This window comes from Anolis carolinensis, unplaced genomic scaffold (genome assembly GCF_035594765.1).
Source record: "Anolis carolinensis isolate JA03-04 unplaced genomic scaffold, rAnoCar3.1.pri scaffold_31, whole genome shotgun sequence".
Lineage (NCBI taxonomy): Eukaryota > Metazoa > Chordata > Lepidosauria > Squamata > Dactyloidae > Anolis > Anolis carolinensis.
The window spans coordinates 171,001-243,089 of NW_026943840.1; the positions used below are offsets into that span (position 1 = coordinate 171,001).

The following is a 72,089-nucleotide window of genomic DNA, read 5'->3' on the forward strand; positions in this document are numbered from 1 at the left end:
CCTCAAGGCCCCTCTCCAACATGGGCCCTCTCCGCAGGCAGGGTAGGCCTGATGGAAGCGGCGGACTAAGTCGGGGGCATGGACTGTGGAAGCATCTTCCCAAGAGCTTTCTTCGGGGTCAAAACCCACCCAGTCATTGAGATACTGAAGGCAGCGGCGATGAAAGCGAGAATCCAAAATGTCCTGAACCTCGAATTCCTCCTCCCCGTCCACCAAAACAGGGGTGGGGGCCGGCCGGTTCGCATCAGGGCGTACACCATCCGCCAGAAGGAGCAGGGAACGATGAAACACTGGATGAATGCGCATGGAGCGCGGAAGTTGGAGTTTGAAAGTCACGGGGTTAAGTTGCGCCACCACTGGGTAGGGACCAATGAAACGGGCATCTAGCTTCCGGCAGGGACGGTGGGAGGGCAAAAAGCAAGTGGACAATAGAACCCGATCTCCTACCTTGATCTCGGGGCCTGGCTGGCGATGACCATCAGCGTGGCGTTTATAGTCCTCCTTGGCTTGATCCAGTTGCTGGTGCAAGAGTTGTTGCACTGCTGTGAGTTCTTGCAGCCAGTCCTCCGCTGCAGGGACTTCTGAGGTTTCAATGACAGAAGGAAAGAAACGTGGATGGAAACCGTAGTTTGCAAAGAACGGGGTTTCTTTAGTTGAAGCCTGGACACCGTTGTTATAGGCAAACTCTGACAGAGGTAAAAGGGAAGCCCAATTGTCCTGTTGATAGTTTACATAACAGCGAAGGTATTGTTCCAAAGTGTAAATCCACAATAGTACTAGGAACTGGACTACAAGGCCCATGAGACATCACACCAATCGTGTGTTGATAAGTCACTTCCTTCTCCTCCCGTTGACGCTTGAGCTTCTTTTCTCTCCCTTTGGCTTCTCCTTCCCCCCTTCCTTAGGCTGTAAATTGTAATTTTTAATTATTTATAATATTATTTTAAAGTTTATTGAAAAACTGCGAAACAGCAAATCAGCAAAAAGCGAACCGCGATGTAGTGAGGGAACACTGTACATCAGTTTGGAGTCCCCAGTGGCGCAGTGGGTTAAACCACTGAGCTGCCGAACTTGTTGACCAAAAGGTTGGTGATTCGAATCTGGGGAGTAGGGTGAGCTCCCACTGTTAGCCCCAGCTTCTGCCAACCTAGCAGTTCGAAAACATGCAAATGTGAGTAGCTCAATAGGGGCCGCTCCAGCAGTAAGGTAACGGCTCTCCATGCAGTCATACCAGCCACATGACCTTGGAAGAGTCTACGGACAACATTGGCTCTTCGGCTTAGAAACGGAAATGAGCACCAACCCCCAGAGTCGGACACAACTAGATTTAATGTCAGGGGGGAACCTTTGCCCTTTACCTGTACATAAGTACAATATCTACAGTAATTTAGTGCAAGACACATTTGAACTTTGAGCTCAGGAAAGGCTCAAAACCATGATATTTTAAAAAGAGCTGGAAATGTGGGAAAACAAAGGATTAATTGGGACTGTCCCTGTCCAAATCCAGACACTTGGAGAGTGTGGGTGCAGTAAAATCCTATGTTCTTCCATTTCAAAGGAGCAAAGCAGTGAGCAGAGCCTCTGAGTACGACAACTCTTCTAGGATTCTCAAAGCTACAGTTAGTACAAATCAACCATCTTCAGTGAGTTCACTCATTCAGAACCAAAAAAAACCCCATTAACACATTTTACAATGTAAGAAGAAGGAAGGGTTATTGCCCGCTTTGATTTTCTCATTCTCTTACATGACAGTCCTAAGTGTGCTGAGAATGAAACTTTTGCAAAGAGGACGCCTAACAGTTTCCCTGTTTTTCAGCAAGGATTTGTCAACACGGTCATAAAAGTTTGCATGGATTATTCGAGCAAGTTTTGGGATCATTACCCAGGGATAATTTAAAACCTCGCCACGGAGGTGTAATGCCAGGCAGAGCGCAGCTCATGCTCACTGCCATGAAAAGGCCATGTGTTTCACACTGCGCGTCTCACACAATTCGGCAATCGTCTGTTGTTGCGGCTGCCGCTGGCATTTGCAAAGCTGGAGAGGGAAAACAGCCATCTGATTTGTTGCTTACAATAGAAACGCCAATTAAATCACGAAACCGGGAACACCGGGGCTGTTTGCCTGGACGCTGCGCAGCGTTCGACAGCTGTGCATTGGAAGGGAGGACACAATAAAACTCAGTGCGGGAAATTAACTCGGCCTTTGGAGATTTTAGCCTTCGCAGCCACTTCCTACCCATGAACTTGCATATACGAACAGGAAGTCGTAAACATTGTGAGAGGTGGCAAAACACAGTAGCGATGCCTTTTTTAAAGAATCAGCGTAAGGTGAACACACATCGAAAGAGTGAATGGTCCCAATGGTAGACCTGGTTTGCACTACAATTATTCAGTAGACCAATAGCCCATTCACACTATAAAAGTATAGCACTATGATTCCATATTAACTGTCATGGTTCCCATAACTGGATTTGGCCTATGTTATCCTATTTTTTTGAGACGTTTTTAAGAATTTCCAATTCCCCTCTCCTCTATCCAGTTCCTCTCTTTGTGCTCAGCTAACTTCAGATGTTGGAAATTAAGTTTAGAGTGCAAGACTAATTCACACACAATTAATTTAGCACAGGAAATAAGTGTATTTATATTGCTCTGTGAAGGTCCTTGCACCCAACAATGTCATGCGGCAGCTTAAAAAGCCAATGAGATTTTGGCCTGCTTCAATAGGAGTCTAGTGTCTAGATCCAGGAAAGTCATGCTACCCTTCTATTCTGCCTTGGCCAGTCCACACCTGGAATCACACTGTGTCCAATTCTGGGCACTGCAATTGAAGGGAGATGTCGACAAGCTGGAATGTGTCCAGAGGAGGGCAACTGAAATGATCAAATGGTCTGGAGAACAAGCCCTATGAGGAGCGGCTTAAAGAGCTGGGCATGTTCAGACTGCAGAAGAGAAGACTGAGAGGAGACAGGGTGAGGGCCATGTCTAAACATGTGAGGGGAAGTCATAGGGAGGAGGGAGCAAGCTTGTTTTGTGCTGCCCTGGAGACTAGGATGCGGAACAACGGCTTCAAACTACAGGAAAGGAGATTCCACCTGAACATCAGGAAAAACTTCCTCACTGTGAGAGCTGTTCAGCAGTGGAACTCTTTCTCTCTTCCCCAGAATGTGGTGGAGGCTCTTTCTTTGGAGGCTTTTAAGCAGAGGATGGTGCTTTAAATGCAATTTTCCTGCTTCTTGGCAGAATAGGGTTGGACTGGGTGGCTCACAAGATCTCTTCCAACTCTATGATTCTATGACTTTTCTTCATATCTTTCACACACTCCAATATTTCACAGATGAAAACTAAAAGACTTCAAGCCAAGATACACCAAGATGGCAAAAGTTACAAATGAAAAACAGACAAGTTAGTAGAGATTGCAGCAGTTTTCTTTTGCCTGAATGTACAGGGAAGGGCAAAATCCAGTCCTGTCCTCTTCAATTTCCCCTGTTCAGTTCACCGTTTGCAAATTACTTTTATATTTGAAACTTGGCTTACATTAATGCACTAAGCCAAGATGTTTAATTACTGTATTACTCAAGTATAAGCCTAGTTTTTCAGCCCTTTTTTTAAGACTGAAAAAGCCCCCCTCGGCTTATACTCGGGTGAGGGTCCTGGTTGACATATATTTGGGTCAGCTTATACTCGAGAATATATGGTACATTTATTAATTTTCTCTATTATTATTGGTAGTATTACATTTATTATTTTTCTCTATTATTGTTGCTACTATTACATTTATTTTACTCTATTATTATAATTATTATTATTATTACATTTATTATTTCACTCTATTATTATTATTGCATTTATTATTTTACTCTATTTATGATTATATGTATTATTTTCCTGTATTTATTATTATCATTATTACATGTATTATTTTACTCTATTATTATTAAAAGGATACATAAGCACATTTACATTGAAGAAGATGAGAATAATGATTTGATCAGAGTTGGACAAATTTGAGCTTTATGTAAATATTCAAAAACATTTAACCTACTGATGTCTCAATTAATGTAATTTTATTGGTATCTACGTATTTTTATTTCTGAAATTTACCACCCTTGGCTTTTACTGGAGTCAATGTTTTGCCAGTTTTTTTATAGTAAAATTAGGTGCCTCAGCTTATATTTGGGTCGGCTTATACTCGAGTATATACAGTAATTAAACTCAGTTTCTGTTATTATTTCTATTATTATTATTATTTCTATTATTATTCTATTATTATTTCTATTATTATTCTATTAGGTCAGTTGGGTTGCTGAACTGAAGGTTGCCAGTACGAATCCAACCAGGGGAGAGTGCAGATGAGTTCCCTCTGTCAGCTCCAGCTCCATGCGGGGACATGAGAGAAACCTCCCACAAGGATGGTAAAATATCAAAACATTTGGGTGTCCCCTGGGCAACATCCTTTCAGATGGCCAATTCTCTCACACCAGAAGCGACTTGCAGTTCCTCAAGTCTCTGCTGACATGGAAAAATAGTTTCTGTCAATACTGTAAGCCAAAGAAAGGGAAAGAGTGGGAAGAGAAAGAAACTGGGACATTTTTAAAGTACTGAAAAAATGGGGCAACAGAGAATGAATGGACACTGTCCTTGCCAAATTGGAGAATATATTTCTTTAAGGGTAGTGATAGGAATGCTGAAGGTTTCAAGATGTCATTGAACTACAACTCTCAGCAGCCATACCTTGCAAGGCTATCTCGAAGGCCACATAATGTCCATGTTTAGATGGTAATTTCAGACAATGTTTGATTTCAAAACAAACAAGAACCTCTCTGAGATAGAAGAGGATGCAGCCCTGCCATCTCCTGCCCCTTTCCTCAAACAATTACTCCTCCGACCACACATTTTCCAACCTGAGCAAAGAGGAACGTCGCCACACAAATCAGCACCGAATTCCCTTTCTCTGAAATAGATCCCATTTCATTCTAAAGAGCACAAAGTGCAATAAGTTTGAAAGCGGCGCATTGTGCTCATCGCGAAAGGGCTTGATTTAATCACAAAGGTACATTAGCACTGTTTAGACTTTCCGGAGGTTCATTCAACTCCACATAAACTGCGGCACTTCGATGAACGATTCCCACCGGTAAATCATTTACAGTGTTCATTCCCACCTAATTGGGGTTCAATGAAGTGGGTAATTCAAATGCCGTGGAGCTTGAGGATCTAAAGAAAGATTTAAGTGCCCTTAAAAAACAGCGAACAGGGGAGAAAAGTGCCAGTTATTAATAAACGCTAGACGGCCCACCTCTGGCTTGAGCATCACAGAGAAAGGCAGATGAAGAGGAAAGGCAAGAGTGTTGAAGCACATGTGGGTCATAATCCTGTATGATCCAGCATCGTGGAAGACAGCCAGCCCTACAAATATGCTGGGGTTTGGGACACATGCCCACAATATAAAAAATGTACTGTATATATACTCGAGTACGAGCCTAGTTTTTCAGCCCTTTTTTAGGAATGAAAAAAAACTTCCTCGGCTTATACTCGGGTGAGGGTCCTGGTGGGCTTATATTCAGGTCAGCTTCTACTCAAATATATATGGTACATATTTATTATTTTTCTCTATTATTATTGGTATTGTTACATTTATTATTTTACTCTATTAATTATTATTATTACATTTATTATTTTACTCTATTATTGTTACTACTTTTACATTTATTTTACTCTATTTTTATTATTAATACATTTATTATTTTTCTCTATTTATTATTACATTTATTATTTTACTGCATTTATTATTATTATTATTACTACTACATTTATTATTTCACTCTATTATTATTAAAAGGATACATAAGCACATTTACATTGAAGAAGATGAAAATAATTATTTAATCAGAGTTGAACAGTCATATCTTAAATTACAGCGTGATGTAAAGATTCAAAAACATTTAAACTACTGATGCCTCAATTAATGTAATTTTATTGGTATCTTGGCTTATACTGGAGTCAATGTTTTCCCAGTTTTTTTGTGGTAAAATTAGGTGGCTCTGCTTATATCGGGTCGGCTTATACTCAGGTATATACGGTAAATAAAAAACATGGTTTTCTAGGGACCTCCCAAATGAGTTCATGAAGGGTTTTCTATGAGGTCACCAGGCAGTGGTCAGCTATGAAAATGTTAAAACAAAAACAAAAAATCACATCATCCTGCACAGAGATTTGTTTGCCTAAACATGTGATGGCCTTTCATTCATCGAGTCAACTTGTTCATGCACAGTTAACATTATTCTGAATTATATATTATACTGAAAAATCTATTTTCAATATGTTTTCATTTACCCTATTTTTAAAGCCTGTTTTAATGTATTGGGGTTGTAGGTCACGTTGCCTGTATAAAATGGGGTTGTGGCTCAAAAAAGGTTGGGAACTGCTGACTTAGACCAAGTTTGCACAACTTGTGGGCCTCCATGTGATTGGGACTCCAACTCCCAAAAGCCCGTATTATCAGTTTGTTCAATAGTCAGGAATTCTGAGAGTTGGAGGTCCAAACAGCTGGAAGGCCACAGGTTGTACAGGTCTGACCTGAGGCAGAACATATTAATCAAATCCATAAATAACGCTATGTAACACATTTTTTGTTCCTGGATTATAAGTGTCATTTCCTAATTGGTTCTATCATAAAAACATAGGAAAAACTGCAAAAATTTTGTCTTTGCAGGGCATCCTGCAGCAAATTTTGCTACAATTTTTCAATGATATCTCATAGAGTCTCAAAGCAGCCCCCAGTGGCGCAATGAATTAAACCCTTGTGCCAGCAGGACTGGTTGGCGGTTCAAATCTGGGGGGACCAGGTGAGCTCCCTCTGTCAGCTCCAGCTCCCCATGCAGGAACATCATCATCATCATCATCATCATCATCATCATCATCATCATCATTTAATTACTTATTAATCGCCCTCCATCCACGATGCTCTAGGCGATTTACAAGATAAAATTGTAAAGGATAAAAATACATACATACAAATATTGATAAAATTAACATAGATTAAAAGCTCTAGTAAAGAGCCAGGTCTTGAGTGCTAGGGTAAAAGGCCCTAACATGAGAGAAGCCTCCCACCAGGGTGGTAAAACCAAACATCTGGGCGTCCCCTGAGCAACATCCTTGTAGACAACCAATTCTCTCACACCAGAAGCGAATTGCAGTTTCTCAAATCGCTCCTGACACAGAAAAAAAAAGAATTTCAATCAATTCAACCTACTTTGTGGCAGCTGTAAAAATGATGCTTCTGAAGTAGAACAACTACTTCCAAAGTAAGTACCACACAATTAAATAGGACATAACACTTTCAAACCAGGAACAGATTTTTTTCCCAATTTTGTTACATAGTGTATTCAGATTCACAAAAGTGAAACCCACAAATGCATACACATCTATACTACAGTTGGCCATCCCCCAACTCTTTCCACTAAGATCAATTGGAGTCTTCCAGGAAACTCGGCAGATGATTCAGTCATTTCATGCCTAGCTCATGCAAACCTAGCCACATCTTTGACTTTCCTACCTTCCACTCTATACCAAGGATGGATTAGTAGGTGCAAAAAGAGGAACAGAATGACTCTCTGGCTGGCAGAGGTGAGCATTCGTCAGCACCTTGGAAGGGAATTCCAACCTTTGCATTGACTTCCACATTCAGCCAGCCCCGTAGATGTTCACATGTCAGTGGGATGGGGATCCACTCAGTGTTTTAGTTTGGCCTTTAAAGGAAAGTGCTCAGCCTGTTTAGGAGATATAGCTCATGGACACAGTAGCCACTAGCTGCAACTTTTCCCCAGCCTGGCAACAATGCAAAGACATAGGTTTTTGCTTGTCTCTTTGGCACAGGAATGATGATGGCAGTGATTCCCAGGCTTTGGTATCTCATATCCCACCAAGCACTCTGCTGAAGAACCTTGCTTCATGAGAAAATTTAGAAGGCCACTTTTCTCAAGGAAGAAATATATAAATTTACAAGTACAGTAGAGTCTCACTTATCCAAGCCTCGCTTATCCAATGTTCTGGATTATCCAACGCATTTTTGTAGTCAATGTTTTCAATATATCATGATATTTTGGTGCTAAATTCGTAAATACGGCAATTACTACATACCATTACTGCATATTGAACTACCTTTTCTGTCAAATTTGTTGTATAACATGATGTTTTGGTGCTTAATTTGTAAAATCATAACCTAATTTGATGTTTAATAGGCTTTTCCTTAATCCCTCCTTATTATCCAACATATTTGCTTATCCAACGTTCTGCCGGCCCGTTTATGTTGGATAAGTGAGATTCTACTGTATTCTGTTTGGTAAGCTGCTCAGCACCATTGGGCAATGTGATGCCCAAAGTGGCAATTAGCCTGCCAAAAGATCGTGGATGGCTCCTCTCTGGCAAGTGGGGTCAATAGAAATGGCATCTCACACTTGCAAGAGAACATGAGAAAACGAACCATGCATAATAAAGAAAGATAAAAATAAAACTTTATTTGTATCACACCACCATCTAACCAAAGGGACTTGGGACGGCTCACAAGAGCACTCAACGGTGCAACAACACACAAATGCGTACTATCTAAACTACGTTTGAAATGTATAGGACTGGCTGAGAATCATTAGGTAAAGATAAAGGTTTCCCCTGATGTTAAGTTCAGTCGTGACCAACTCTGGGGGTTGGTGCTCATCTTTATTTCTAAGCCAAAGAGCCGCCGTTGTCCATAGACACCTCCAAGGTCATGTGGCTGGCAGGCATCACTGCATGGAGCGCCGTTACCGCTGTACCAATTTATCTACTCACATTTGCATGTTTTCGAACTGCTAGGTTGGCAGGAGCTGGGGCTAACAGCGGGCACTCATTCCGCTCCTGGGATTTGAACCTGGGACCTTTTGGTCCGCAAGTTCAGCAGTTCAGTGCTTAACACACTGAGCCACCATTGGTCATCACTAAAACCTTCTACTTAGTTCAGTAGGCCAAAGATAATGGATGTCAAGGCACTGGGGATATGGCCAAACATAGAGAGCATGACTATGAACATACTATACGATGTACCATGGTATTATCCCAGGTCATAGGTATGTTGTATAGACTTGTTTGAGAATGGTAACTTGAGAAGCTTCTATATACAGTAGTTGAAATCAGGTTCTCTCAAAAGTGGCCTTGGACATAGCAGTAGATGCCTAATGAGATCAAGAAAAGGCAATAAGAGCGAGAGAGAGATCTATTTTCAATAATTTCATTAAAAATTATCAAACAAGTTTCATTTTTATATCATTCTTTTGGGATCCCAGGCCTGTATGAAAACAGTGCTGTTACTTTCTTCAGCTGTGACACAAAGAGACAGACATACAGACAGAAAGGGCATATACAAACTTCCTCTTCAGAATCACCTTGCTGTTTCCAAAAGTGTTAATTTAAACTTTCCAGAATGGTATTCACAACTATTATTGAAATTTACAAGTGCTAATTGCTGTAGAAGTCTGCATTTGTGATAGCCAGGATACTTTTGAAGAATATCAATGCAATGGACACTTGATAATTTCGTACATTTGTTTCTGTTGAACGGAGCGTGGTTCTGCCCTGGTATTTTCTGAGTTATTGCACAGAGAAGCCTTCCCAAATGCAACATACAGTTTTGAAAGAACTCAACCCTTTTTCAAAGGGCTCAAAGCCCTCCAAGTCATCTGAGCTCGCACTGCACAGTGGAAATTGTTCCATAGTTTGTATCAAAGCATAATTCCTTATCGAAAGCATCCGATTAAATTGCTATCTTCCTCCTTTGCAATTAGCCTCAAAGTTGGCTAATATAATTCTTTCCCATAATGAATGCACAGTATTGCCAGACTAAATGCCATAATTTCAGCTGATATCTTTCTACAGCCTATTTAGCTTCACTAATTAAAATGATTTATAAGGTCAGCCCAATGACTTAAGGGATTAAGTAAATCATCTTGCAGTGGATGGGGCTCAGCTGCTCTTGAACTTGTGGCGTCAAGGGACAAAAGCAAAACTGACATCCCGAGTAACGGTCCATTTGCGATAACTCAGCCTGACCAAGACAGCAAACATTGCAATTATTGATGGTGAAATATCTTACTATGGAATTGCTAGTGTCATTAAGAGTGGTCACATTATTTCCCTAGTTGTTTGTAATTAATAGCCACAAAGGCAGCTTCAACTTATATTGACTTTATGAATGAATAGACCACCAACATACGTTGCCAGCAATAGACCTGTTCAGGTCTGCAAGACTCAGGGTTGTGGTTTTTTGACTGAGTCGATTCACCTGTAATATGTTTTTTTTTTAGTTTCCTATTGTGACTTACCTTCCCATGTATTATCATCTTTTCTGGTATATAATATCATCTCATGATGTGACCAAAAGATCATAGGCTCAGTTACGTTGCACTCTAGCCTTGAGACACCTTTTCACCCAGCACCACACCAGAGTCCAGTAGTACTAACTACAAAAGTTTATTAAGAAAAGCATGTACAAATGGGAAAGGGGCATTTCCCAAAAGTGCAGGAGAGTAGAAGATACAAAATAGCAGCAATCCAAAAATGGCAAAGTAAATGAAGTCAAAAGAGCCAAAATCTACAGCAGTCATTCAAGCATAAATCCATAAGCATGAAAATAGGAACTTTTTCCAAAGCAAATTCTTCCAGGAACAAAGGCAAAGATAGGAAACGTGAATCAAGAATTTGAGCGCTGAGACAAGAATACCATCCTTAAGCAATGTTGTCTCCCCTGAAAAGCACAGAGTAAATACCACTTTATTAAGTCAGACCAAGAAGCCATGAGATCATACCGAACGCACCTGGGCTTCAAGGACTTCTCATGGATTCTCAGTCAAATTAGTCTATTTTTCATTCCCTCCATTCTCAAATCTAATCTGGTTTCTTGGGAAAACTCCCCATCAGTCAAAGACTGTTTCACAAGGGAACTAAAATAATCATTTTCTGTTGCCTGGGAACAAACACAGAAATCCCAAACAACTGCCTTCTCAGCCTGCAGTTCTCCTTGATCACTAGCAGACTCTTCACTTTGAAGCCCATCAAAGCCCTCATCCTCTGAAAAATCCTCCATTGCTTGCTCAGCCACAACAAGTAAGACCATTTTGGTTTCTAGGGAGAATTCTCCTTGATCGGTTGGCACAAATACAAATTGAGTTTCTTTTATCCGGAAATCCAAAATGCTCCAAGAAGGTAGCTGAGATAGTGACACTTTTGCTTTCTGAAGGTTCAATGTTCACAAACCTTGTTTCATACAAAAATTATTCAAAACATGGCGCATAAAATTATTTTCAGGCTATGTATATAAGGTGTATATGAATGTTGGGTCTAGACTTGGGTACCATCTCCAAGACATCTCATTGTGTATATGCAAATGTTATCAAAACCCAGGAAAAAGACATCCAAAACATTTCTGGTCCTAATTATGTCAGATAAGAGGTACTTAACCTGTATTTTAAAATATGTAATTAGAATAAACCCATCTGCACTACAGACTTACATTGCTTTCATACCCCTTAACCATCATGACCTCCTCCCAAAAATCCTGAGAATTGTAGTTTTATTGAAAGATTAGGATTCTTTCCTAGACATCCCATATCTCTCTCATACAAAACCATTGCTTGGATTCCCTATGGAAGGATAGTCATTACACTATGTCAAAAAATTGAGAAATGTTCTGCTCCTGGTTTGAATGTTATTTCCTGTTTAATTGTGTGGTACTTACTTTGAAAGGAACTGTTCTACTCCAGAAACTTCATTTTCGTGGCTGTCACAAACTATGTTGAGTTGGTTGAGACTCTATGATGAGATATTCATTGAAAAACTATCACAAAATGTGCTATAGCAGGATGTCCTGCAAAAATAATGTTTTTTGCAGTTTAATCAACTTTGTCCATGTTTTTATGATGGAACCAATTAGGAAATGACATTTATAACCCAGGAACAAAAATCTCATGTCACGTAGTGTAACACACTGTCTAAATATATCCAGGATTTTTTTATTTGTATGAATACATTTTGCCAGAACAAATGAGACCATTATAAAACTATGGTTGGACATGGGTTTCAAGGAAATACTGTAGTGAGTGAACAGCCTTCCTGCCATGTCAAAGTTTCAATCAAACATGGCCGTTTGTCTGTACCAGAAAGCCAAACTGGGTGACCATTCAGATATAAGGAAAAGCAATCTCAGGGCAAAAGAATTACCTTGAAAGGAAGTGTGTATGTTTTTTCCTCATGTGATACACATCCAAGACCTTTCCTTTACTTGTGTGTTTGATTTAAGCGGCATACTCAAAGGCCCCTTCTACACTGCCATTTAAAATCCAGATTATCTACTGGATTATATGGCAGCGTAGACTCGTATAATCAAGTTCAAAGCAGATAATATGAATGATCTGAATTGATAATATGGATTATATGGCAGTGTAGAAGGGGCTAATGCTTATGTCTAATGTTTCATGCCTACCAGGGATTGGTAAGGTGACTATAGAAACTTCATATTGCTATACTATACTATATTCTGTGCTATACTGTATATACTAGGGTTATCCAGAAAGTAAATTACATTTTGGAATTAAAAATGAACAAAGTATAGGAGAAAATATTTACCATATGCAGTTGAAAGCCACAACCAAATACCACATCTCACGTAGTCGCCATTCAAATCTAGGCACTTACCATAGCAATGAAGGAGCTTTGCAACTCCTTCCTCACTAAATTCTGCCGCTTGCATCCTCAACCACTTGTTTCCAACAATGGGGCGTGGCTGGCAACGCAGCCTTTTGGCGACGCTGCGCAGCTGCGGGAAAGGATGGCCGGCTGGTTGAGAAAGCAAGTGGCAGAATTTAGTGGGGAAGGATTTGCAAAGCTCCTTCATCGCCATGTTAAGTGCCTAGATTTGAATGGCAACTACGTGAGATGTGGTATTTAGGTGTGGCTTTCAACTGTATATAGTAAATGTTTTCTCCTATACAGTAGAGTCTCACTTATCCAACACTCACTTATCCAACGTTCTGGATTATCCAACACATTTTTGTAGTCAATGTTTTCAATATATCATGATATTTTGGTGCTAAATTCGTAAATACAGTAATTAAAACATAGCATTAATGCTTAATGAACTACTTTTTCTGTCAAATTTGTTGTATAACATGATGTTTTGGTGCTTAATTTGTAAAATCATAACCTATTTTGATGTTTAATAGGCTTTTTCTTAAACTCTCCTTATTATCCAACATATTCGCTTATCCAACATTCTGCTGGCCCGTTTATGTTGGATAAGTGAGACTCTACTGTACTTTGTTCATTTTTAATTCCAAAACATAATGTACTTTCTGGATAGCCCTCGTATATATGGAGCTCCTGGTGGCGCAGTGGGTTAAACCGCTGAGCTGCAGAACTTGCTGACTGAAATGTTGACAGTTCAAATTCAGGGAGTGGGGTGAGCTCCCGCTGTTAGCCCCAGCTTCTGCCAACCTCACAGTTTGAAAACATGCAAATGTGAGTACATCAATAGGTACCACTCCAGGAGGAAGGTAATGGAGTTCCATGCAGTCATGCCATCCACATGACCTTGGAGGTGTCTATGGCTCTTCAGCTTAGAAATGGAGATGAGCACCACCCCCCAGAATTGGACACAACTAGACTTAATGTCATTGGAAAATCTTTACCTTTACATATTCTATATATATACTAGCTGTGCCCGGCCACGCGTTGCTGTGGCATTGTCTGGTGGTATCTGTATTTTATAGGCAGTGTGGAAGAGGCCTAAGTGAGGCCTAACTTTGCCTGTCCCCTGGGCTGAGTGGGTTGCTAAGAGACCAAGTGGGCAGAGCGTAGCCTTCTAACTGGCAGCAATTGGATAAAACAATTATTCCTCTCCCTCTGATTAGGACTTTATTTTTCTTTTCTTTTTTTGTATCAACCTAGAGGCATGGATGAGGGGTTGTGCTGTCAATTTTTGAGGTTGTGCGGTGTTTAGTTTTGTTGTTTTGTCGGTCGCCAGGATTCCATCACTCTTTTATATATATATATATGCTATTCTATACTGGAGAAACTATGGTAATGGTTCATCTCCTGGGGAATCACTACGTAGCTTCTTTTAGGGACTCTTTTGTGCTCCAGAAAGTATTGGGATTTAGAAAGCCAAGCAATTTTGCATTCCTCTTGTCTTCTCCCCACCTCCATCCTCTCCTACACCTTCAAGGAAGAATATTCCCTTGTCTTTCAACTGGATAACAACCCATTTGCTAACACTTCTTTTCCGAAAATTTGACCTAGATTTGCTACAGACATAGCAAGGAGGTTTTCCCCTTCCCCTCTGCCTTTCTTGTTCTCTTCTTTCTCGTTCGCCAAGAGCAAATGCTTCCAAGTAAAATATTATTTAATAAAACAATTAGTTCTGCTTGAATTCCCTGGGTGGAAATATGCTCCTATTTGAAGGCAAATGGGAGGAAGGCAGGTTAAGGTCAGGAGAGAAGACAGGGATGTTGACTCGAAAGGGCAACTAACAAATGTTTTAAAAATTTAATGTCTCCCGAAGGGCATTTTCCTTTCTCTTCTCATCCTCTCGGCAGTATGGTCTATCCATCACTTTACACAACGGCGGAAAACACACAATGTGCTGTATTCCTGCAGCATAAAAGTTGAGGTTGCCCTAAATGGTGCATGCAGGCTACAATTAAGTCCGAGGCAGAGCAGTTATTAAGCACTTTTAATGTCAGAAACAGTGCTGATCTCACTTATACCTGTCTTGCCAAATGTGTGACCTACTCAGGGAAAAAGGCAGTCCATTATCTGTGTATGAAAGTCCTTTACCATTTTGAAACATCTTGTTCTTGATGTTTCTTTCCCTGGGACTGCAAAATATGTGTGTGTTCATGGGCACCTTGCTAGACCCTCCAATGATCCCAGTTGATGGCTGCTATTAAAGAATCCCAGTTTCTTTCATCTCTTTTTATTTTCCTCCTTTGTCCTCAGATTATTTCATTTGCTGCAGACTGGGAAAGGTAGTTTGCTTTCCATCAATTTGGAGATAAAAAGGAGAGCAAAGTCTCGTCCTTCTCAGTAGATTCAGGGAAAAGCACACTGACACTGCCTTTTCTCGCTTTTGTGTTCTCCCTCATTAATATAATAATAATAATAATAATAATAATAATAATAATAACAACAACAACAACAACAACAACAAGGAGGAAACCATGAAAATGAATAATAATAATAACAACAACGAGGAAACCATGAAAATGAACAAAATCTGGCTACAGGTGTTTAAAAACTCTAAAATCTGGACAGTAAATAAAGAACAACACTCAGAAAACAGGGGAATTCTAGACAAGAAACAATCAGGGCCAGCTAACACCTCCCAACAAAGGATTCCTCCAGGCAGTAAGCAGCCAGGCTATAAAGGCTATTCAGTGCTAATCAAGGTGGTCAATTGTAACATTCACACTTGCCTCAAACAACAGTTCTTTCTCCTACCCTGGACATTCAACATATATATATATAAACCCCACTTATTAGTTTCCAACAGACTTCACAACCTCTGAGGATGCTTGCCATAGATGTGGGCAAAACGTCAGGAGAGAATGCTTCTGGAACATGGCCATAAAGCCTGGGAAACTCACAGCAACCCAGTGATTCTAACCATGCCTTCGACAACACATTTATCTCTTTGTTTTAATGATGTTGTACCCTGCCTCAAGCTGCAAGGAGAGGCAAATTTATTATTATTATTATTATTATTATTATTATTATTATTATTATTATTATTATTATTATTATTATGACACAGCAAACAAGACAGATATGCTGGATTTTGTATTATTATTATTATTATTATTATTATTATTATTATTATTATTATTATTATTAGAGTATTTCCCTTTTCCAGATAAGGGATGTTCAACCTGTACAACACTGACTCTGTATATGATGTCTTTGGCACCATCTACACTGTCACATAAAATCCAGATTATCTGCTTGAACTGGATTATATGGCAGTGTAGACTCATATAATCCAGTTCTGGATAATCTGGATTAGATGGCAGTGTAGAAGGAGCCCTTGACGCAGTACAATGATGGAATGTGCAACCTTCTAGTTGTTTTCGTTTGCAAATCCCATAATCTCTTAACTTTGCCCACATTGGCTGGAATTTCTTGAAAATAATGTCCAAAATATCTCCAAAGGCTTAGCTTTCTGCATTACAAGTTATGGAGGCCAAAGAGCCATCATGTTCTGTTTTGAATAAAGGCATTTGAAAGCTGGTCAATGCTACAGTAGAGTCTCACTTATCCAACACTCGCTTATCCAACGTTCTGGATTATCCAACGCTTTTTTGTAGTCAATGTTCTCAATACAGTGTGATATTTTGGTGCCAAGTTCATAAATACAGTAATTTCTACATAGCATTACTGCGTATTGAACTACTTTTTCTGTCAAATTTGTTGTATAACATGATGTTTTGGTGCTTTATTTGTAAAAGCATAACCTAATTTGATGTTTAATAAGCTTTTCCTTAATCCATCCTTATTATCCAACATATTCGCTTATCCAACGTTCTGCCGGCCCGTTTATGTTGGATAAGTGAGACTCTACTGTACTTCTGCACGGAAATAAACCCAAATATTCTGGAATGAGATAATCTGACCATGCTTCATAAGAAAAGTAGGAAATAGCCTTCTGAAAAAAATATTCCAGAAAACAATGGCTTATCAACTCTATCACACTGCATTGTGATCAAAGAGGAGAGATTTGAAAACTTTTTCATTGCGTTCTGTGCTACAAGAAATTGCATTTGATACGACAGTGGATTTCTAAGCAGAAGATCTTGTCAAATTGGATGCTGCAGTCGGAGAACAATGGAAACAATAATTCAATGTTCCCAGCAAAATACACATTTGAAATAGGAAGGAAACAGCACCTTGGCCTCGGAGGCTGAATCTGCCCTCGTCTGCTTTAAACAGCAATTGCTGAATGGCTGGAGCGCAACCAAGCAAAATATGAACTGATAGAGTGAAATCATTATATACTTAGGCATGTATTGCCTCGACGGGAAACTCTTACAACAAAAGGCAGGAAAGACCCAAAGATAGGAGCAATTCTGTGAATTGTATACACATAATTTAGATCTGGCTGATTGCAGAGATTATGCAGTTCATTCCGAGATTGTCACTATCCACAAAAAGGCATCTAGTGTGAAAATAGGTTAAATGTTAAAATAGAAAAGCAAGAAATGTCCATGGAGTTTGGGAACATGCCCATTCCTGGCTGGAGGTTGTGTGAGAACTCAAGCACTGGAATGGAATAGGCTTTGCACTTAAGTAAATGGGGATTGAGTTACAGCAGGCACGGGCAAACTTTGGCCCTCCAGGTGTTTTGGACTTCAACTCCCAAAATTCCTAACAGCCAGTAGGCTGCTAGGAATTATGGGAGTTGAAGTCCAAAACACCTGGAGGGCCAAAGTTTGCCCATTCCTGGGTTACAGCCTTAGATTATGTGGGATTCTTTTCATCTATTGGGCATGGATCTACACTATTATATAATCTGGATTATCAAAGCAAATAATCCCCATTATCTGCTTTGAACTCTATTAATCTCGATCTATACTGCCTTGATCCCTCATTATCTGCTTTGAACTGGATTATGTGAGTCTACACTGTCAAGATAATTTGGAATAAGAAGATAATCTTGGATCAGATCCTGGGCAGTGCAGATCCAGCCTTATTTGAGTCTACACTGCCATATAATCCAATTCAAAGCACATAATCTGGATTTTATATGGCATTGTAAATGGGTTCCTGGAGTACACATATACACTGTGGAATTAATTCAGTTTGGTGCCATTTTAACTGCCTTGGCTCAATGCGACCAGCCCTCCTTGGAATCCTGTGTTGTGTTTTAATTGTATTTTTATGATGTAAATGTGACTGATAGGCCTTGTCCCCATGTAAGCCGCTCCGAGTCCTTTCAGGGAAATGGTGGCGGCATACAAAAATAAAGTTATATTATTATTATTATTATTATTATTATTATTATTATTATTATTATTATTACCAAAAAATACAGGTGCCTCACCAAACTACAACTCCAGTATTCCCCATTATTGAACGATGGCAGTTAAGGTGATGTCAAACTGCATTATAGCAGTAGATGCACCCGAGAAGGACTGTTTTCTATGAAGCAGGACATGAGGTCGCATTCTTCAAACAAGATTTTCAAAAAATGGGGAATGGTCTGACTAAGGGCCCTTCCACACAGCCATATAACCCAGAATATCAAGGTAGCTGATCCACAATAACTGCTTTGAAATGGGTTATATATGGCAGTATCGACTCAGATAACCCAATTCAAAGCAGATATTGTGGATTATCTGCCTTGATATTCTGGGTTATATGGCTGTGTGGACGGGCCCAATGTCTCTAGGGAATTTGTAACCAAAGATTCCTAACACTGAAATTGTGGCATTTGGAGAGACATCCACTTTGGTCTGTCACATGTATTTTTCTTTTTAATAATTAACACATCATTCCTTTAAAGATTACAGATTCTAGTCATTGGCAGAACTATGCAATGCATCATAAAAGCACAGAATCTATTTATTTGTATGGACAGCACAGATGTACCCATTTCGAATTCTTGTCTTCTCCTGCCCTCTAGTGAAAAATATATTGTCTACAGCATATCTCAGATTTTAAGAAGGAAGGTGAGAAGAAATATTAATCAGAATGATGGATATTGGTTGCATTTGCAGGACAAAATTCACTGAAACTCAAAAGCATGATTTAATTTATTCCAAATTGTAGATTTCATGGAAGATGCAACAAAGGTAGTTCCGACGCAATTACACTTGATGGGAAGCAGCCTTAGTTATGCTTGGATAACGTGACTGGGGATGCATCTACACTGTGAAATTAATGCAGTTTGAAACCACTTCAGCTGCCATGGTTTAATGCTATGGAATCCTGGGATTTGCAGTTTGATGAGGCATCAGCACTCTTTAACAGAGAAGGCTAAAAACTGTAATTCCCATGATTCTATAGCCTTGAGCCATGCCAACTACAGTGATGTGAAACTGAATTAATTCTACAATGTAGACTTTGACGAACCATGGCACCTCACCCCCGCAAAAAAAAAGATGTATAGTTCATCAAGAGACTTGAAGCAAATAATAGGAATTTTGATGAAAATGTTTTCTGTGGCCCCAAAGTTGCAAAATGCTAAAGCGCTAGGGGCTCTGGGATGGACCCAGCAGCAGCTGTACCCTACAAACTATCAAACCTAACCCTTTAATAAAATGGATCAATGTGATGATTTTTGTATAAGTTGTATCTTTTATGTACTGTGCCAATTCCTAAAAGTATAAACTGTTTCAAATGAAATGTATCAGAATATATCTAGAAGGCAGCTAGCTACCTCTCCATACCCTCCATTTGCATAATCCATTGGGAAAGGAAATCACAGCCAAAGTCCCTCTAGCTCAGGGGTCCCCAAACTAAGGCCCGGGGGCCGGATGCGGCCCATCGAAGCTATTTATCCGGCCCCCACAGCACAAGGGCAGAAGGGGGTCAGGCTAAATGACCCAAGGGGTCTCTTCTTCTCTTACAACCCTTATTATTATTATTATTATTATTATTATTATTATTATTAGCATTGAAGCTGGGTGGCCATCTGTCAGGGATGCTTTGCTTGTGCTTTTGGTGCACAGAGGCAGCAGGGGGTTGGACTAAATGACCCAAGGGGTCTCTTCCAACCCTCTTTATTATTATTAATATATTATTATTATTATTATTATTATTATTATTATTATTATTATTATTATTATTATTATTATTATTAACATTGAGGCTGGGTGGCCATCTGTCAGGGGTGCTTTGCTTGTGCTTTCGGTGCACAAAAGCAAAAGGGGACTGGACTCAATGGCCCAAAGGGTCTCTTCCAACCCTCTTTTTTATTGTTGTTGTTGTTGTTGTTGTTGTTGTTGTTGTTCTTCATTATTATTGCTCGGTGGCCAACTATAGTCCGGCCCTCCAACAGTTCAAAGGATTGTGAACTGGCCCCCTGTTTAAAAAGTTTGGGGACCCCTGCTCTAGCTATTTCCCAAGACAGATAACTATTAAAATCTGTGTGTGTGTGTGTGTGTGTGTGTGTGGATAGGTGATCCTCTTTGTCACCAAGGTAAGCTCAGGATGTTTGTCCATTCGGGTTGAACTTGAGAGTCTGCCACTCCCACGGAAGAGGGGGCTCAGCAATTATTATTATTATTAACTATACTTTTACCCTGCCCTTCTCACCCCAGAGGGGACTCAGCTTAACAACTTTTAAAGCAAATTGCTTGTACTTTGTCAATGTGTGTCCGACTCTGGGGATTGGTGCTCATCTCCATTTCTAAGCCGAAGAGCCGGCATTGTCTGTAGACACCTCCAAGGTCATGTGGCCAGCATGATTGCATGGAGCACCGTGAAGAATCATTACATAAATGTACCCTTATTTTGATAACTTTGCTTCGACATACAGTTGAACTCTTTAATTATGTGTCTCTTGTGCCCGGCAATAATCATCTGCCTCAAGGAAACACTTAAGGGAATTTAATCATCCTTCATTCAAAGATAAATTTTATCTCATTTTTGGAAAGATGTGGACTTGCTAGAATAGACTAAGCACCAGTTTATCTTGGATCGTTGGGTTTAGAGTCCAGTATCGCCAAAGATTAATTTGACTGCTAATGCTTGGAAAGCTTAACAAATTGTCATAAATCCAATGAAAATAGACTCATATGTCTAAAAAAAATAGAAATTTCATATTCCTTATCAGAAATGCTTAGAAGCTGTGTTTGCTATGTGGACATAATGAGATATCTCTTAATAATAATAATAATAATAATAATAATAATAATAATAATAATAATAATAATCAGCTGATGACCCAAAATGCAGACTGTGCAAGTAAACTGACGAAACCATTGATCATATCCTCAGCTGCTGTAAGAAAATTGCACAGACAGACTACAAACAGAGGCAAAACTGTGTGGCCCAAATGATTCATTGGAACTTATGACTCAAGTACCACCTCCCTGCAGCAAAGAACTGGTGGGATCACAAACCTGCAAAAGTATTGGAAAATGAGCACGCAAAGATACTGTGGGACTTGCGAATCCAGACTGACAAAGTTCTGGAACACAACACACCAGACATCACAGTTGTGGAAAAGAAAAAGGTTTGGATCATTGATGTTGCCATCCCAGGTGAAAGTCGCATTGACGAAAAACAACAGGAAAAACTCAGCCGCTATCAGGACCTCAAGATTGAACTTCAAAGACTCTGGCAGAAACCAGTGCAGGTGGTCCCGGTGGTGATGGGCACATTGGGTGCCGTGCCAAAAGATCTCAGCCGGCATTTGGAAACCATAGACATTGACAAAATTACGATCTGCCAACTGCAAAAGGCCACCTTGCTGGGATCTGCGCGCATCATCCGAAAATACATCACATAGTCCTAGACACTTGGGAAGTGTTCGACTTGTGATTTTGTGATTTGAAATCCAGCATATCTATCTTGTTTGCTGTGTCATAATAAAAAATAATCATCATCATCATGATTAAGGGTCTGGAGAACAAGCCCTATGAGGAGCGGCTTAAAGAGCTTGGCATGTTTAGCTTGCAGAAGAGAAGGCTGAGAGGAGACATGATAGCCATGTACAAATACGTGAAGGGAAGTCATAGGGAGGAGGGAGGAAGCTTGTTTTCTGCTGCCCTGCAGACTAGGACACGGAACAATGGCTTCAAACTACAGGAAAGGAGATTCCACCTGAACATCAGGAAGAACTTCCTCACTGTGAGAGCTGTTCGACAGTGGAACTCTCTCCCCAGGGGCCGTGGTGGAGGCTCCTTCTTTGGAGGCTTTTAAGCAGAGGCTGGATGGCCATCTGTCGGGGGTGCTTTGAATGCGATTTCCTGCTTCTTAGCAGGGGGTTGGACTGGATGGCCCATGTGGTCTCTTCCAACTCTACTATTCTATGATTCTATGATTCTATGATTCTATGATTCTATGATTCTATGATTCTATGATCATCATCATCTTTATTACCCACCTCTTCTGATAGCTCGAGGAGAGTTACAAAACATTCAAAAACATCTGAACATAAAATATCCTGGTATATGTTGTTGAAGGCTCTCATGGCCGGAATCACTGGGTTGCTGTGAGTTTTCCGGGCTGTATAGCCATGTTCCAAAAGCATTCTCTCCTGACATTTCACCCACATCTATGGCAGACATCCTCAGAGGTTGTGAGGTATGGAGAAACTCAGCAAGGAAGGTTTATATATCTGTGGAAGGTCCAGGGTGGGAGAAAGAACTCTTATCTGCTTGAGGCAAGTGTGAATGTTGCAACTGGCCATCTTGATTAGCATTGAATGGCCTTGCAACTTCAAAGCCTGGCTGCTTCCTGCCTGGAGGAATCCTTTGTTGGGAGGTGTTAGCTGGCCCTGATTGTCTCTTGTCTGGAATTCCTGTTTTCTGTGTGTTGTTCTTTATTTACTGTCCTGATTTTGGAGTTTTTTAATACAGGTAATCAGATTGTGTTCACTTTCAGAGTTTCCTCCTTTCTGTTGAAATTGTCCACATGCTTGTGGATTTCAATGGCTTCTCTGTGTAGTCTGAGATGATGGTTGTTAGGGTGGTCCAGCATTTCTGTGTTCTCCAATACTATGCTGTATCCAGGTTGGTTCATCAAGTGCTGTGCTATGGCTGACTTCTCTGGTTGAATTAGTCTGCAGTGCCTTTCATGTTCCTTGATTCATGTCAGGGCAATGCTGCATTTCGGTATGTAGACCTGCCCACAAGCATCTACTAGAAAATGCATCCTGGACTGATGCCACAATTTGTATAATACTGTCCAAAGTATTTGGCAGTTTGAAAAAAATTTGCAAAAGTTTAACTTTAGTGCTAGCCTCTAATATGTCAAGCTTTTGGCAGTGATGTTAATATTTCCTACGGTAATTTAATCATTAAACTCGCTGAAGCTAAAGTTGAGTGACAATTTACAATTCTCATTACTTTAAGTCATTATCAACCATTTTTATCGATTTCAGAGAAAACGTTTAATGGAATGACTGGTCTAATTAATTAGCAAATTCAATGGAGGAATTTACTTTTAGCATTAAATAGGAACATTTCCAAGCTGTATGAAAACGTCACACTAAAATGCCTTATGCACATTATTTAGAAAATTTATATAGCTACAAAAACTAGTATATACTTAAGGGAAGGGGCTATTTATTAAAAAAAGGAATCACAATGCTATAATTGTGAAATGTGGAAGGAACAAAGGTAAGTTTATTGTGAAATATCATAACCATTGCCTGAGAGCCATTCTGCCCTTGTTTTTATTGTCTCTTTGTTTTATTTTGTAATGGATATTATTTACTGTATTGTTTATTGTATTGTGTTCTGCTGTTCTTTTATATGCTGTTTACATTGTATTGTTTTGGGCGTGGCCCCATGTAAGCCGCCCCGAGTCCCCGTTGGGGAGATGGTGGCGGGGTATAAATAAAATTTTATTATTATTATTATTATTATTATTATTATTATTATTATTCTACACTGCCATGTAAAATCCATATTATCTGATTTGAACTGGATTACATGGCAGTGTAGATTCTTATAATCCAGGCCCCTTCTACATTGCCATATAAAATCTAGATTTGCTTTGAACTGGATTATATGGTAGACTCATATAATCCATTCAAATCAGATAAACCAGATTATGTGCATTGATAATCTGGATTATATGGCCGTGTAGAAGGGGTATAATTTTTCTTATTAATGGAGACTTTACATAGGGAAAGTCACTATACATAAGGAAAATGGGAAACTATCGCTAAATTGAACCTTTATTTACAAAATGTTACAAAATATTTACAAAATTATCTCTCTGTGTGTAATATTACATTACACTATATCTAATTATAAAAATATTCTAAATGCAAAATGTAATCTGAATTTTGTCAAAGGCTTTCATGGCCAGAATCACTGGGTTGTTGTATGTTTTCCGGGCTGTATGGCCATATTCTAGAAGCATTCTCTCCTGGCATTTTGCCCACATCTATGGAAGGTATCCTCAGAGGACCCCTCAACCTCTGAGGATACCTGCCATAGATGTGGGCGAAACGTCAGGAGAGGACTTGTTGTGCTGTTTTGTTGTTGTTGTTGTTGTAAAAGCTCCATGGACAGTAATATAAATTATGATTTGGTTGCTGTGAGTTTTCCGGGCTGTCTAGCCATGTTCCAGTAGCATTCTCTCCTGACGTGTCACCCACACCTATGGCAGGCATCCACGGAGATTGTGAGGTCTGTTGGAAACTAGGCAAGTGAAGTTTATATATCTGTGGAAGGTCCAGGGTGGGAGAAAGAACTCTGGTCTGTTGGGGGCAAGCGTGAATGTTGCATTGGCCAACTTGATTAGCATTGAATAGCCTTGCAGTTTCAAAGCCTGGCTGTTTTCTGCCTGGGGGGGGAACCTTTGTTGGGAGGTGTTAGCTCACAACCCAGTCATTTCGGCCATGAAAGCTTTCGACAACATAAATGATGATGTTAATAATAATAATAATAATATACTCTTCTAAGTATATTATATTATTATTCCAATTTTATTATATTCTAATTATATTATATTATTATATTATCATTCTAATTACAGTAGAGTCTCACTTATCCAACACTCGCTTATCCAACGTTCTGGATTATCCAACACATTTTTGTAGTCAATGTTTTCAATATATCGTGATATTTTGGTGCTAAATTCATAAATACAGTAATTACTACATAGCATTACTGCATATTGAACTACTTTTTCTGTCAAATTTGTTGTATAACATGATGTTTTGGAGCTTAATTTGTAAAATCATAACCTAATTTGATGTTTAATAGGCTTTTCCTTAATCTCTCCTTATTATCCAACATATTTGCTTATCCAACATTCTGCTGGCCCGTTTATGTTGGATAAGTGAGACTCTATTCTAATTATATTATATTATTATATTATCATTCAAATTATGTTATATTCTTCTAATTATATTCTATTCTTCTAATTATATTATATAATTATATTATAATATTATTCTTCTAATTATATTCTATTATATAATTCTATTATATTATTATATAATTATTGTAATTATATTCTGTTCTTCTAATTATATTGTATAATTATATAATATTATTATATTATTATTCTAATTTTATTATATTATTCTAATTATATTATACTCCCCTCCCGTCCACCTGAACGGTGGGAGAGTATGGTTGAGATTTATTTAACAACAGCCTTGCAGTGATGAACAGTTTTCGCTCCCCTTTTAGCCTAGAAGGCATGTATGCGCATGCGTGTGGAGGAGAAGCTCTCATCTATCTCTATATTCTCAGCCGTACCTCTATGTTCCTGCGTGGGACGCGAGGATTTAATTGGTCGCTTCTCTCCTTCTGTGAGCTTATCGGAGAACAGCAAGAGCGCATGCGCATTTCATTCCGCGTGGGAGATTTGTAGAGGCTGTATCGTTCCTGTGCGCTGTTGCTTCGCCTGCTTTTCAAATAATCCGCCAAAATGGAGAGTAAGTGGATCTGTCTCTTTTTAATTGATGGTTAATCCGGAGCCACTACAGCAGGCATGGACAAACTTGGGCCCTGCAGGGGTTTTGGACTTCAACTCCCACAATTCCCGGCCTCAGGCCCCTTCCTTTCCCCCCTCAGCCGCTTAAGCGGCTGAGGGGGAAAAGGAAAGGGCCTGAGGCCAGGAATTGTGGAAGTTGGAAGTCCAAAACCCCTGCAGGGCCCAAATTTACATACGTTTGCACTACAGTATAGAGTCTTGAGAGCTGGAGATAATCTGGAGATAATCTGGATTCACAAACTGGAATATATAGCAGGGGAGATGGGGCCTTAGCGTTATTGCACAACCATTATGTGAGCAATAGCATCCTGCGAGTCTGGATCTACACTGCCACATAAAACTATCTAACAAAATTTGAAAAACTTTCTGTTCCTGGTTTGAAAGTGTTATTTCCTGCTTAATTGTGGAGCCCCTACTTTGAAAGTACAGTAGAGTCTCACTTATCCAAGCTAAACGGGCCGGCAGAAGCTTGGATAAGCGAATATCTTGGATAATAAGGAGGGATTAAGGAAAAGCCTATTAAACATCAAATTAGGTTATGATTTTACAAATTAAGCACCAAAACATCATGTTCCACAACAAATTTGACAGAAAAAGCAGTTCAATACGCAGTCATGTTATGTTGTAATTACTGTATTTACTAATTTAGCACCAAAATATCACGATACAGTAGAGTCACTTATCCAAGCCTCGCTTATCCAAGTTTCTGGATCATCCAAGCCATTTTTGTAGTCAATGTTTTCAATATATCGTGATATTTTCGTGCTAAATTCATAAATACAGTAATTACAACATAACATGACTGCGTATTGAACTGCTTTTTCTGTCAAATTTGTTGTGGAACATGATGTTTTGGTGCTTAATTTGTAAAATCATAACCTAATTTGATCTTTAATAGGCTTTTCTTTAATCCTTCCTTATTATCCAAGATATTCTCTTATCCAAGCTTCTGCCAGCCTATTTAGCTTGGATAAGTGAGACTCTACTGTATATTGAAAACATTGACTACAAAAATGGCTTGCATTATCCAGAAGCTTGAATAAGCGAGGCTTGGATAAGTGAGACTCTACTGTACTTATTCTACTCCAGAAACATCATTTTTGTGGCTGCCGCGAACTTATGTTGAATTGGTTGAGACTCAATTAGGTATGCATTGAAAAAATAAAGCTAAATGTCCTGCTGGATGTCCTCCAAAAACAAAGTTTTTGCAGTGTGTTGTCATTGGCTTTCATGGACGGAATCACTGTGTTGTTGTGAGTTTTCCGAGCTATATGGCCACGTTCCAGAAGCATTCTCTCCTGACGTTTCATCCACATCTATGGCAGGCATCCTCAGAAGTTGTGAGGTCTGTTGGAAACTAGGCATGTGGGGTTTATATATCTGTGGAATGTCCAGGATGGGAGAAAGAACTCTTGTCTGTTTGAGGCAAGTGTGAATGTTGCAGTTTGCCACCTTCATTAGCATTTAATGGCCTTGCAGCTTCAAAGCCTGACTGGTGGCTTCCTGGGAGAATTCCAGACAAGAAACCATCAGAGCCAGCTAACACCTCCCAACAAAGGATTCCTCAGGCAGGAAGCAGCCATACTTTGAAGCTTTAAGGTGATTCAGTGCTAATCAAGTTGGCCAATTGCAACATTCACACTTGCCTCCAATAGACAAGAGTTTTCTCCCACCCTGGACATTCCACAGATATATAAACCTCCTTTGCCTAGTTTCCAACAGACCTCATAACCTCTGAGGATGCCTGCCATAGATGTGGGTGAAACGTCAGGAGATAGTGTTTCTGGAACATGGCCATACAGCCCAGAAAACTCACAGCAAGCCTATGTTGAATTGGTTGAGACTCAGTGAGATATTCATTGAAGAACTAGAGCAAAATGTGCTGCAGGATGTCCCACAAAAACAAAGTTTTTGCAGTCCAATAAACTTTTCCCATGTTTTTTATGATAGAACCAATTAGGAAATTACATTTATAACCCAGGAACAAAAAGTGTGCTACATAGTGTAATCCAGTTTCTGTATCCATAAAGTGGATTATATGAGGCCCCTTCAACACAGCCATATAATCTAATATCTGATCCCAGATTATCTGCTTTGAACTGGATTGTATGTCAGTGTAGATGGGGCCTGATGGGACTAAAAGAGCAGTGCTAGTTCAGTCCATGAAATCTGGAGCTCTTAGAGGATCATATTTTTAAAACATCTTTATGTGGCACCGAAAGACAGCGAAATATATTCCCACACATGAATCAAGCCGATGATCAGAAAGAGGACTGTCATCGGATGTTAAATTCCTGAGTTGGAGGAGACTGCAGCATATTTTCACATCAAAAGATACAGCGTCAAGAGCAGTTCAGGGATGGCTTGCTGGGACAACAAAGACGCCAAACATTTTGCAATACCACATCCAGTTCTGCATTGCTCCTTTGTTTTGTGAACTTGTTTCTTGAAAGAATAACCTTTCTTGAAAGAAACAACAATCTCCCTTTTATCTTCCAGGTTCTTTGTATAAGCCTCTACCTCAAGAAACAGTGACGCGTCTTAACATTCAGGTATTTTCTGTTTTAAGGGGATGGGTGCGCAGTATGGATGGGAAATGCTTCTTGGGGGGGGGGGTGATATTTGGCCCCAGAGGATGTGCTCATACTGCAACTCCCAACATCCCTAGTTAACATTACATATCTCTCCACAGTTGAATCCCGATAAGCTTGTTTATAGGCACATTGAATCCCAATGAGCTTATTTATCGTTTTTTAAGATGCTGTGGATTTGTTTTACTGGTTTTTAACCGGGAATTTTTAAAATACTGTTTATATTTAACCCTGTTTTAATGTTAACATATTTGTGTATTTTAAATTGTTATGCTGAGGCTTTTATGTTGAGCCACTTTGAGTCCTCTTCAGGGGAGATAAAGCAGGATGTAAATGATGATGATGATGATGATGATGATGTAGAATTGCAATTTGAAATCCTTTGAAAATAATGTAGGATCTGCATTATTATTATTATTATCTGCATGATTAAGTCAGAGGGCTATTTCCTTTGTTCCCTAAAAAGATTAATGTTCAAAGACTGTAGCTCATCCTAGTAATATTAAATTATGTTTACACACGCTACCGTATATGAGACTGAGTCTACGCTACCATATAAAATTCGGATTGTTTGATTTGATAATCTGGATTATATTTCAGTGTAGACTCATATAATCCAGTTCAAAGGAGATAATGTGGAATATCTTCTTCGATAGTCTGGATTATATGGCAGTGTAGAAGGAGCTGCAGGGGCTTTGATGGATTCAGTTTCTCCTATTCTTCTATCTTATTCCGAAACCACCTTCTGAAACCATGCAGGTGGGTTTGCAGTTTCAGCTATTCAAAGAATTCATAGGTTGTGGGTCTGAGAACCTGGGGGATCTCTGTCCCAGGTTCAGTCCGCGTGACTTTCAGTTCCTCCGAGACCTTCTGGAAAAGAATGGGGTATTCTCAACCATCTCTCTTTGTATCATGAATGACCTTTTTGCAGCCAGAAGGCTCGCAGGAGGCTGAGGCCTTTGTGAAAGCCTTCCTGAAGCGCAGTTTGCCCCAGAAGAGCAACAAAGCCATCGAAGAGCACCTGACCTACAAAGCCGTGGTCCTGGAGCATTTCCACAAGCGGAGGAAGAGGCAGAAGAAGAAGAAGAAGAAAGGGAAAGGGCTGTCTGTCAAACAGAGGAGCGAAATGCGACTCTTTGAGATCAAACCAGAGCAGCAGAGGTACGTTAAAGGTGCTAAGTTTATCAGAATGGAAACACTGGCATTGTTATGATGTAAAGCAGACATGGGCCAACTTCGGCCCTCCCTCCATGTGTTTTGGACTTCAACTCTGGCTGTTAGGAATTGTGGGAGTTGAAGTCCAAAACACCTGGAGGGAGGGCTGAAGTTGGCCCATGCCTGATGTATTTTTATTATTATTTTATTTGAATTTAAGTATTTATTTATAAAGACATTTACATCCTGCCTTTGAGCCTACCCTCCTCCATAAGTGCCCTCAAGGCGGTTTATAACAATAAGACCAAATACAAGAAAGGAAAGTGAAGACTGTAGGAACAAATAAAAAGATAATGGACAAATTAAACCCCCTGAAAATCTGCCAAAATATATATTGTCTTCACTGCTCACATAAGGGAAAAAAACCACTAGAAGGTATTAACTATGGTGAGCATGACAATGACTGAAAGCAGACATGGTTACATTGCAAAACCCGAGGAATAATTATGTTGTTATAGATCTGGGTTAGAATTCCTGCCTAATTTGCATCTAAGAATGGCTAAAATATACCTTGGGAAGAGAAAAGAAAATGACAGTTTGAGAGTAGAAGAAATGCAGATTCAAAATGTTAGTTTTCGTGCTGGCGGATACCTGCTTCAGCTTTTATTTCTCACCAGAGAATTTACCAGTCTAGTTTTATAATGATAATAACAATAACCACCGTATTATTCAAGTACAATTATTTCACTTTAACTCTCTTGGTTCTGGGTTGCTGTGAGTTTTCTGGGCTGTATAGCCATGTTCCAGAAGCATTCTCTCTTGACGTTTTGCCTACATCTGTGGTAGGCATCCCCACAGGTTGTGATGTCTGTTGAAAACTAAGCAAGTGGAGTTTATATATCTGTGGAATGTCCAGGGTAGGAGAAAAACTCTTGTCTGTTTGAGGCAAATGTTAATGTAGCTATTGACCAGAGAAGTCAGCCATAGCACAGCACTAGATGAACCAACCTGGATACATCATAGTATTGGAGAACACAGAAATGCTGGACCACTCTAACAACCACCATGTCAGACTACACAGAGAAGCCATTGAAATCCACAAGCATGTAGACAATTTCAACAGAAAGGAGGAAAGCATGAAAATGAATGAAATCTGGCTACCAGTATTTTTAAAAAATACCGTTAAATCAGTATGTCAGAACCCTGCTACTAGAGCCTGGATGTGGCTCTGAGTTTCAGGGTCACTGACATTGATAAGACACCTGCGTCCCAGGACTCGGAGGAGAAACGGCTGATGGACTTGGCGGGGAATTTGCGCGGGGTTTTACTGAGCGGGAAGAGACTGTTCAAATGAGGGGGAGGGTATATAAAGGAGGGTTGGCCGGAGCCTCCCATTCTTGGCTTTTCTGATGTTCATGTTTCCTACAGTAAAAGTTCCTGGTGATACCACAGAGAGTCTCGTGTGTTCATTCAGGAGCGGCTGTGGTGAGCTGACACTAAGCCAAGAATACGGACACCATCCCGCTGTAGCGGTGAGGTGTAACATGCAAGTGGAGGATGAAGAGCTCTTGGGCGCCGGAGGAGGAAGGTCGGAAAGGGCCACTCCCGAGACGGACGCTGAGTTCCACCAGCTGGCGGCCCTGGCGTCATCCACCGCTTATGCCCAGCCAAATGGGGTAACCCAGAGGCGCGGAGGGGTGCGGGGAGATAGCACCGGAGGAGAGGAAGGTTCACCTTCCCCAGGCCCGCAAAAGATGGTGTTTCTGGAGGAGAGGATGTCGGCGATGGAGACCACCCTGGCAGTGATGTCGAGGGCGATGGAGCGCCTGGCGGTTTTGGCGGAGCCGGAGCGAGGAAGGGAACTCCGGGCTAGCTCAATGTGGGACGTGAGCATGGGAAGCAGCCAGGGCTTTGCAGACCTCCCAGCACCGAAGGGAAGGGAAATGCGAAAGGAGCCCGGTGCCCGGCCCAAGATCCAAACGAGCCTGACGCGGGTGGAGGAGAGTGACGACGAAGGGGAAAAGCCTCCGAGAATCCCGGCTACGCTCCCAACTGAGACCCTGGTGCCCCTGGCGAATGCCGGGCGTGGCACAGGACAAAGGGAAGCAGCAGCGGGGCCCACTGGCCCGCAAGGGGGCTTGCGACGGGCGGAGAATTGGGGATTGCCACCACAGGGACCCCTACCGAGACGAGAGGAACTAAGGATCGAGTTTGGGGGAGAGTCCTCTGAACTGGATTTTTTCCTGACCACGGTGAGGGGCTATATGGAGGACAATGCCCACACTTTTAGAACGGAATCCAGCCGGGTACGGGCCATTGGTGCAGTGTTGAAGAGGAGAGCGGCCAGCTGGTACGTTCAACTACACGCGCGGCGCGACCCATGTCTGGGGTCACTCCGACGCTTTATGGGGGCCCTGGAGACCCGTTTCCGAGATCCACTGGAGCAGATCCGGGCGAGGGAGGAGTTGAAGACCGTCTCCCAGGGGCAGAGGTCGGTATCTGAGTATGCGGAGGAGTTCCAATGCCTCGCTGAAAAGGTGCCGGAATGGTCTGCAGTGACAAAGATAGAACTCTTCAAAGAGGGGCTCAGGCGGGAGATCCTCTCCTGGGCGGTGCATCGTGATGAGCCTGACACACTGCGCGGATGGATTCAGCTGGCGGGGCGCATCGAGACATCGCTGGCCCAGGCGAGGAGGCACCGAGGAGGGCTACAGCAGCGGCCGCAGATGAAAGAGGGGAGCCGGAAGGAGGGATCAACCCCAGCCGGGAGGAGAACGGAGCCGACAGGGAACGTGAGCACCAGCAGGAGGGGCTGCTTCGTGTGCGGCCGTTTGGGCCACAGGGCTGCCGAGTGCTGGCAGAGAAAAGGGGAAGGCGGAGGCCCGCCCAAACCAAGAGCCGTGGCAGGGAAACGCGCCGAGGAAGAACCACCGATGAGGCACCACTCGGGGGGGTTGGTAAGTCAGGACAAAGCCATGATAGTGGTCCCCATTCAGCTGGAAAGTGGCAGCAAACAAGCAACCTGCAAAGCATTTGTGGATTGTGGATGTTCCAGGAACATCATCTCCCCTGAATTAGCCGAGGGATTGGGATGCGAAAGAACGAACCTAGAATCCCCAATAGCTTTTTCGCAGTTGGACGGATCCACAGCATCGGGATCATTAGCTAAGTACAGTGCCGAAGATGTAAAGTGTAAGATAGGGAGTTGGGAAGGAAAGGTGTCATTTGTGATATCACAAATAGCCAGCTATAATGTTATACTAGGCATGCCATGGCTGGGGCAGGCCAACCCGCAAATCAACTGGGAGGATAAGAGCATGATCTTCAGGATGAAGTTGGAAGGAGGGAGCCAGGAAGTGGAAAGGGAGCCGGGGAAAAGGGGGGAGGAAGACTCTATCAGGATAGCAGAACTGGCAGATAAATTACCCCCAGAGTATCGGGATTTTGTGGACGTATTTGATGAGAAGGAAGCAGACAGTTTCCCACCGAAGCGGAGAGTTGAAGTGAAGATAGAGCTAGTCCCAGGAGCAGAGCTTCCTAAGGCAAAAATATACCCAATGTCGGCTAGGGAAAAGGAGGAACTGAGAAAATACATTGATAAAAACCTAGCGAGGGGTTTCATAGAGCCTTCAAATTCCCCTCTAGGGGCGCCTGTGTTGTTCAGGCGCAAAAAGGACCAAACGCTGAGGCTCTGCATTGACTACAGGGGCCTGAATGCAATCAGTTCTGGAAATAAATACCCCCTACCTTTAGTGAAGGACTTGATCGCCCAGTTATCGGAGGGACAGATATTCACTAAATTGGACTTAATTGAAGCGTACCATAAATTGCAGATTAAACCAGAGGACAGGTGGAAGACGGCCTTCTCCTGTGCATTCGGATTATTCAATTATCGTGTGCTCCCTTTCGGTTTGTGCGGCGGAGGCGCCGCGTTCATGCAATTAATCAACGAAGTGTTGCATCCATTGTTGTACAAGGGAGTCTTTGTTTTTTTAGATGACATATTGTTAGTATCTCGGACTAAGGAGCAACACATAGAACTAGTCAGGGAAGTCCTGCAAAAGTTGAGAGAAGCAAAACTGTATGCGAAGCTTGCCAAGTGCGAGTTCAATAAAGACCAGATAGACTTTCTGGGGTATAGGATTTCCTCCCAGGGAGTGGCGATGGACCCTGCGAAGGTAGAAGACGTGAGGGGGTGGGAAGCCCCCAAAACACGGAAGCAGCTGCAATCCTTCCTAGGGTTCGCAAACTTCTATAGAACATTTATCAAGGACTTTGCGCGCCTCACTTTGCCATTAACGGATTTGTTAAAGACTAAAGGTAGGGGAGAAACAGCCAAAGTGAAGGCCCCAGGGGCCAAACTGACCTGGACAATAGAATGCCAGGAAGCTTTCGAAGCCCTTAAAAAGCGTTTTACTGAGGAGCCTGTCCTACAGCACCCTGATATGTCTAAAGCCTTTGTATTACATTGCGATGCGTCAGACCGGGCATATGGGGCAGTTCTGCTACAGAAAGACGAGGGGGGGAACCTGAAGCCATGTGGCTATCTGTCAAAAAAGTTTAGCGATACAGAAAAAAACTGGCCGATTTGGGAGAGAGAAGCCTTAGCGATTCTAAAAGCACTAGAGTGCTGGAGACACTTTCTGGAAGGAAGTGGAACACCGTTTGAGGTGTGGACTGACCATAGAAATTTACAGTATCTAAGATCCCCTCGTAAACTATCAGCGAAGCAAATTAGATGGGCCCAATATTTCAGCCGTTTTGATTTCAGACTCAGATTCTTCCAGGGGAAACATAATATACTCGCTGACGCTCTCTCTCGGATGCCTCAGCACGGGGGAGGAATTCAGGAATCTGAAGGGAGTATTTTTCTTGATAAGCAATGGGGCCTGGCAGTACTAACTCGAGCACAAGCGGCCAAAGAAAACAAACGTACTGCCATTTCCACGGGGGGAGGAGAAATATGGGAGGAAGAGTTGAAGCGAGCGTATGGAATGGACAAATGGTTACAAACAAACAAAGAAAAGGGAGAATTGTGTGGGGATTTGGTGTTTGTAAATAAGAAATTGTATATTCCTGAATGTTTAAGACGAGAAATGTTAAGGAAGTACCATGATAACAAGGGTGCGGGTCATCTAGGCCCCACCAGGACTATTAAACTGTTGGCCAAACAATGCTGGTGGCCCGGAATGAGGAAAGACGCCAGGGGATACGTCACGCAGTGTGAATTATGTGCAGAGGGAAAAACACCACCGGGGAAGCCCCAGGGGCTATTGCAGAAGGTGGTGGAGCCCATGAGGCCATGGGAATGCGTAGCCATGGATTTTGTAGGCGAACTACCCCCCAGCAGAGGCCACAGATACATTTGGACAATATTGGACCTATTCTCAAAACAGGCACACTTTGTGGCTCTGCCAAAACTCCCTTCAGCTGAAAAACTTGCTGATTTGTATGTGAAGCATGTATATCGCCTACATGGGTGTCCCGACAAGATAATTAGTGACCGGGGAGTCCAATTTACTGCAAAATTTTGGGGAAAATTCTTACAGCTGTTAGGAGCAGAAAGGAACCTGAGCTCGGCCTTTCATCCCGCGACCAACGGGGGGGTCGAACGTACCCAACAGACACTGTGCCAATTCTTAAGGATGTACACCAATTATAGACAGGATGATTGGGCGGACCTTCTTCCGTTTGCTGAGATGGCTTTTAACGGGGCCGTACATTCGGCCACAGGTCGTGCCCCATTCGAAATAGTATACGGACAGGAGGTGGCACCTTTCCCCAGGCTACCCGAGTGGAAGGAAGGGGAGGGCCAGACCGACGAGGAATGGCCGGCCAAAATCAAGCAAGGGTGGCAAACCGTGGTAGAGGCATTGCGGGAAACACAAAAGAAGTACAAGCTCTTTGCGGATCGTAGGCGCCGAGAGGGGGACAAATTGGGCGAAGGAGATCTGGTTTGGCTGAGCACAAAAAACCTGAAATTGGGGTTCCCATCCAAGAAATTGGCTCCACGCTATATAGGGCCATTCAGGGTAGCAAAAAGAATAAACGAAGTGACCTATGAGCTGAGGCTACCAAAGGACCTAGGAAAGGTACACCCGGTATTCCATTGCAGCCTGTTAAAAAAGTATAAAGGAACTCTGGACAGCGGAGAACAATAGTTGTGTTTAATCTTTTCCTTCCAGGACGAAGGGGAGGAGGACGCCATGTCAGAACCCTGCTACTAGAGCCTGGATGTGGCTCTGAGTTTCAGGGTCACTGACATTGATAAGACACCTGCGTCCCAGGACTCGGAGGAGAAACGGCTGATGGACTTGGCGGGGAATTTGCGCGGGGTTTTACTGAGCGGGAAGAGACTGTTCAAATGAGGGGGAGGGTATATAAAGGAGGGTTGGCCGGAGCCTCCCATTCTTGGCTTTTCTGATGTTCATGTTTCCTACAGTAAAAGTTCCTGGTGATACCACAGAGAGTCTCGTGTGTTCATTCAGGAGCGGCTGTGGTGAGCTGACACAGTAAAGTAAATAAAGAACAACACTCAGAAAACAGGAAAATTCCAGACAGAAAACAATCAGGGCCAGCTAACACCTCCTAACAAAGGAGTTCTCTAGGCAATAAGCAGCCAGTCCTTGAAGCTGCAAGGCCATTAAATCCTTGAAGCTGCAAGGCCATTAAAGGTGGCCAAATGCAACATTCACACTTGCCTCAAACAGACAAGATTTCTTTCTTTCTCCCACCCTGGACTTTCCACAGGTTGTAAAGGGGGATGTGGAAGGAAGGGGAGTATAATATAATTAGAATAATATAATATAATTAGAATAATTATACAATTATATAATATAATTACAAGAATAAATTGTTATTATTATTATTATCATCATCATTTATGTTGTAGGCTTTCATGGGCCGGAATCACTGGGTTGGGAGTTAAAATCTTTCAAGAAAGGATTCCCCCCAGGCAGGAAGCAGCCAGGCTTGGAGCTGCAAGGCTATTCAGTGCTAATCAAGCTGACCAATTGCAACATTTACACTTGCCTCAAACAAAAGAGTTCTTGCTTTCTCCCACCTTGGACTTTCCTCAGATACAGTAGAGTCTCACTTATCCAACACTCGCTTATCCAATGTTCTGGATTATCCAACACATTTTTGTAATCAATGTTTTCAATATATCGTGATATTTTGGTGCTAAATTCATAAATACAGTAATTAATACATAGCATTACTGCGTATTGAACTACTTTTTCTGCCAAATTTGTTGTATGACATGATCTTTTGGGACTTAATTTGTAAAATCATAACCTAATTTGATGTTCAATAGGCTTTTCCTTAATGCCTCCTTATTATCCAACATATTTGCTTATCCAACATTCTGCCGGCCCGTTTATGTTGGATAAGTGAGACTCTACTGTATATAAATCCCTCTTACCTGGTTTTCAACAGACCTTGGCCACTAGAGGGCATCCGATGATCTTATTACAGTAGAGTCTCACTTATCCAACACTCGCTTATCCAACGTTCTGGATTATCCAACGCATTTTTGTAGTCAATGCTTTCAATATATCGTGATATTTTGGTGCTAAATTCATAAATCTAGTAATTTCTACATAGAATTACTGTGTATTGAACTACTTTTTCTTCCAAATTTGTTGTCTAACATGATGTTTTGGTCCTTAATTTGTGAAATCATAACTTAATTTGATGTTTAATAGACTTATCCTTAATCTCTCCTTATTATCCAACATATTCGCTTATCCAACATTCTGCCGGCCCGTTTATGTTGGATAAGTGAGACTCTACTGTATTGTGGAAATCCTTGATTTTAACATATAAGCCGTAAAGTCATCTAAAACCAGAAAAACTATTTATAAATAAATAATTTATAAAACTATTGTTGAAGGAGCAAAAATGTTTCCTAATTAATCCCAAATATGCCAGGCACGTTCTTTGAGATAACGGTTGCTACTAACAGGAGCAAAATCTTTGACTTGTTCTGCAGGTATGAGATATTTGTCCCATTGCACGAATTATGGAAGCAGTACATCAGAGACCTCTGCAATGGACTCCGGCCTGATGCGTAAGCTCTTTTATTTTAAGTGATCGTTGGGACTATTATAATAAATTTAATACTAATATTACTTTATTGCTATTGCAATAAAGGCAGCCTCTTAGCAAGTTGAATTCTTGTTCCCAAGTGGCAAATATTGCATTATCTTTAAGTGATGTTTCCCTTCTGAGGCTGTCTGTTTTCTGAGTGTGAATAGGGGATTATTGAGACTTGGAATAACGCCTCATATCAAATATATTTTATGTAACATTTGGAAGAAAAGTTCAGCCATTCATTCTGATATTTAGGAGATTTTATTTTATTATATTTTGGCTATGGAGGGGCATCCAAATTTAGCTTCCCTTTTCTCGCCTGATATGGTAGAATCAATATGTTGTTCCGTGTGGGTTTTCACAGCATTTCCTCTCTTTCTAAAACAGGATTTCTCAACCAGGTTTCCTGAAAGCCTAGGGTTTTGTGACTAAGGATTCTGTTTGAAAGAGATCTTTTAGATATTGAGGCAATAATTTTTATAATCCCCAAAACCTGAAATTTGTTTCAGTGGTTCTTCCTGGTTAAAAATATTGGGAAAGGCTGCTATTATCTGTCATGGGACTTGAGCATCCACAGATAACAAACCCCAGCAGATAACAAGGGCCTAATGTACATTTGAGAGCACCATTTTCTCTTCTACCAACAAACACCCATTAATTACCTTTAGTAAATAGAAGTATTACTCTTTTTTCCTTCATTCGGACAGATTAATTGAATTTTTTTCCAGTTCTAGTGACAATTCCATTTTATTGAAGCATGACAAAATACCCTGTCCATAGAAGACTTTGTGGATGCAAAATCAGATATTCCACAATATCAAAACACCAAAACCAAAAAACCACATTGCTCATATGAGATGAAGCATTTGTTCTGAGTAGCTGCCAGCCTTCCTTGTTTGTACACAAATACAATATATTTGTTAAGAGAGCTTTTGCTCCCAGTCAGTTTTTGTCTATTAAAAAGTGGAAGAAGGAAAGAAAATTCTATATGGCAGGTAGAAAAACTTTGGAAACTCTTTTAGGACTGAAGTGACAAAATACTTGAAATTCCACACCTTCTAGACTTAGTTCTGTGTGATGTCTGCAGCCAGATAATGATTCCATCCATTAGGGTGAGTGTTAATGTAGGTAGGTAGGTAGGTAGGTAGGTAGAGAGAGAGAGAGAGAGAGAAATAAATCTGCATAATAATGTCTAACATACATGTAGAATCCTATTTGGATTATTGAAGTGAATAGTTGGCTTTTTCTTTGGAGTTTTGTCTTCCAATTTAGTTTATTCTGTTTCACACTTTATAGAATTTTAAATCCTATGTTTTTTTATTAGGCAGCCACAGATGATTCAAACAAAACTGCTAAAAGCGGATCTCCACGGAGCTCTCGTTACAGGTATACTTGCTCTATTCCTGCATTAATAGTCTATTTTGATTTAAATTTCTTCAGTTCCGGAAGTAGATTAAAACCTCATTTTTTCAATTTGAGTTGATCAGTTATATCAAGGGATAAGGGAAATGAGCGAAGCTTTGCAGATAAGAAACTTAAAGTTCTAAGGAAACTAAAGTATGCCTTGATTTTAAATACATTGTTCTCTTTCCCTCTTTTTCTGTTACCTGAGGTTTTATAATTTCTTGAATTAAGTTACTGTTGCATGCCTTCGGGTCATTTCTGACTTTTTTTTTTTTTGGGTCATTTCTGACTTAGGCTCATTTTAGGGTCACAATACAGTATCATGATGATTTGTTAGTAAGACTTGTTCAGAAGAGGTTTGCCATTGCCTTACCCTGAAGCTATGAGGGTTAGACTTCTCCAAGATGACTCAATGGATTTAAATACAATACTTTTTAAAAAATAACTTTTCCCCAATTCATCAGGGGCACACCTTCAATTCAGCCAGTTTTAAGCATGAATATTAAACTGGTATCCTGTCTTTTAATTTCTGTCCTGTGTATTTAATATAGAAATACATTTTAATATGTGTGTTTAGAGACTTTTTGCAGTATTTGTGTGTTTTGAATGTGCTGTGACCTGCCTTGAGCCATTAGGAGAGGCAGGTAAGAAATAAAATTGTTGTTGTTGTTGTTGTTGTTGTTGTTATATTTTAATTATTGTTCATCATTTTCATTATTGTTCACTGTTTTGAGTCCCACCATGGGAGAAAAGCATAATAATAATAATAATAATAATAATAATAATAATAATAATAATAATAATAATAATAATAACAACAACAACAACAACAACAACAAGAAAACTCATGACCATTCATCATTCTCTGCACCCTCGCAGTGATGTTGACTGGCTATATCTGCCTAGAAGATCAGGGGGCAGAGGACTCTTGCAAGTAAAACAAGCAGTCAAAGAAGAAGAACATGCCCTGGCAGAATATGTAAAGCAAAGTAAAGAACCTGCTTTGATTGAAGTCAAAAATCAGAAACTCCTCAAAGCACAGCAGACAAAAAACCAGTACAAGAAAGCCACACTACAAACTAGAGCTGACAGCTGGCACAACAAAACACTGCATGGAAAGTTCCTTGACAAAATTGAAGGAAAAGCTGATAAGGAGAAGACCTGGCTCTGGCTCACGAATGGGACCCTGAAGAAGGAGACAGAAGGCCTGATCCTTGCAGCCCAGGAGCAAGCCATCAGAACAAATGCAAATAAGGCCAAGATCGAAAAATCAGCTGATGACCCAAAATGCAGACTGTGCAAGGAAGCTGACGAAATCATTGATCATATCCTCAGCTGCTGTAAGAAAATTGCACAGACAGACTACAAACAGAGGCACAACTGTGTGGCCCAAATGATCCATTGGAACTTATGCCTCAAGTACCACCTCCCAGCAGCAAAGAACTGGTGGGATCACAAACCAGCAAAGGTTGTGGAAAATGAGTACGCAAAGATACTGTGGGACTTCCGAATCCAGACTGACAAAGTTCTGGAACACAACACACCAGACATCACAGTTGTGGAAAAGAACAAGGTTTGGATCATTGATGTTGCCATCCCAGGTGACAGTCGCATTGATGAAAAACAACAGGAAAAACTCAGCCGCTATCAGGACCTCAAGATCGAACTTCAAAGACTCTGGCAGAAACCAGTGCATGTGGTCCCGGTGGTGATGGGCACACTGGGTGCCGTGCCAAAAGATCTCAGCCGGCATTTGGAAACAATAGACATTGACAAAATTACGATCTGCCAACTGCAAAAGGCCACCCTGCTGGGATCTGCACGCATCATCCGAAAATACATCACACAGTCCTAGACACTTGGGAAGTGTTCGACTTGTGGTTTTGTGAAACGAAATCCAGCATGTCTATCTTGTTTGCTGTGTCATACAACGTCGTTGTGTCAATAATAATAATAATAATAATAATAATAATAATATCCTGGTTCAACTGTTAAGTATCGTGTGTTAATAACTATGTGCCAGCCTTTCTGCCATCTTGTTTTACATGGCCAGCTTCTGCATTTACATCAGGGGATGTCACTGTGATCCTTCACATGATGTGTTTTTAAAATTCATGATGTCCAATTGTTGCATCATGATATAAACATATTTTCCAGCGGTATGGTTTTTTAACATCTTTTGACTGATGAGGAAGCTTCAGAAATATGCATGATACATTTTTTGGCCAAGAAAATCATGCTGCAAGTAGCCAAGTGTGTGTCATAACAATGCTTCCTCATCAGACACATGGCCAAGAAAATCATGTCACAAGTAGTTAAGTGTGTGTCATAACAATGCTTCCTCACTCTAATCATCTGTTTTTGTTTTTCTAGTCACGAAATCCAAGTGTCCCTCCTACGTTGGCATCACGGGTTTCATCGTGCAGGAAACGAAGCATGTTTTCAAAATCATCACAAAAGAAGACAAACTCAAAAGTGAGCATAAAAGACAGTTGGAAACTGTTTCTGCACAGTATTACATGCATTATTTAAATCCAATTAAGGCACACTCACAAACTTTGGATAGCATAGGGAAGGGTTCCTTTATGTACCTGTGATTGTTGGATTTTGATTTGTTGTGGAAACAAGGATTGGTGAAAAAGCTTCAATGCAGACCCCTTTTCCTGTAGCTATAATTTGGGGACTGCCTGTACAAAAAATTACCTGTGAATTACACTATTGTTCCTGGCTTGAAAGTGTTATTCCTGTTTAATTGTGCGGTCCTTAGTTTGTTGTTCCACTCCAGAAACCTCGTTTTTGTGGTTGCCACAAACTCTGTTGAATTAGTGAGACTTGATGAGATATTCATTAAAAAATCAGAGCAAAATGTGCTGCAGGATGTCCCTCTCGCAAAAACAAAAGTTTTGGCAGTTTCATAAACTTTTCCCATGTTTTTGTGATAGAACTAATTAGCAAATAGCATCTATAACCCAGGAACAAAAATTGTTTTACATAGTGTTACAGTTGCACAATATGATTACCATATCCATGGAACACATTCCTGAACTTACTATGAAAAGAGGAAAGGGGGGGGGGTAATAGTGAATCCTATTGAAATAAACAATGTCCATTGGAAGTTGCCATAAAATCGTGTGGAGGACCTAGAAAATTTCTACGAAGATGTCCTCTCTAGGTATTTTCTTTTGAAGAAGAAGAAGAACATTTTATTGATTAGCCCTTAGGCCATATCAAAGTACCAAGCCAAACAACCAGGCTCGAAAAGACCTGGTTACATTCTATACAAATATTAAATAAAACACTTGTAACCATACAATAAATAAATATAATAAAACTGGGTGTGTACATCATATGTCATTGTCACCCCTACAGTTTACTCCTATCAGCCCCACATATGTGGATCTCAATCGTATTGTTTTACTCAAGTACAGAGCCGTTTTATATGTTATTTTTGGATCTTGACCGCACATAAAGTACGTTGTTCTGATGTGCGATTCCCAGTGCATTGTCTGTTTGATATATGGACCAAGAAACAAATCTCTCACCTTCTGATACAATTTACAGTCAAATAATATATGTGCTAAATCCTCAATTTCAGGAGCTCCACAGATACAGAATCGTTCTTTATAAGGGATGTTGTTGAATCTCCCATATCTAACCATTGTATCAAGCTGATCGAATCTAGCTCGAGTAAATACCTCCCTAAAGTGTTTTGGCATTTCGATTTTTAAATAGTTGGCAATTTGGAAGGTACATTTATATTGGCTCAGCCATTTTAGGTTGGCAACCCCACTGAGAGTAGCTATATCTTTCTGTGCTTCTATGTCCAAAATTCTTTGTCTGGCATTCTTTTTTACTTGACCATTTAAGGTGCAGGAGACAGGAAGGCCACAACTTCTTATATAATTTGTCAATTGCATAATCCATGAGGTCTGTAGTTGGGATTTTATCTGTTCTAATAAGCACAATTTTGGAAGTCTATCGGGCTCCATTACATTGATTTTACACCAGTAGTTATACGCCCTGAATTTAGATTGTGCATGGATTGTGTAAATTTCCAGTTCCGCTCTCACTGCAGCTGCTGAGGTTCTTTTATCCACACCCAAAATGTTTCTCAAGTGCTGAGATTGAGCTTGTTCTATTACTGAGATGGAGCTTAAACCCCATACTTCTGCTGCATATAATAGCATGGGTGTAATCTTAGCTTTACATACTTTAATTATTGGGATTAGAGTGCCTGGATAGCTATGTGTTTTTAATTTAAGTATTAGATTCAGGCGAGCCTTTGCTCTGAGTGCACTCCTTTGATGGTGGAAAGTCCAAGTGCCCGTTTCAGAGAAAGTTACTCCAAGATAAGGGAAGGTGTTAACTTGTTCTATTACCTCACCATCTAATTGCCATCTGTGTCTCTGCTGACTTCTTCCAAACACCATTATTTTTGACTTTGACTTATTAATGGTTAAAGAGTTATCCTGGCAATAGGAGCTGAGTCTTCTTAACAACCTACGGAGTCCAACCTGCGAGTATGATAATAGAATCATATCATCAGCATATAACAAGGTGTTACAGTGTGTGCTTTGGATTTTGGGCATATGAACTACAGGGTCTTTCATTACTCCAGGCAGGTCATTGATGTAGAGATTAAATAGTATTGGTGCTAAGATGCACCCTTGTCTTACCCCTTTGTATGTATTTATCCTGTATGTCAGGGTTCTATTTACCCCGAATCGTACTCTCAAACAGGTACTTGTATATAAGGCTTTGATCAGTAGCAACAGTCTAGGCTCCATTTCGAAGGTGGCCAACTTATTCCATAATAGTTCTCTGTTCACTGTATCAAATGCTGCAGATAAGTCAATAAAGGCAGCGTACAAGTGCCTCCCCTTGCCGGCATATTTAGCAATCAAGTGATTCAAGGTAAAACAGTTATCGATGGTAGATCTATTTTGTCTAAACCTGCTTGTTCTTCCACAAGGATACCTTGTTCGTTTACCCAGCTTTCAACTTTGCTTAATAGGAACCTGGCATAAATTTTAGCAATGATATCTATTAGGCTAATGGGCCTATAACTACTGGGATCCTTTTTATTCCCCTTTTTGTAAATAGGTACCACTATTGCCAACTTCCATCCGTCTGGGATTTGACAGGTATTATTTATATGTGTGAACAAGCCCACCAAAAGGGGGGCCCACCAGTCAGGATCTTTTTTAAATAATTCGGCTGGCAGGAAATCTTCCCCAGGTGCTTTACCACTCTTTAAGCCTTTGATAATACAGTGTATCTCTGTTTCTGCAACTGGTGGCCAGGGAGGGGGGGCTTCCATGTCTAGTGGGTCTCTACTTGAGTGCTGTTCCTCTACAAATTCTGTTAAAGCAAACAGACCTTGATAGTAGTTCTCCCAGTCCTTAGCTGGGATTGGTATATCAAGAGAGAATCTCTGTTCCTTTAATATGCCTGCTACAGAGTACCAAAATATAGCCGAATTATCATTAGAATCATAGAATCATAGAATCATAGAATAGTAGAGTTGGAAGAGACCACATGGGCCATCTAGTCCAACCCCCTGCTAAGAAGCAGGAAATCGCATTCAAAGCACCCCCGACAGATGGCCATCCAGCCTCTGCTTAAAAGCCTCCAAGGAAGGAGCCTCCACCACAGTCCGGGGGAGAGAGTTCCACTGTCGAACAGCTCTCACAGTGAGGAAGTTCTTCCTGATGTTCAGGTGGAATCTCCTTTCCTGTAGTTTGAAGCCATTGTTCCGTGTCCTAGTCTGCAGGGCAGCAGAAAACAAGCTCCCTCCCTCCTCCCTATGACTTCCCTTCACGTATTTGTACATGGCTATCATGTCTCCTCTCAGCCTTCTCTTCTGCAGGCTAAACATGCCCAGCTCTTTAAGCCGCTCCTCATAGGGCTTGTTCTCCAGACCCTTAATCATTTTAGTCGCCCTCCTCTGGACGCTTTCCAGCTTGTCAACATCTCCCTTCAACTGTGGTGCCCAAAATTGGACACAGTATTCCAGGTGTGGTCTGACCAAGGCAGAATAGAGGGGGAGCATAACTTCCCTGGATCTAGACGCTATTCCCCTATTGATGCAGGCCAGAATCCCATTGGCTTTTTTAGCAGCCGCATCACATTGTTGGCTCATGTTTAACTTGTTGTCCACGAGGACTCCAAGGTCTTTTTCGCACACACTGCTGTCAAGCCAGGCGTCCCCCATTCTGTATCTTTGATTTCCATTTTTTCTGCCGAAGTGAAGTATCTTGCATTTGTCCCTGTTGAACTTCATTTTGTTAGTTTTGGCCCATCTCTCTAGTCTGTCAAGATCGTTTTGAATTCTGCTCCTGTCTTCTGGAGTGTTAGCTATCCCTCCCAGTTTTGTGTCGTCTGCAAACTTGATGATCGTGCCTTCTAACCCTTCGTCTAAGTCGTTAATAAAGATGTTGAACAGAACCGGGCCCAGGACGGAGCCCTGCGGCACTCCACTTGTCACTTCTTTCCATGATGAAGACGACGCATTGGTGAGCACCCTTTGGGTTCGTTCGCTTAGCCAATTACAGATCCACCTAACCGTAGTTTTGTCTAGCCCACATTTTACTAGTTTGTTTGCCAGAAGGTCGTGGGGGACTTTGTCGAAGGCCTTACTGAAATCCAGGTACGCTACATCCACAGCATTCCCTGTATCGACCCAACTCGTAACTCTATCGAAAAAAGAGATCAGATTAGTCTGGCATGACTTGTTTTTGGTAAATCCGTGTTGACTATTAGCAATGACCGCATTTGTTTCTAAGTGTTCGCAGACCACTTCCTTAATGATCTTTTCCAGAATTTTGCCTGGTATTGATGTGAGGCTGACCGGACGGTAATTGTTTGGGTCGTTCTTTTTTCCCTTCTTGAAGATAGGGACCACATTCGCCCTCCTCCAATCTGCTGGGACTTCTCCCGTTCTCCAAGAACTCTCGAAGATAATTGCCAGTGGTTCTGAAATAACTTCCGCTAGTTCCTTCAGTACTCTTGGGTGTAGCTGATCTGGCCCTGGGGACTTGAATTCGTTTAGAGAGCCCAAGTGTTCCTGGACAACTTGTTTCCCTATTTGGGGTTGGATTTCCCCCAATCCTTCGTCCATTCCGTGTTGCTGAGGTTGAAGATGGCTTTCTTTTTCTGAGAAGACCGAGGCAAAGAAGGCATTAAGTAGTTCTGCCTTTTCCCTGTCCCCTGTCGCCATCACCCCATCTTCTCCTTGCAATGGCCCTATCGCCTCCTTTTTCTTCCTTTTTCTACCAACGTAAGCAAAAAAGCCTTTTTTGTTGTTTTTTATGTCCCTGGCAAGCCTGAGCTCATTTTGCGCTTTAGCCTTGCGAACCTTTTCCCTACAGGTGTTGGCTATACGTTTGAATTCTTCTTTGGTGATTTCTCCCCTTTTCCACTTCTTGTGCATGTCACTTTTGAGCTTTAGCTCAGTTAGAAGTTCTTTGGACATCCATTCTGGCTTCTTTGCACTTGTCTTATTTTTCTTCTTTGTTGGCACTGTTTGCATTTGCGCCTTGAGTATTTCACTTTTGAAAAACTCCCATCCATCCTTAACTCCCTTGTTTTTTAATATCGGCATCCATGGAATGCCGCTCAGTAATTCCTTCATTTTTTGGAAGTCGGCTCTCTTAAAGTCCAGAATGCGTGTTTGACTTGTCTTAGTTTCAGCATTCCTTTGTATTGCAAACTGCAGGAGCACATGGTCACTTGCCCCTAAGGATCCAACCACTTCAACTGTATTGATCAGGTCTTCCACATTTGTTAAGATTAGATCAAGAGTTGCTGATCCTCTTGTTGCCTCTTCTACCTTCTGGACCATAAAATTATCTGCAAGGCAAGTGAGGAATTTGCTGCACTTTGTACTCTTGGCTGAGTTTGTTTTCCAGCAGATATCGGGATAATTGAAATCGCCCATGACTACTATATCTCTTCTTTGTGCCTGTTTGGTCAGCTGTTGACAGAAGGCTTCATCAAGTCCTTCATCCTGACTCGGAGGTCTGTAGTAGACACCCACAACAAGATCTTTTTGAGTCCCGGTTCCCTTGATTCTTATCCAGATGCTTTCAAGCTGGTTTCCCGGATTACAGTCTTGCATTTCTTCTGCAACGTAACTGTTTTTGACATATAAAGCTACTCCCCCTCCTCTCCCCTTTGTTCTATTTCTGTGAAAGAGGTTATAGCCCTCAATGGTTAAATTCCAGTGATGGGAGTCATCCCACCAGGTTTCAGTGATGCCTATGACATCGTATGTGTGGTGCTGTGCTAGGAGTTGGAGTTCGTCTTGCTTATTTCCCATGCTCTGAGCATTAGTGTAAAGACATGTAAGCCCCTGTGACCTCCCCTCGAACTGTTTATTTGGGATTATTGTGCTCTCTGTACTTGGTCCTTGCTGTGTTTGTGCAGCCCTCCGTTTAGCCTTTCGGCGGTTCCCTGTGGTCGTGGGTAATATAGTGTTCGCCAGGCTGTTGTTCCCCTCCCCCAGTGGATCTAGTTTAAAGTGCGCCTGATGAGGTTTGTGAGTCTGTGTGCAAAAAGATGTTTTCCTACTTGTGTGAGATGCACCCCATCGCTTGCCAGTAGTCCATCCTCTTGGAAGAGTAGACCATGGTCAAGGAAGCCAAAATGCTCCTCTTGACACCATTTTCTGAGCCAGTTATTGACCTGTACTATTTTTCCGGCCCTTGTAGAGCCGTGTCCTACAACAGGGAGGAGGGATGAAAAGATCACATGTACATTATACAGTTTTAGCTTTGTTCCCAGAGCTCGAAAATCATTTGTGATCTTTTGAAAAGTATGCCTAGCGGTGTCATTGGTACCTACATGAATCAACATAAGGTGGGGAAGGTGATGGGGCTTTAGGAGCCTGCTGAGCCTCTGAGTGATATGGTGTATTTTTGCCCCCGGGAGGCAGCATGTTTCTCGAGCCATCCCATCCGGTCTGGAAATGATGGCTTCCGTTCCTCTAAGGAGGGAGTCACCTACTACCAAGACCTGTTTCCTTTGAGGATTGACAGGGTCCCTTTTGTGCAAGACAGTGTGTATGTCCCCTGAAGAGTGTTCCTGTTGAAGTGAATCATGTAGGTGTAAAGTGTTGTCCTCCTCCTCAACATCCCCAGTGCATTCATCAATGACAATCCATTGAGATACATCCGAGAGCCCATTACTCTCCCAAGGATGTTCCTGTTGCTCCTGGTCTATGATTGGGGATGGAGCATTTGCATGATTACATAAGTGTGACTGTGGTGATGCACTGTCCCCGTCAGGGCTATCCCCTGCGCATTGATCCAGGGTGGTCCACTGAGTGGTATCTAAGAAACTGTGGTCCTCCACAAGATGTGTTTCCTGATTGTATGTTAATGATGTAAGAATTTCAAATCTGTTGTGTAAATGCAGCTGAGCAGAGGAGTTCTGCGGAGGCTGCCTGGTCCTGCGTCTCCTTCTATGGGTGACCTCCTTCCAAGCCTGAGGGTTGTCTACCTTTGAGTTGATCTCCCCATAAGGTTCCTGATCATGGTCTTGGTGGTGTTGGTGTGATGCAGGCTGCTGATCTACAGCAGCGTGTTGTGCAGTGTCCAAGAAGAGCTCAAGTGCCTGAATGTCCTTAAGGGTCTTAATACGGTGCTCGAGCTGTTGGATCCTCTGCTCCATCAGAGTCATCTGTTTGCATTTGGAGCAGATGTAGTTGTCTAGTTTTTGTGTGAAAAAGCGGAACATGCCACAGCTGGTGCATGTGATGGGAATGTTTTGCTTTTGTTGCATCTCTTGGTGAGCGTGGTGGCCAAGTGGGATCTTTGTACAGTTAAGTAATATGCACGCACTTTATGTGCAAATTGCAACAAACCACCTTTTTGTGTATTTGTCTATGTTGCTTTGTTTCCTGTATGTACTGCAAAGGATAGTTAGTAAAGGTGCCTTTACTTACTTAAGTACCTGGCTCTCTTTCAACACAACAGCCACACAACAGTTAGACTTTGACCACAGGAGCCAAGCCCACACTCAGTTTAAAATCTTAGCCAAATCTTAGCCAAATCCTACCTGAAGCCAGGGAGCAAAAATGTCCTCCTGCTGCCTCTGCTTCTGCGAGAACCAACTGCCCTTCTGGGATCAGGCTCTGGCAGAAACTCACACTCACAGAAACTCATTATTTGCTGCTATTTCAAGTCCCGACCAAATTGTGGTGGTGTGATTTTTTCTCTTTAATCTTATAAGTTTTTTGTACTTCTTTCTAAGGGTCAGCATCCTAGCTTGTATCAGTGTAGAGGTGGACCTCTGGGCTAATCTCATGGCTGACTTCAGTTCCTTTCTTAACCGCCAGCATTCAATGTCAAACCATGGTGATCTGCCAAACTGTTGATTTTTTATAGTTGGTTTAGTTGTGACATGTTTCTTCAGCATGTGGCACAGATTGGTAAATGCACTGGAAACTAGAGGCCAGTCGGCTGTAGGTGACTGGATTACAGAAGCCCAAATTTTTGCACTCTCTGTTTTAAGGCTATCTGTTATTGCTGTAGTATCAACCTTGGCCCATATTAATCTTTTATTTTGTGACACCTCATAGTTATTTGTGAACCATTTATCAGCCCTGTTACTTGGTCTTAAGTCTGCACTGCCCCAAAGCTTCACACCCACTGGTTGGTGATCACTTTCCCCTCTGGGGAATACACTAATCTCTGAGAAAAGGTCCGCTTTGTTTGTTGATACACAAATTAGATCTAATACGCTACTTGAGTTGGCTGAGTGATGTGTGTATGGATATGTGTAATTGTAATTCTTACCTCCCAATATTTGGAGATTGCATTTAAAGACTAGCGAGACTAAGTACAAGCCAGCACTGTTACTTTTGCTGTCTCTGTATTTTCTTTTGGTTCTCCAGATGACTGTAAGGTAATGTCCAGCAAAAGCATACTATAGAATTACCGGGATGATATAGAAAATTCATAGAGAAGTCAACATTTGTAGTTGGAAGGGGTACTGAGCTGGTGAGTATACAGGTGTCTTATTTTTGGCTTCTCTTTTTCAGTTATCCCCAAGTTTAACAATGTCTTCAGCATCGAGCTTGATGGGTTTATGTCCTACATCTACGGAAGCCGGATCCAGTTCCGTGCCAGCGAGCGTTCTGCAAAGAAGTTCAAAGGGAGAGGAACCCTTGATCTGTAGCTTTCCTGGAGAGTCGGGAACTGATACGGTCTCCAAGAAGTGGGAAGTACTCACAGCTAGACTTTCCAACTCATGCTCTACTAGCCAGCTGAGACTTTAACACAGAATTGGGCGTAACTTACGAACTGAAATAATGCATGTGCTGTTTGCAGTAGGTGCCCTTTCAAACCAACTTGAATTTTCCTTAACATGTTTCAGAGTTGAGTATTTTGTAAACTCTTTGTTTTTATTTATTTTCTTAAACACAGTGCAATTACAGATCCATAATGGCTCCGTATTGCTATGCTACATATTGACAACTTTGCCACCGCCTCCAGAATCATAGATGCTGCTCCAAATGCATCTTAAATTTCACTCTTGTAAACCACAACACCTCCCATTCCACAGCACTGAACCCTGATAGTCAAAAGTGGCATCAAACTCCATTCATTCCACAGTGTAGATGCACTCTTTGAAACTTGGTGGGGTTCAGGTCAGAAGATGGCTCATAGTAACTACATCTGTGATGTAGATACTTGTCCAATATTTGTTAAATAAAATAATTCCAGCCATCTTTTCTTCTACTTGATTTCTTTATAGAACAATGTTGACTTCTTCCAATATTTACAGGCAGTCCCCAGGTGACAAATGAGATTCTGTAGGTTTCTTCTTAACATGAATTTGTATGTAAATCGGAACAAGGATTGGAAATAACGCTTCAGTGGAGACCCTCTTTCTCATGATAACTCCATCCTCTCATCGCTAATATTTCCATGGCTCCTCGCCACTGCAGGGCCAGGGGAGTCCTGTCCAATTCTGGGCACCGCAATTTAAGGGGGATGTTGACAAGCTAGTGTCCAGAGGAGGGTGACTAAAATGATCAAGAGTCTGGAGAACAAGCCCTATGAGGAGTGGCTTAAAGAGCTGGGCATGTTTAGCCTGCAGAAGAGAAGGCTGAGAGGAGGCATAATGGCCATGTATGTGAGGAGGAGTCATAGGAGGGAAGCAAGCTTATTTGCTGCCCTGGAGACTAGGACGTGGAACAATGACATAAAACTACAGGAAAGGAAATACCACCTGAACATGAGGAAGAACTTCCTCACTTTGAGAACTGTTCAGAAGTGGAACTTTCTCTGCCCCGGAATATGGTGGAGGCTCCTTCTTTGGAGACTTTGAAGCAAAGGCTGGATGGCCATCTATCGGGGTGCTTTGAATGCGATTTTTCTGCTTCTTGGCAGGGGGTTGGACTGGATGGCCCACAAAGTCTCTTCCAACTCTATGACTGTGATTCTATGATACAGCCTGCCCCTGAACCACTTTTAGAAAATTACACATTTCACATGCTAAGATTCAATACAAACAAGAATGTTTTGTTCCCTATATTACTTTGTATTAAAACTGGGTGACAGGAGGTTGCGCAGAATAGTTGGCATTACTTCGATTGTTCTGGATTTATTTATTATTTATATTGTTGACCTGGAAAGGAATGGTATTGTTTGCGTTTTCCTCCTAGTTTCTGAAAAGACTTCTTTTCACAGTTTAATGGGCAGGTGTTTATTGCGGAACGTATCAACTACCAGCCAAAAAAAGAAAGGGAGATTATGTAAATGCAGCCTCTCTTCTAAGGCTAACGCACCTCCCCTCTGTTTTGAACCGTGTAAACTCCTGTGTCTGTCTTCAAATTGAGATGGAAAATAACTCTTTTGATACTCTTAATAAGCAATACCTGCGCACAGGCTTTGTAATGCAAAGTTTCTCCCATTGTTTTTTTTTCCTCTTTGAGGGGAGGAAAAGGGAAGGAGTGGCCTCGTTCTGAGCTCAATCCTCAAGAGTAAACGTGTGCTTCAAAGATTAACTATACCGAAATTAAAAGAAAAAAACGCAGGATGCACATTGACATTGAAATGAAAGAGAAAAACGGCATTCGGTGGGATGGGATTATAAATCAGGACAAGCCTGAACACATCAATTTCTTTGTGGCAAGAAAGCCCCATGAATAAAACATTGCTTTCTCTTTTATTTTTTTGAGCTCCCTTCATTTAAATGACCGAAAAAGAGGGAAAGGTAAACTACATGCAAGAACTGACTATCTTTTTTGATCTTGGCTTCCATTTCTCTTTGTGCTCCGCAGCCTCCAGATATAAATAATACCAGAATGTAAGAAGAACTGGACGGATCTGGCCCAAGAACTATCTAATCCTGCAAGTGATTTCATGTTTAGATTTGGGTGCCCTCTCCAAGATCTCTCATGTATTGTGTAAATATTCCAAAACTGAAAAATCTGAAATCCTAAACACTTCTAGTTCCAATGATTTTGGATAAGGTGTAGGTAAAGGTAAAGGTTTTCCCCTGACGTTAAATCTAGTTGTGTTCAACTCTGGGAGTTGGTGCTGACCTCCATTTCTAAGCCGAAGAGCCGGCGTTGTCCATAGACACTTCCAAGGTCATATGGCCGGCATGATTGCATGGAGTGCTGTTACCTTCCCACCTGTTGATCTACTCACATTTGTATGTTTTCAAACTGCTAGGTTGGCAGAAGCTGGGGCTAACAACGGGAGCACACCCCACTCCCCGGACTCAAACCGGCAACATTTCAATCAGCAAGTTCAGCAGCTCAGCGGTTTAAGCCGCTGTGCCACAATAGTCATCCTAATTCCTCCATAAATGAACCTAGTCCTTTTAAAGTAATCTAAACCACTATTCAATCATTTGTTGTTGTTTTTTAAAAACTCCACACACACCAAACAAATAGTTCAATTAAAGTAACAATTCTGTTAACAAATGTGTCAACAATGGGTTTGTTGTTATATCAACATTTAAACAGCTCATACACGTTTCATTAAACAACATCACTGAAATTGCCAAATATTAGCATTTAAAGAATGAACTAAGTAAGATGTAATTTCCAAGAAAGGTACAGCACTATTCCCAGAGTATCCCTTGCCTTTACTTACTGCAGAGTAGGATTGGATTAAGGGGTAAAAAAAAAATCTGGATTCCTTCTGAAAATCATGCTAGTGTAAGCTTTCAAAGTAGTTGTTATTCTCCAGAAACTTTGTTTTTGTGGCTGCCAGGTTGAATTGGTTGGGACTTGATGAGATATTCATTGGAAAACGATAGCAAAATGTGCTGCAGGATGTCCCACAAAAACAAAGTATTTGCACTTTAATATACTTTTCCCCATGTTTTTATGATAGAACCAATTGGGAAATGATATTTATAAACCAGGAACAAAAATGTGTTACATAGTGTTACTACTACAGTAGAGTCTCACTTATCCAAGATAAACAGGCCGGCGGAACATTGGATAAGCAAAAATGTTGGATAATAAGGAGGGATTAAGAAAAAAGCCTATTAAATATAAAAATACATTATCTATATATATATAAAAGGAGAATGGCATCGCTCCACCGGGCAAAACAACAAAACTAAAGGCCCCCCAACCTAGAAAATTGACAACACAACCCCTCATCCACGTCTCTACGTTCTTACAAACAAACTACACACCTGTAACCTCCATGGGGCCAAAAAAACCCCCAAAACCGGAATACTCCATTACTGTGCTCTAATAACAATACACAACAATATAATCTCTAAAATCAGGACACTAAATAAACAACAACACTCAGAACACAGGGGAATTCCACACAGGAAACAACCAGGCCCAGTTAACACCTCCCAACAAAGGATTCCCTCAAGCAGGAAGCTGCCAGGCTTGGAAGCTACAAGACCATTCAATGCTAAACAACTTAAATAATCACACCCAGCTAACACGTCCCAGTAAAGGATTCTTCCAAGTACTAACCAGGCAGACCTTGAAGCTGCAGGCCTATTCAATACTAATCAAGGAGATCCATGGCAACACCTGCCTCAACCAGACAACAGTTCTTTCTACCACACTGCACGTTATTCCACACACATATCAACCCCTTTGTGGCCCACCTTGATTAACACTGAACAACCTTGCACCTTCAAAGCCAGATTTTGGAAACCACGAAGCTACTCCATCTCATTCAACCTGGCCTAGCAAGGATGCCCTATGTAGAAAACGGCCAGGCTTTGAAGCAGCGAAGCTATTCACTGCAATTACAATTGGCCACAGCAACGCATGGCAGGGCACAGCTAGTGATTTTACAAATTAAGCACCAAAACATGTTTTACAACAAATTGACAGAAACAGCAGTTCAATACACAGTAATGTTATGTAGTCATTACTGTATTTACAAATTTAGCACCAAAACATTGCAATATTTACTACAAAAACATTGACTACTAAAAGGCAGACTGCCTTGGATAATACAGAACATTGGATAAGTGAAGCTTGGATACGTGAGACTCTACTACTACTGCTGCTACTACTACTATTACTATATTTAATTTAATTGTGTGGTGCTTACTTAGAAAGTAGTTGTTATACTCCAGAAAATTCTTTTTTTTTTGGCTGCCATTTTTAACTGTTCATATGCCGTGTTGAACCTTTTGTGCAGACCATAAAAACAAAGTTTTGTCAGTTTAATAAACATTTTACGTATTTTTATGACAGAATCAATTAGGAAATGACTTTTATAACCCAGGAACAAAAATCATGTTACACAATGATAATCAAAAGTGATGGGAGTTGTTGTTCAATAACATCTGGGGACCCAAACTGGGTATAAACTAAAGAGCATTGACTACTGTGGAGAAGTCATAGTTATTATGTTTAATTTTAACTGTTAGAGTATGTATTTGTGTTTAGTTGACGCAGTAGCTGAAACAGAAGCCATCTTGTTTCAATCCACAGTAGTGCTGTTACCAAGGAGACGGAACTGGCTAGCTCACCAGAGGGAGAAGTGGGCGGAGCCAAGAAAAGGAAAAAGAGGGAGTTAAAAAAAAAAGAAGCCAGGGAGTGCGTGGCGGGAGGCTTTTCAGTCAAGAAGGGCTGAGGAGACAGGCCTGGCCAAAATCTTTAGTGAAGGCAGACTAAAGGGAGCCTAGTCAAGATCTCTAGTTGGGAAGGACTAGTGATCAGGAATTTGATCGGTAGTAGATCAAATTAAAGGTTTTTATTGTAGTTGGGACATTGTTCACTAAGGAGCTCAGCTGAGGTTAGAGTTCACTACAATTTATATCATCAGTAGGAGAGTGAGAGTGGAAATACACCAGAGACTACTGGTGTGGTGGTTATAAGAGTTATTAAACCACTTGTTTATCTAAAGTTCCATAAGTAAATCAATCAATCTGCAACCATAAGCTTTGTACGCAATAAACTTGTTGTTCTTTGCTAACAACTGACTCATTACATCTCATCTGCCTCTGTGGAGCCAAATTTCATCAGTGATAATTCAAAAGCCTCACGTTGGTGCAGTTACCTTAATAAATCACCTAATTGGGGAAGAGTAATAGTCACAGTTACCTCAGAAAGGGAACAACAACACAGAAATCCCTAACTACAGAGACAGAGGCTGGGATCTTGAAATAAAGATCGATCACACCCTGTAATCCTTCCCCTCATATAAAGGTGATATATATATATAATCTAGAGGGATTAAAAGATTCCAAAATCCCCTCAGTAGTGGAAACAGCATTTACAATTTGCTTTGACACCATCACAATTGGTGGCAGCGGTGGGATAGTTAAATATATAATAATTAAAAGGATTCCTCCCTGCCTCAGCATCTTCGCAACTACTATGTAAAAATATTATAGTTGGCCCTCCTGTATCCACAGATTTAATGCCTTTGAAGGCAACGGTAACACAGCACTGACGTAGGCCTACATGAGATGTTGTCCTGCTTGATCAACACTGATCCTGAGCTAGAGATCCTCAGCTGGCAATCCCTAGGCTTCCATGGGACAATAGGAGGGATCTCTAATTTTGGAAGAACCCATTCAATTCAACAGAAGGCTCCAACTGACCCCTGGCACCAAGAAGTCCTCTTTCAAAGCCAACCACAGCTGGTTTAGCTCACCCCGTGACCCGAAGGCTTGTTTTCCTCCCATCAGGCCCCATTCGCCCCACACAGGCATCACCCAATCTACTTTTGAACAATGGCTCAGTTCTAATTTACCTCATTCCATGATGTAACATCTAATTAGGACATCTGTTAAATGCGTATCGTATTAATTTAATAGGGGGAGGCTAATAGAACTTTATTGGCACAGTCCAGTTAATTAACGTTATAGGCCTTTAATGGATGTCTTAAATCGACATCGTTAGTGAAGATGCTACACAAATTAAAGCGGGGCCTAACTTGAGTTGCATCGGACTGTGAAGGACACACAAGCTGTTGTAGGGATATACAACTCAATTTATTACCAACCGTCACTTAGAGTTGTACTTAAAACTATAGCCTTTGAAAAAATAGTTACCTTTGTTGTAAATATGCGTGTTTTGGGGAATTTAACCTGCAACATCCTATAGTGAAAATTAAAAAAAAAAAAAAACAGCCTTGGCCTAAATCCCAACTATAATCAATAAAGATTGATCTTTACATTTATGTAAATTGCATTGATTCATTGAATTTACTCTTAGGACTAACAATTGGATTTGGACTACTCTTTTTAAAGGTTAGCAATGAGCTGAAATATGAGGGCTGAATGAAAAGTAATGCCTCCACCTTTGTTACTTGGGTTTGGATGGGAATATTTTAATAAATCAAACACAGAAATAATCCTTAGAATGTGCTCTTTAGCTACCACTATTCACTTTTCCACAGAAATTGCATACATTTCTGCCAACGAACAATTTTTAATAATGTTTAATAATATTTAATGTTTCATTAGGAGAGGATCAACTTAGATGTTTTGTGTCATTTTTTTATCGAGGGCATTGACTTGCTGCCAACACTGTGAACCACCCTGAGTCTCCTTCAAGGTTGAGAAGGGCGGTATATAAATCCCACAAATAAATAAAATAAATAAGATTTGGCAATCGTGAGTGTATCACCTCCTTGCAGAAAACATTAAATAGAAAAATACTAGGAATTGCTAAATGCCCTATGTAACATAAAGCCTTCTTTTATTTGGTGATTTTTGTCTATGTTATTTAATGTTGATTCAGAGATAAAGGTGGGCAGGAGTTAGCTACTGATGATTGGCTATGTGTCACCATGGTAACGTAGCTGCTTCTGTAGAAATGTAACCATTTTGAAGCTAGCATGAAAGGGGCGGAGCTAGCTGGATGAGAAAAGGAGGGAATGTTTTAAAAAGAGTTCAGTTATGTTCTTGTTTCTAGTGAGGGAAACTAGAGGAAAGACTTGTGTGAGTCTGAGGGGTCAGTTATGGAAGTTCTCTAGCCGTTGAGCTAGAAAGAAGTCTGAAAGTTAGTAAAGTTCTCTAGCCGGTGAGCTAGGAAGAAGACGTCTGTATGTTTAGGTTCTAGCAAGGCAAGCTAGAAGAAAGACTTCTGTGTGTTCAGTATAGTTTCTAGCCTGTGTGTTAGAAAGAAGATGTCTGAAGTCAGTTAGTTTTAAGTTTCCAGTGAGATAGAACTGAGGAAAAGGAATACTGTAGAGACAAAGTTTCAGTCAAGTTGTAGATGTTAAAGAATGAAAGATATTGTCTATATTTTGTACAAATGAAACTGATGAAGTAAAACTATGCAACAAGTTACGCTTTTTGGACTAAAGAAACCATAAATAAATAATTCTTTGTTTTTAATAAAGACAGTGTTCCTGAGTTTGTATTGCTCTACTTAAGAGTCAGCGGGAGATTCCTCTCACATATTTTCCCTCAGTGTCACATCCTCTCATACATGCACATGCACAGACTCAAGTTTTATAGCTGGCAGTGGCTGGGATCCTGAAAGAAGGATTGCCCCCTGTCATAGTGGGATTTGAGAGATCCCATATTAAAAGGCGTGGCAAAGGAGTGGGATATTAAGAAAAAGATTCCTTTAGCCTAAACATAAAGGGGCTTTGGGCAGGGTGTCCCTCATTTAATGGTGGCAGTGGTTGGGATCTTGAAAGAGAGATTTCCCCCTGCCTGTTTGAGAAGCCACTCTTGTGCCTTTTGTGTAGTGAACCTTGCACCCTGCCACTTTTAAAATTTGCATTTGAAGCATTTGGAGAAATAATGGTGGCGTGGCAAGAAAATGTGAATATCTGCAGAACTGTGAAATCGCCTAGAAACAGTAGCAAAGTCTTTGAGATTGAGTCAGACCTTGGAGTTTCACTATTCTTCCAAAAAAGACCAAAAAATGTAAACCGGAAGAGAAGCAATGCACAGGTTCTTCATCAGGTCATCATCCTCATCAGCGATCCCTCATATCTGAGTATGATTGTCTTCCAAGTGTAGTTTCTTAGTGGTGGATCCGTAGATGACTGTAGAGACCTATTCTTGATCCATAATGTTCTTTTGCAGTGAGGACATTGATTTCCAGGTGGAAGGCGGTCCTAACCGTGTTTGGCTTGATGCACGTTTCTCCCTTTTGCGCTCCATTCATGCCTCTTTGAATTCCACAGCACTATTGATCACATCTGACATCCAGTTAGAGCACTCAAGGGCCAGAGCTTCCCAGTTCTCAGTGTCTATACCACAGTTTTTACGGTTGGCTTTAAGCCCACCTTTAAATCTCTTTTCCTGCCCACCAACATTCCATTTTCCATTCTTGAGATGGGGGTATTGTAACTGCTTTGGGAGGCGATGATCGGGCACAACCGCGATGTGCTCCTCACAAGAGCCATAACAGGCGCTGATGATGACTGCTGGACAGACCACAAATTAATCCAATCCATGATTGCTCCCAAACGTAGACTCCAAGTAAGAAAGATAAGGCGTGAAATGAACACTCAAGCCCTTCAAGACCCCTTCAAGTGAGCCCTTCTCCAAACAACACTCCAGGATCATCATCTTCATCGGGATCCCCTTTCTGGTGCACTGATAGGCATCCTTGCAATTCACTAGGATGCCACACTGCTAGTGCATACTTGTGTATAAGTCAAGGGCAGGTTTTGGGGTCAAAATTATGGATTTTGATATAACCTGTGGATAAGTTGAGGGTCATTCCATATAGATAGGGAAACACCAGCTAACAGTGGATGCCACTTTTGCCCAGGCATTCAAAAAGAGACTCAAAAAGTCCAAACGTGCTGCCACAATGAAGCTGCTGGTGCTTCTTTTAGGTTCTCTTGGAATGGGCTTAACTCTCCCCTTTTACCACTCTACTCAGAGACGATTCCTTCATTCATAAGACCCATGGATAAGTCATCTCAGTTTTTGGAGAGTCCATTATTTGACAAACATTTCTAGACTTATACATGAGTATATACAGAAAGTATGCATGACGTTATACAACATGAACTGCAATATAGAATCACAACCTTGGTGACACATTAGTGAACAAAAAGCTGCTGGTTCCTTATATTAAATATCCAAAGGGAAGTCATAGGGAGGAGGGAGAAAGCTTGTTTTCTGCTGCCCTGAAGACTAGGACGCGGAACAATGGCTTCAAACTACAGGAAAGGAGATTCCACCTGAACATCAGGAAGAACTTCCTCGCTGTGAGAGCTGTTCAGCAGCGGAACTCTCTGCCCCGGACTGTGGTGGAAGCTCCTTGTTTGGAGGCTTTTAAGCAGAGGCTGGATGGCCATCTGTCGAGGGTGCTTTGAATGAGATTTTCCTGCTGCTTGCAGGGGGTTGGACTGGATGGCCCATAGGGTCTCTTCCAACTCTACGATTCTATGATTCAAAGAAGCACAAAACTATATCAATTACACTGTGTAACAAAATTTGAAAAAAAATTCTGCTCCTGGTTTGAAAGTGCAATTTCCTGTTTAGTTGTGCAGACTTACTTTGAAAGTAGTTGTTATACTCCAGAAACTTTATTTTTGTGGCCACAAACTAGATTGAATTGGTTGAGACTCTATGAGATATTCATTGAGTCTCAATGTGCTGTAGGATTTTTCTCCCGCAAGACAGTTTTGGCAATTTAATAAACCTTTTCCATGATTTTATGATTGTACCAATTAAGAAATGACATTTATAACCCAGGAACAAAAATTGTGTTGCATAGTGTTATTCTCAAATTTAAAATCAGGTACCTTAAAATACAAAGTGAAATGTATACTTCTGCAAACAGGCCAATACAGCTGCTCCAGAATCTCTTCCCCAAATACTCTGTGAAAGAAAACTTATTAAACTGCATTATTGCTTAGAAGAAGGGGATTTTTCAGATTTATGTGACAGGTGGACAATGTATTTCCTGCATGGATGATAAGGCCCAGTGTAAAATGGGAGAAAACAAGACGTCCCCCTCCCGCTAGCTCTCGGCCCTTGCTGCTCATCACGTCTGCGGCCGAAAGGATTATTTCAGAATTATGGACTTGGAACAGTGCATCCGGGTGGCTCTGAGCTGTTCGCCGAAGAATCCCAATGATGTAGCAGCTCTTGAACACCCCATTAGGTGCCTGGCTAATTAATGTAAATGATCGTTATGTCTCACTCACCGAGGATTATTTTACTCCAAGGAAAATCTACTTGCTGCCACAGTGGCCATTTGAGGGGATTTTATAGGGGCACTTGCATTACGCTTGCCCATTGAGTAAAAGGTAAGTAGCCATCCTAAATAATGGCAATAGGAGCCTTAATTGTCTCAATAACAGATTCAGCTGTATTTCATTCCAGGAATTAGAGTTTGATTGCAAACCTATGATAATGAGCGGGGACGAGCCGTTGGCAAACGGGAGCCTTCAGCCGTCCAAGCCCATCCGAAGCGCAAGAGCACAAGACTGTGTTTTCCTTTCAGGTGACAAGCAAGGAAAAGGCGACAAAAGAGGAGGAGGATTTTGGGTAGACTCCCATGCAGAGGGTACCCAGCAAAAGAAGTTTCTCTGGACATCTTTTTAGCAAGTATCCATCATTAAATGTTTTAAAGAATGGGTTGATGTTGATGGCATTGGCGATAAGGCCATCGTATCTTCCATTTCCAATTAATGCACCTCCTGCCTTTCCATGTGAGTGGGTTTGCTAGTTGACACTCTATGGCTCAATCTACACTGCTTTATAATTCAGATTATCAAAATTATCTGCTTTGAACTGGATTATATGGGTCTACACCAAGCATGGGCAAATTTTGGGCCTTCGGGTGTTTTGGGCTCCAACTTCCAGTAGGAATTGTGGGAGTTAAAGTTCAAAACACCCAGAGGCCCAATGTTTGCTCATGCCTGATCAACACTGCCATATAAGCAGACAATCTGGGTTTTATATGGCAATGTCGATGGGGATTATGTGATACATAGGGACCTCGGAGAAGAAAGACAGGTGACTTACTTGTAACTTACTCTCTTTGAGTGGTCATCTATGCATTCCTTGCCTTTAGGTACATATGACAGTACCATTCATTATTATTAGTATTACACTATGTAACAGATTTTTGTTCCTAGGTTATAGATATCATTTTCTAATTGGTTATATCATTTAAAAAATGGAAAAAGTTTATCAAACTGCAGAAATTTTGTTAGTGTGACACATTTTGCTATAGTTTTTCAATGAATATCACAATGAATCTCAACCAATTCAACATAATTTGTGGCAGCCGCCAAACTGTTCCTGGTGGGCGGCTGGCAAAGGGGGAGGGAGGAAAAATTGTTGGAAACAAGTGATAGATAAGTGGGGAATTGGGATTGGTAAAGTTAAGAAAACAGGACATATTATATTAAGTGAAAATGTAAGTGGAATATCACTGTTTGTTCTATTTCACCTCACAGAATGGTGATAGAGACTTGTATTACTCTACTTATGTTTACAAAAATAATTTTTAAAAAAACATTTCAACCAAAACAAGGTTTCTAAAGTACAACTACTTTCAAAGTTAAGTACCATACAATGAAACAGAAATAACATTTTCAAACCAGGAAGATAAAACTTTTCAAATTTTGTTACATAATGTTATTATTACTGTATTACTATATATTGTTATTATTATTACCCTTCTTTCAACACATTCCTACTTGTCAACCTCCTCCTTGAATCGCATTATGTTTTAAAGCTTCCACATCCTACAGTTGTTTTTTCAAAATAATTTTTATTTACTTTTAATATTTTACATCGATGTGTGGGGGAGAGGGGGAAAGGATGAAAAGAAAAAAGAGAAAAAGAAAAAGAAAAAAAGGGTAGAGGAGGAGAGAGTAAGAGGTGAGTTGGGGGGGCAGAGGTTGTGTTTGTTGTATTTCTAGTTGCCTTTATTTGAGTCTTGTTCCTTCTTTTGCACTTTTTATCTCCTTTGCTGCGGTCATTGCCTTTTGCTGGGTTGTCAAATGGTACTTCTGTTTTCTCTCTCTCTCGTTATTGGAGGTTTCTTCTTATTTTTTCTCCTGTTTCATATATTCCTTTAGTATTGTCCAGTGTGTCACTTTCATCAGTTTTCCTTGGTGTTTCTTTAGTAGATATCTAAGTCTGTCCATGTTTTTGTCCAAGCTTCCACATCCTACTGTTGACTGATGTTCTACTAAAAGTCCTAGATCCCTTTCACACTTCCCATTGTCAAGCCAGGTATTTATTTATTTATTTATTTATTTACAGTATTTATATTCCGCCTTTCTCACCCCGAAGGGGACTCAGGGCGGATCACATTATACACATATAGGGCAAACATTCAATGCCCATAAACACATCGAACCGAGACAGAGACAGACAGACAGACAGATTCAGAGGCAATTTAACCTTCTCCTGATGGGATGTTCGATTCTAGCCACCGGGGGGAGCAGCTGCTTCATCATCCACTCTGATGGCACTTCCTCACTTCCTCATTCCAACGTTGTAAATTAGTTAAACTTGCCTCCCCACTTTTATAAGTGGTACCTTATTTCCTACTTGATAGATGCATCTATCTTTCGGGTTGCTAGGTCAGCAATGAGTAGGGGCTATATTTTATTTTTAATTGACGGGTGCTCCACCACCACGGGCTGGCCTCGAACTCATGACCTCATGGTCAAAGTGATTTATTGCAGCAGCTGCTCACCAGCCTGCGCCACAGCCCTAGGTATCTTCTATTCTATATCTATGCGTTATCATTTTCCGCCTTAGTACCTTACATTTCCCCCTGTGGACACTTGTTTGGTCCAGCTCTCTAATCTTTGACAGTCATTTTGAATTCTGGTCCTGTCCTCTGGGATATTAACTCTCACTCCCAGTTGGATGTCATCTGCAAATTTGATAAGCATGCATTCTGTTCTGTCGTCCAAGTCATTAATAAAGATGTTGACTACCACTGGATCACAGATAGAATCCTCTTTATGGCACCCACTGGTCACTTCTTATGATGAAGAGGATCCATTGGGAAGCATCGTTTGGGTTCAGCCAACTTGCCATGTCTCACTACATTCAATTCTGTTTCTACAATAGGAAGCTGCCCAACTTTCTCACCTTCCTTCGCATGTCTCTTCTTTCAAAGCACAGCTGTCTATCTGCCACATGGTGGAGCAGCATCCCCATAAAGCCATCCACTCCAAACTTCTCATAATCATCTGGTAATTCTAATATAATGTTGCCAAGCAATTTTACGTATAATTTAACAAGTCACCCAAAGAATATGAGGAGAATTTATGGGAATAAAGAAGGGAAAATTCTGGATGTGACACTTCTGTCACATGTGCTGGAAGCTCTACAAGGTGCTAAATTGTTCACATATTTGTGAAGCAGGAAGAAAATCTTTGAAATGGCTTATTCTGAATTCACCTTGTTCTTGCTTGCATGGGGAACACCGGATGTATCTACACTATGGAATTAACGCAGTGTGACACCACTTTAACTGCCCTGACTCAATGCCTTAGAATCCTGGCCATTGTATTATTATTATTATTATTATTATTATTATTATTATTATTATTGACACAATAACATAGTATGACACAGCAAACAAGATAGATATGCTGGATTTCATATAATAAAATCACAAGTCAAACACTTCCCAAGCATTTAGGACTGTGTGATGTATTTTTGGATGATGCGTGCAGATCCCAGTAAGGTGGCCTTTTGCAGTTGACAGATTGTAATTTTGTCAATGTTTGCTTCCAAATACCGGCTGAGATCTTTTGGCACAGCACCCACCGGGACCACCTGTACTGGTTTTTGCCAGAGTCTTTGCAGTTTGATCTTGAGGTCCTGATAGCGGCTGAGTTTTTCCTGTATATTATTAATAATAATAATAATAATAATAATAATAATAATAATAATAATAATGCCCTGATTTATTTCCCCCAAAGGAGACTCAAAGCTGCCAGTTTTACAAGGTCTTGGTGCTTCATCAAACTACAACTCCCATGACCCCATAGTATCGAACTATGTAAGGAAGAGGAATAGGGTCATGGGGGACTTTGTCTGAGATGTGAAAAATAATATGGTTGGTTAAGATATGTATGTCTCTTAACTGAGATAGTGGAGGCACCATGAGCTGCTCTACCTTAGGCAGCAAAATGTCTTAGAGTGGCTGCATTTGATAACGTTTGATGAGATGCACATATACAGTGTGCATTAAACTCTCAAGATAGTAAAAATGATCCCCAAGCTTCACAAAATGCTCATATGAAGATTGCACCGTGGTTCTATCTGTGCTACAGAAGTAAATGGCTTTACGGCACCATTATCTCCATGTTCACTCAGGATTAAATCTCCATTCAGTAGGAATGTACACCAGTCATCTCTAACCAGAGGTTCTCCATCGTAATAATGAAGGCAACATGACCAAAACCACAACAGATCATTGGTATTTAATAACTCTCTCTGCAGTCATAGGCAAGCAGGAATTCCATGCAAATGAATGAATGTCTGTTGGTTTCAGTGAGTCTGACTAAAATTGGGTTTAGCCTCAGTAATTCAAAACAGCTTCATAAAAATCCTGGGACAATATAATAATAATAATAATAATAATAATAATAATAATAATAATAACAACAACAACAACAACAACAACAACTTTATTTTTGTATGCCACCTCCAGCTCCCCATCAGGGACTCGGAGCAGCTCACATGGGGACAAGCCCAATAAAAATCACATAACATCATAAAATCAAACAGTTAAAACAACAAGCATCACATTTAAAAACAAATTAAACAAGTCATAATTTAAAAACATAATTAAGAGAAGGAAATATAAACAATCATCCACAACATTAAAAGGTCCAATATGGACATAAATGGGCAAACAATCAAACTGATAAAAAGAGTGTCTATATCAAAATAGAACATACATCAAATAGACAAAGCAGGTAGGGAAAATAAATATGGGATGGAAATCAAACTATAACATGACAGGGCAAATTTCAATGTGGGTAAGGGTCAGGATGTAATGGATTTGTCTAATTGAATGCACGACAATTTCCTAGGAGATGGCAGGATGTGTCAACTTTCAAAATTGACAAATATAAGATGAATCAAAACCAGAAGTAACTGGTCCATTTGTGGGGCTGGGGCTCCTGTACCCCGTTGCATTGAAAAACGGACACATCTCAAGGCTTAGAATCATAGAATCACAGAATAGTAGAGTTGGAAGAGACCTCATGGACCATCCAGTCCAACCCCCCACTAAGAAGCAGGAAATCGCATTCAAAGCACCTCCGACAGATGGCCATCCAGCCTCTGCTTAAAAGCCTCCAAAGAAGGAGCCTCCACCACAGTCCGGGGCAGAGAGTTCCACTACCCTTCTCGCAGTGAGGAAGTTCTTCCTGATGTTCAGGTTGAATCTCCTTTCCTGTAGTTTGAAGCCATTGTTCCGTGTCCTAGTCTGCAGGGCAGCAGACTTGGCTGAGTTGGAAAACAAACTCAGCCAAGAGTACAAAGTCCAACAAATTCCTCACTTGCCTTGCAGACAATTTTATGGTCCAGAAGGTAGAAGAGGCAACAAGAGGATCAGCAACTCTTGATCTAATCTTAACAAATGTGGAAGACCTGATCAATACAGTTGAAGTGGTTGGATCCTTAGGGGCAAGTGACCATGTGCTCCTGGAGTTTGCAATACAAAGGAATGCTGAAACTAAGACAAGTCAAACACGCATTCTCGACTTTAAGAGAGCTGACTTCCAAAAAATGAAGGAATTACTGAGCGGCATTCCATGGACACCAATATTAAAAAACAAGGGAGTTAAGGATGGATGGGAGTTTTTCAAAAGTGAAATACTCAAGGCGCAAATGCAAACAGTGCCAACAAAGAAGAAAAATAAGACAAGTGCAAAGAAGCCAGAATGGATGTCCAAAGAACTTCTAACTGAGCTAAAGCTCAAAAGTGACATGCACAAGAAGTGGAAAAGGGGAGAAATCACCAAAGAAGAATTCAAACGTATAGCCAACACCTGTAGGGAAAAGGTTCGCAAGGCTAAAGCGCAAAATGAGTTCAGGCTTGCCAGGGACATAAAAAACAACAAAAAAGGCTTTTTTGCTTACGTTGGTAGAAAAAGGAAGAACAAGGAGGCAATAGGGCCTCTGCAAGGAGAAGATGGGGTGATGGCGACAGGGGACAGGGAAAAGGCAGAACTACTTAATGCCTTCTTTGCCTCGGTCTTCTCACAAAAAGAAAGCCATCTTAAACCTCAGCAACATGGAATGGACGAAGGACTGGGGGAAATCCAACCCCAAATAGGGAAACAAGTTGTCCAGGAACACCTGGCCTCTCTAAACGAATTTAAGTCCCCAGGGCCAGATCAGCTACATCCAAGAGTACTGAAGGAACTAGCGGAAGTTATTTCAGAACCACTGGCAATTATCTTCGAGAGTTCTTGGAGAACGGGAGAAGTCCCAGCAGATTGGAGGAGGGCGAATGTGGTCCCTTTCTATCTTCAAGAAGGGAAAAAAGAACGACCCAAACAATTACCGTCCGGTCAGCCTCACATCAATACCAGGCAAAATTCTGGAAAAGATCATTAAGGAAGTGGTCTGCGAACACTTAGAAACAAATGCGGTCATTGCTAATGGTCAACACGGATTTACCAAAAACAAGTCATGCCAGACTAATCTGATCTCTTTTTTCGATAGAGTTACGAGTTGGGTCGATACAGGGAATGCTGTGGATGTAGCGTACCTGGATTTCAGTAAGGCCTTCGACAAAGTCCCCCACGACCTTCTGGCAAATAAACTAGTAAAATGTGGGCTAGACAAAACTACGGTTAGGTGGATCTGCAATTGGCTAAGCGAACGAACCCAAAGGGTGCTCACTAATGCGTCATCTTCATCATGGAAAGAAGTGACAAGTGGAGTGCCACAGGGCTCCGTCCTGGGCCCGGTTCTGTTCAACATCTTTATTAACGACTTAGACGAAGGGTTAGAAGGCACGATCATCAAGTTTGCAGATGACACAAAACTGGGAGGGATAGCTAACACTCCAGAAGACAGGAGCAGAATTCAAAACGATCTTGACAGACTAGAGAGATGGGCCGAAACTAACAAAATGAAGTTCAACAGGGACAAATGCAAGATACTTCATTTCGGCAGAAAAAATGGAAATCAAAGATACAGAATGGGGGACGCCTGGCTTGACAGCAGTGTGTGCGAAAAAGACCTTGGAGTCCTCGTGGACAACAAGTTAAACATGAGCCAACAATGTGATGCAGCAGCTAAAAAAGCCAACGGGATTCTGGCCTGCATCAATAGGGGAATAGCGTCTAGATCCAGGGAAGTCCTGCTCCCCCTCTATTCTGCCTTGGTCAGACCACACCTGGAATACTGTGTCCAATTCTGGGCACCACAGTTGAAGGGAGATGTTGACAAGCTGGAAAGCGTCCAGAGGAGGGCGACTAAAATGATTAAGGGTCTGGAGAACAAGCCCTATGAGGAGCGGCTTAAAGAGCTGGGCATGTTTAGCCTGCAGAAGAGAAGGCGGAGAGGAGACATGATAGCCATGTACAAATACGTGAAGGGAAGTCATAGGGAGGAGGGAGCAAGCTTGTTTTCTGCTGCCCTGCAGACTAGGACACGGAACAATGGCTTCAAACTACAGGAAAGGAGATTCCACCTGAACATCAGGAAGAACTTCCTCACTGTGAGAGCTGTTCGACAGTGGAACTCTCTCCCCCGGGCTGTGGTGGAGGCTCCTTCCTTGGAGGCTTTTAAGCAGAGGCTGGATGGCCATCTGTCGGGGGTGCTTTGAATGCGATTTCCTGCTTCTTGGCAGGGGGTTGGACTGGATGGCCCATGAGGTCTCTTCCAACTCTACTATTCTATGATTCTATGATTCTATGAGAAAACAAGCTTGCTCCCTCCTCCCTATGACTTCCCTTCACGTATTTGTACATGGCTATCATGTCTCCTCTCAGCCTTCTCTTCTGCGGGCTAAACATGCCCAGCTCTTTAAGCTACTCCTCATAGGGCTTGTTCTCCAGACTCTTAATCATTTTAGTCGCCCTCCTCTGGACGCTTTCCAGCTTGTCAACATCTCCCTTCAACTGCGGTGCCCAAAATTGGACACAGTATTCCAGATGTGGTCTGACCAAGGCAGAATAGAGGGGGAGCATGATTTCCCTGGATCTAGATGCTTCTCATATATAAATTTTTGGTGGGGAGGCCAGAGCCAGAGCAGCCAGAGCCTTGGGTGGGCTGTATTTTGCTTACCTCTGATTTTGCTTACCCTGAGTCCCGGCTCTTCTGCACTGAATCCTTTTATTAACAAGCAATAAGACAAGTTTAGAGAGAAGCATCCAATCTTAACTCCAGGGAGTCATCCTCTAATCACAATCCGGGGGAGACCTGAAGCAGTGCTTCTTCCGCTAGGAGTAGTTTTATAGTGTGGCAGGAGTCGCCCATTGAGCCTTATTGCTTAATTAAAAACAAATTCCCCAGCAATTCTCCTTCCTTTTCCCTTGTGCCTTCATAAAACTGCAGTAGCATGGAGCTGAGCTAACCCATCCATTAACGGATGGCAAATGCACATTTTTGAGGAGGGCTCTGTACCCTTTTCTTTACCATTCAGAGTTAAATAGAAAACCATTTCCTATAACACTGGGTAACATGATTTTTGTTTTAGGTTTATAAATGTCATTTCCTAATTGGTTTTATCATTAAAACATGGGAAAAGTTTATTAAACTGCAACAACATTGTTTTTGCAGGAGAGACAACCAGCAGCACATTTTGCGCTAGTTTTTCAATGAATATCTCTTTGATTCTCAACCAATTCAACAGAGTTTTTTAGCAGTCACAAAAATGAAGTTTCTGGAGTATGTCAACTACAGTAGAGTCTCACTTATCCAACATAAATGGGCAGGCAGAACATTGGATAAGTGAAAATGTTAGATAATAGGGAGGGATTAATTATGATTTTAAATATTAAGCACCAAAACATCATGTTTTACAACAAATTGACAGAAAAAGCAGTTCAATACATGGTAACGTTCTGTAGTAATTACTGTATTTATGAATTTAGCACCAAAACATCGCAATGTATTGAAAACATTGACTGCGAAAACAATGGCCACTAACAAATTTACTACAAATAAAGATAGATTTGCATAAAATGAACTTACAGTAACAACATTGTCAAAAATTAAATCCGTAAAAAGTTCAGTCCTTGATGCCTGGAGACACAGCTGTGGATCCAGGCACGAGGCAGACTGCATTGGATAATCCAGATAAGTGAATGTTGGATAACTGAGACTCTACTGTACTTTCAAAGTAAGGACTGCACAACTAAACAGAAAATAACACTTTCAAACCAGGAATGATTTGTTTCAAACTTTGTCACATAGTATAATCTGCTGCTGTGCCCCCAAAAGGAATAAATATGGGGAAGAGTGATTCATTGTTCGGCCACCGGGTTTGGTTCACTAGCAAAGCGAATATTTAGGACTTCTCTCCAATGCAACAAGCACAGAGAGGCTATTCACAGTCATAAATGCAGCACTGTTCAGGGCAATCGTGACACCATAACCTTTTCATAACTTACTGCATATGGATGTGAGGACACATTGATGGAAACGGTTCCATTTATGAATACAGAGTCCCACGTTGAATGCTGAAGAACAGAATTATATCACAAGAGAGAGCCAATAAGATGGAAGCATTTAACAATGAAATTATATAATACGTTGAAGGAAGGAGCATAGCTTCAAGGGTGAAAAGATGTGAATGAAAGGCTCAAGCAATGGAGGCTCTCGGCTCCAATGTCAGTAGAATGGTGTTTCTGCTCTGGATTTCAGTCTGAAATTTAAAGGCTATGGTGAACCCTATCCTCCCACCTGCCAACATTAGCTTCAGCACCTTGGATAGTTCTACTAAAAACCAGGTTCAGCCTAGGAGGGACTCAAAACTTCACTGCCATTGGAGCCACCAGGTCCAAGTGCTAAGATAATGCTGAGAAAATTTCTGAAACTGGTGATCCTGTGTGTCCTATGCCTATGAGCAGCAAATGTGCAAAGAAACATATTATCCTAACAGAAAGCAGCTACAAGGAAACCAATCCATGATGCAGAGGTAATCCAAGAAGATGAAGGTCTCAGCAGATCCAGGAGTTGCTACTTAAAACCAGAAATCCATGTAACCAAAGCCAAGAAGGAGTGAGACAGGGAGTCATGAAAGGTTGTCAGTCTGGAGATCAAGAATGCCAGGAATCAGAATTCCCAGAAATTGAATAGCTGCAAAGGACTCCTGCTGGGAGATGCATAGACCTTTGGACACCAGGCACTTGGCGAGTCAGAGTTTCCTGATTAATGGTTGGGGGTTGTGCCAAAGTTTCTCCTCTTTTTGATGGAGATGGTCGCCTCTTCAACGTCTACCGGGTCCTGCGAGGAAGAGATCCCCTTAGCAGCTTCATCTATTATTTGCTAAGATTATTCAGGCAGCGGGTTGTCAACTGAAGCCAAAAAATTCCTTGCCACACAATTCACCCGTGACATAAGAATCATAAAGTTGAAAGAGACCACATGGGCCATCTAGTCCAACCTCCTGCCATGCAGGGAAAGCACAATCAAAACACCCCTGACAGATGGCCATCCAGCCTCTGTTTAAAGGCCTCCAAAGAAGGAATTTCCACCACACTCCAAGGCAGAGTTCTACTGTTGAACAGGGATGGGCTTCTGGGGACTGTCAGATTAGAATTTTGGAGAAAGTGTGGAGTTGTTATGCATTTTAATATTTAATGGTTTTATGACATAAATAATGTAATTGCCTTTAAATTTTTATATTTATACTGTAGCATATTCATATTGTTTCAAATAGCATTGCTTTATATCTATTGTTAGCCTCCTTGATTCCCTATATCGTAAGAAAGGCGGGATAAAAATAGAGTAAATAAAAAAAAATTAACGTTTATACCTTCTACATCTGTATGAATGTAACTGTACAGCCAAAATTGATTTTTCACAAGTTTAACGAGTGCTGACTGTATAGTAAAGGTAAAGGTAAAGGTTTCCCCTGAAGTTAAGTCCAGTCATGTCTGACTCTGGGGGTTGGTGCTCATCTCCATTTCTAAGCCAAAGAGCAGGCATTGTCTGTAGACACCTCCAAGGTCATGTGGCCGGTATGACTGCATGGAACACCGTTACCTTCCCGTTGGAGAAGTACCTATTGATCTACTCACATTTGCATGTTCTTGAACTGCTAGGTTGCCAGAACCTGGAGCTAACAGCGGGCGCTCACTCCGCTCTCCGGATTTGAACCTGGGACCTTTCAGTCTGCAAGTTCAGCAGCTCAGCGCTTTAACGCACTGAGCAACCGGAGGCTGACTGTATACCATTTTGTAAACTTGATTTTTCTGTTGTATTTTTATTTTTACTGTTTATTTATTTATTTACCATATTTATATCCTGCCTTTCTCAACCCCTGGGGCAACTCTAAGGCGGCTTACAAATGGCACTACATAGTGCCTACAATATAAAACATTAAAAAGTTACATTAAGATTAAAATAAGCATACATAGAAATATATTTAAATCCAATCCAATGTTAAGACACAACATCCAAAAACAAGGTATAAGGCCGATCCAGAGTCAATTGCACGATTTCAAGTAAACTTATCCCACAACTACTTCTCAAAGGCTTGCTCCCAAAGCCAGGTTTTAACTCTCTTTCTGAAAGCCAGGAGGGAGG

General features: G+C 41.1%; 1 protein-coding gene across 1 annotated transcript; it reads left to right on the top strand.

Annotated features, from left to right (window-relative positions):
• Positions 1-25,509: 25,509 nt before the first annotated feature.
• Positions 25,510-50,677, top strand: pop4 (POP4 homolog, ribonuclease P/MRP subunit). The gene is made up of 7 exons (XM_062966809.1): positions 25,510-25,642; positions 28,201-28,253; positions 29,224-29,453; positions 37,441-37,518; positions 38,866-38,927; positions 41,319-41,420; positions 49,990-50,677. The coding sequence occupies exons 1-7, from the start codon at positions 25,636-25,638 to the stop codon at positions 50,124-50,126; spliced, it is 669 nt and encodes a 222-aa protein (XP_062822879.1). The 5' UTR covers positions 25,510-25,635; the 3' UTR covers positions 50,127-50,677.
• Positions 50,678-72,089: the final 21,412 nt, after the last annotated feature.

Excerpts from the sequence above, each read along its gene's own strand:
- pop4 (XM_062966809.1), top strand. Across the intron at positions 37,519-38,865 it reads AATGGACTCCGGCCTGATGC|GCAGCCACAGATGATTCAAA; the intron begins GTAAGCTCTTTT and ends TTTTTTTATTAG. Across the intron at positions 38,928-41,318 it reads CCACGGAGCTCTCGTTACAG|TCACGAAATCCAAGTGTCCC; the intron begins GTATACTTGCTC and ends TTGTTTTTCTAG.